Genomic DNA, 72,089 nt, shown 5'->3' on the forward strand with positions numbered 1-72,089 from the left:
ATTCAACTGCTCTTGCAAGTCCTTTGCTGTCTCTGACAGAATTACAATGTCATCGTGACATTGTGTCAGAGTGACTATAAAACGCTATAATGCTCAGAAGGACGTGAAAAACGTGCTCTGCAACCAAGGAGAAGGTGGATAGAAGACTAGAAAGAAAGCACTGGAATGACCGTTGAAAATCTGCAGACAAAAACAACACCCAGGGGTCCATGGAGAGCCGTCGTACATCACGTCACTAAGATACGGAGACAACCTGATAGATCATAACAAGAACAACAAAGGCGATATATACAGAGAATATTCCACCTCTTTTCGCAGTAGTTGCATTGACGTGTGCCTCTTGATGCAGAATCTCTTCTCGGCGAGATCAAGTGATTTCGTTGCCGGCGAAACAGATGTAGGGGAACACATGTATGCCTTGTATCAGTTGTAGCCTGATTACTCATTCTGACAGGCGCCCAGCCTGCATACGAAACACAGCAACTCGCTAAACGTCGCGTTCGCAGCAATTTCCTCGCAGCTACCGTAGTAGATCCTCGCCTGATTTGTGTGAATGAATATGAATGGGAGGCGCAGTCGGCAGGAACCGTCAATGACACCCGCCTCCTTAGGTGGCAAAACTCGTTACGGATTTCATGTAAATGCGACGTGACTTCAAACGCGCCGTCTGGACCGTTGCCCTGTGCCAGCAAACGTGTTCTCGCTGTAATTCACCGTAATCCCAAAGCAGAAAAAAAATTGTCATCGGAATTTTTCATAGGCGTTCTTCGAGGTCATTGAATAAATCTTTTCTGCATAAGGAGGCGATTATCGTCCGAGATCAGCATAATTCGTTCTCGCTGATTTATTCTGCGTGGCTCGCGAGCAGCATGGGGCCGCACCGGGCTGTCCTTTGGCAATTAGTGGGGGCGCTCTTATCTGGACGATATTTATTTAAGCGGGTTTGCTTTATACGGTCGTGACCGCGGCCTGACACATGAGGCTGGTAAACAGTGCACTTAACATTGCACGTACCGTGTCTCGAAGGACGATATTTCACGTGGAAATATGTAGGCAAAAGTAATTAAACTGCGAAAACTTTATTCTAAAATTGGTGGCAAAATGTACACTATACAAAACATTGTTTTGAATAAACATGGGTTTTTCGTCATACTTCGTGAAAGTGTTACGAATAACTGGAAACGAACTGTAAATTAATTTTTGGGCCGTAAGTTCGTATTCTCACAAATTGTGCACAAAATTGAGGCTTGGCAACGCAAATACACTGAAAGAAAAAAAAAAAAAAAAAAACAGAACACCAAAATATAGCCTAATTAACGTACAGTAACGAAATTTCGGGAATACATCTGCGTAGGTACTATGTTTAACTGATCAACGCTGCAAGATCACAGGTTAAAGTAAGTGCGAGATAAGCCATAGAAAATATGACAGCTGGCTGGGGTGGCCGTGCGGTTCTAGGCGCTACAGTCTGGGACCGCGCGACCGCTACGGTCGCAGGTTCGAATCCTGCCTCGGGCATGGCTGTGTGTGATGTCCTTAGGTTAGTTAGTTTTAAGTAGTTCTAAGTTCTAGGGGACTGATGACCTTAGAAGTTAAGTCCCATAGTGCTCAGAGCCATTTGAACCACTTGAAAATACGACATGAAAGGCAATGCAAGGATGCAAACTCACTTGCATTGTGCTGTAAAGGTGCCGGATGTCAGTTTGTGGGGTGGATTTCCATGCCTGTTGCATTTGGTCGGTCAGTACAGGGACGGTTACTGTGGTTGTGGATGATGTTGGAATTGCCATCCGGTGATGTCCGACATGTGCTCAATTGGAGAGAGATCTGGTGATCGAGTAGGCCAAGGCAATACGTCGACATTCTGTAGAGCTCGTTGGGTTAGAACAGCGGTATTTCAGCGAGAGTTATCCTGTTGGAAAACACGCTCTTGAATGCTGTTCATGAATGGCAGCACAACGAGTCATGGTGCATGGGATAACCAAGAAGTACTATTGTCATACGGAAACGCACCCCAGATGTTAAATCCAGGTGTAGATCCGGTTTGTCCAGCACACAGACGGGTTGGTTGCGGGCCCTCAACCGGCCTCCTTTCAACCCACATACGGTCACCACTGGCACCGAGGCAGCACCAATTTTTTATCAGAAAACAGACATCACCCCGCTCTCCAGTGAGATCTAGCTTCACACCACTGAAGTCGGAAATGGCGGTGGTTTAGGGTCAGTGGGATGCACTGTCCAGGGCATCTGGTCCGGAGCTGTCCTCGAAGTAACGACGTGAAACAGCTCATTGTGTCGCTGTGATGCCAACTACTACTAAAATTGCTGCTGCAGCTGCAGTATAATGAGCCACAGCCGTACACTGAACACGACTGTCTTCCCTCTCGATAATGGATTTGTTTGTGATCATTGACTGGAATAAAATAAATAAATTGTGATGGATGTTTGTTAAGTCGTGACTAGCCTCTTGTTTTTGTGGTTGTATATCCATTCGCCGACATAATCTCGCCTCAACCTGCCGAGGATTGAATGCCGTGTAAGTTACCTGTCTCCAAAGCTCGCAGATTGCTTTCATGTGTTCTGTATTTCCATACTGCACACCTTCGCAGAAAATGAAGCACTTATGCTGTATCCCCCTGAACACGTCTGGAGCAGAATGAGGGAACTACGTTCTGGCTGCCCAACGTGCCAAAAATACTTTCGTTAATGAGAGCTGCGAATTCGATCTAGATGTGGATCGTCAGTCCGTGTCTCAAGGCAATGCTTACCCGACGCTTTGCACGACATCTCTAAGCTTTTAACTCACATTTTGACAAAACACAACTGAATTTCTTTCTAGACTGTTACCTACGTATATTATAAAAAAGCAAAGGAACGACCTTCGCAGTGTGCATAGTCTGATAGTTTGGGTGCGTCTTTAATTAGAATGCTGACGTTTGAGATACATATCACGTCTGCTTGGTTGCTGGCGGCATTTATTCTTTTATTTAGGAACTGGTTGCTGACCTCTGAATGGCGTGAGGCCTTGCCTGTCGGGAAGACAGCTCACTGACAAGCAAGAAGACGGCCGCCTAGTTGGCATTTCAGTTCCTCGCAGTGTCAGAGATATCGCCTCGCTCTCTGACACTAGTCGAAGCAACTGAAGGGCTTCTTCGATTGACATGCTAGTGGTAAGTCATGAAATTCAGCAGTGTGCGTGTCAGGAAGAAAGACGTAGTGTGCAACGCAGTCAAGCAAAGCGACGAACTACGAGCAATATGTACTGGTTGTCATGTACTTTCGGGAACTGGCTGTCCAAAAGATTGAGAAGATACTGGGTGACATACCTGAACATCCCGTGTTTTTCCATCTCTATTCGTACGCACCTCGCATACGTAGGGAAAACCATGACATGCAGCTTAATCTGGAATTTTCCCTGGTCTTTTTTGCGTCACAGGATTAGACTGGTAAGTCCAGTCAGGTGACTTTTGTGTGTCGTAGGAAACCATTTGATTGCATTCCTTCATCACTGTGTTCCTTCTGTATAAATGGATCATTCTGAAAATAGCTCAGTCGTAAGCACTTGCAGTCCTCACCTGTAACGCGACTCATGGCTCATAACCTTTTTGAAAAATCAGAAATACGGAGCCATTTCCGATGATGCCTTCATTTCTCTGCAGAAATAACTTCATGTACGGTCTGGGTAACAGTTACACATGAAGATTTCGTTCAACTTACCAAGAAAAATTTCTCTTCCAGCCCTCTTTGGGAGGACGTTACGACGCAGTTTTATACCGGTCTTTGCTTTATTTCCAAACGATGCAACAGTGCGAACTTGGTTTAAAATGTGTTAGTGACTGTCAAGTATTGTTGGAAAGCCAGTAACACGAAGCTACACCTTTGTAAAATGAAACACAAACGGAGAAGAAAAAGCTCATATTAGAAAATGGATCTTGATCGTTCTAACTCAGCACCGAGTAGACCTTGGTCGTTTTTCTCAAGTAAATCAAAACTTTAGAGCATGTTTTCGAGAACCTTGATCGTTTTTACGAAAAAGAAGATTTCCACGTTGTAGTACTATAATATACAACTACAAGATGACATTATGAATTAATTTTCAAATTTTGATGGACCTTGATCATTGTTCCCACGTACCCTTCACATATACGTAACATTTCTTACTATGCACACTCTCGTTCATGATTGTATCTGACAAGTACATTGTATTAGTCCTGACATCCTGTATGATGGATGACTGAATAAATAAAATCATCCTAGTATTATCACTAGTTTATCACAAAGCTTGGTGTAGGTTTAAGTACGTTGAAAATCTGGAAATGAGATTCAAAAGTAAAATCAGGCAGATTATTCGTGACAAATAGACACAGACAGAACTTGGCGAGAAATATCCTGATAAATGAAAAAAAGAGGCTATTGTTAAAAAGATACAGTCATTTACTGTGATAAATAAGAGTGAAAACACATAATGTTATTTCAATCATCACTAATATGTCTGTGAAACACCTGTTTAAGAAGCATGTACGTGTTATAGAGGTTAGGGTGCTGTTATCAAAGAAGTGAGTTATATGCTTGTTGCAGCATATTTTACCTTGTCTAGGCTACTGAGACCATTCCATAATTCTCGAAGTGGTCGTTTTGCCTAACTAATACAGGGTGTTACAAAAAGGTACGGCCAAACTTTCAGGAAACATCCCTCACACACAAATAAAGAAAAGATGTTAGGTGGACATGTGTCCGGAAACGCTTAATTTCCATGTTAGAGCTTATTTTAGTTTCTTCCACCTACGCTCAATGGAGCACGTTATCATGATTTCATACGGGATACTCTACCTGTGCTGCTAGAACACGTGGATTTACAAGTACGACACAACATGTGGTTCATGCACGATGGAGCTCCTGCACATTTCAGTCGAAGTGTTCGTACGCTTCTCAACAACAGATTCGGTGACCGATGGATTGGTAGAGGCGGACCAATTCCATGGCCTCCACGCTCTCCTGACCTCAACTCTCTTGACTTTCATTTATGGGGGCATTTGAAAGCTCTTGTCTACGCAACCCCGGTACCAAATGTAGAGACTCTTCGTGCTCGTATTGTGGACGGCTGTGATACAATACGCCATTCTCCAGGGCTGCGTCAGTGCATCAGGGATTCCATGCGACGGAGGGTGGATGCATGTATCCTCTCTAACAGAGGACATTTTGAACATTTCCTGTAACAAAGTGTTCGAAGTCACGCTGGTACGTTCTGTTGCTGTGTGTTTCCATTCCATGATTAATGTGATTTGAAGAGAAGCAATAAAATGAGCTCTAACATGGAAAAAAAGCGTTTCCGGACACAAGTCCACATAACATATTTTCTTTCTTTGTGTGTGAGGAATGTTTCCTGAAAGTTTGGTCGTACCTTTTTGTAACACCCTGTATAGGAGGTATTAGTTCCAATGAGCATTAACACCATCAGCACTGCCCACTAGTGACATTTATGGAATTACAAATTACTGAAACATACTTTAAAAAATGAATTTATCGTTTTCTCTGTCACTGAACGACAGTACGTAGGTAAAATTTCAAAGTGAGAATATGCGTAAACTAAAATGGCAGTGACGCTGTGACGGACCAATAAAACAAGAACTCGGTTCTGCGTGGAGGTATACCTCCATGCAGTTCTGTTCCATCGACGGTTCAAGAATATTTCATTTTATTGACATTCACAAGTCATGTCAGCATACCTTGCTTCCTTCTTTCCTCACTTCATACATTCATGGGCTAACAAGCCGTAGGTAAATATTTTGCAAACATGAACATTAAACAAGTCGTGCATAAGATTTGAAAGGTGGAAACGTAACGAGTAAGAATGAGCAAGTAAAAAAGTATTGCTTCGGAGTTCTAGGTTTGTCAAAAGCAAAGAATATTTAAATACCGTAATTAACAAAAACATCCTTCCCACGTCACGTATTTTTATTCTTGGTTGTTTGAAATGCATAAACAAAAAGAAAGTTACATTTACAAGGGCAAACGCGTCCTATTGCTGGATCAGATACGGATTTAAGACCAGAAAAACGTATGCAAACGCCTTCCTTACCTCATGTTACTAGCGTAAGCATTGTAATATTTATTATTTCAAACAATTGTCTCGTGAGCAAACAGAATATAATGAACAAGCAGCTGCCGTAAACAATCGTCATGTGAACAAAAGTCGGTTAATGTTTTGAGCCCCCTATATCATGTCGCCAGCTTCAAAACAATGTACAGCGTAATTCTGTGGCGCCATCTCCCCCCCCCCCCCCCTCCCCCGGCCGATCCGTATGGCCTTGCGGTTCTAGGCGCTTCAGTCTGGAACCGCGTGACCGCTACGGTCGCAGGTTCGAATCCTGCCTCGGGCATGGATGTGTGTGATGTCCTTAGGTTAGTTAGGTTTAAGTAGTTCTAAGTTCTGGGGGACTGATGACCACAGATGTTAAGTCCCGTAGTGCTCAGAGCCATTTGAACCATCTCCCCTGTTTTTACCTCCACCATTAGCACCGACATTCACTCAACGCTAAACTTTTATTAACACTTACCTCTTTCATATCGTAATCTAATAGAATCTCAACATTCTGTTTAAATGCATCCAACAGAACAAGAAATTATACTGATTCATTTTAGTAATAGTTATTTTGATGCTTCAAGACTGATCTGGGACTACGTGGACAATACGTGAGAATAAACACTCATTTCACAAGACTTCCTGCTACCGTGTCGTCATTTTGACGTCACTAACGACAACCGCAAAAATTGCTGTGGTAGTTGGAGATAGACGCATGGGACATTCCATTTCGGAAATCCTTAAGGAATTCAGTATTTTGTGATTCCAAATGTGAGGAGGATAGCAAATTCCAGGCATTACTTTTCACAACGGACAATGCAGTGGCCTTCACTCAGCGACTGAGAGCAGCGGCGTTTGCGTAGATTTGTCAGTGCTCACAGACAAGCAACATTGGGCGAAATATCGCAGAAGTCAATGTGAGACGTACAACGAACATATTCGTTAAGGCACTGCGGCGAAATTTGGCATTAATGGGCTATGGCAGCAAACGACCGACGCGATGCCTTTGCCATCAGCACGACATCGCCTGCTGCGCCTCTCCCGGGCTCATGGCCATATCGATTGGACCCAAGACGACTGGAAAACCGTGGACGAGTCAGATAAGCCCCGATTTCAGTTGGTAAGAGTTGATGGTAGGGTTCGAGTGTGCGCAGATCCCACGAAGCCATGGGCCCATGTTGTCGATAAGGCAATGTGCAACCCAGTGGTGGCTCGATAATGGTGTGGGGTGTATTTAAATGAAATAGAGTGAGTTTTCTGGACCAGCTGAAACGATCATTTTCGGGAAATGGTTATGTTTGTCTGCTTGGAGACCATCCGCAGCCATTCATATACTTCATGTTCCCAGAGAATGATGGACCTTTTGTGAATGACATTGCGCCATGTCACCGAGCCGCAGTTGTTCGCGACTGGTTTAAACAACGTTGTGGGCAATTCGAGCGAATTATTTGGCTACCCAGATCGCCTGATATGAATCCCGTCGAACATTTATGGGACATAAGCGAGAGGCGAGTTTGGGAACAAAATCGTACACCGGCAACACTTTCCCAGTTATGGACAGCTACAGAGTTATCTTGGCTCAATATTTCTGCACGAGACTTCTGACGACTTTTTGAGTCTATGCCACGTCTAGGCGTTGCACTACGCCGGTAAATGGAGGTGCGACACGATATTAGGAGGTATCCAATTAAGTTTTTCACCTTAGTGTACATCCCACAATAAGTGAAATGGTCATACTTATCGACTGCATATGGGGATTGTCCAACACCTGGAAAGAAAATATAGTCTGGTAAGAAAATGAATAAATGGTGATTAGTAGTAATGTGATAATTGTAAGAGTTGACACCATATACTCTTATCAAGATGTAAGTGTGTTAAGCCGCTTGATGCATTTAATGCGCTCTGGAAAACGCGTTGTCTTTGAGGGCTGTTCTCTGTTGTGATAGCTCCGCTTACAGATCTATTAAATTCGCCAGACGCAGTTTTGACTTTACACTTGATAATGCAAGCATTACTTAAAAGGAGCAAGACATTTTCATAGGATTTGTCGACGTATAAGAAGTAGTCGACATCGTAAAATGGTGACAGACTTTTGAAGTCCCCATCGGGATTTGCATATGCTGCAGCAAATCACAGGTGATTTACAACATGTACATGAACCAAGTAAATATGAACTCTTTCTCTTCTGTTCAAACTGCGTATTGAAGAATCTGTATAGGAAATGAAGGAAACCAGAAATTCAAGGGGAAAAAACTCTCTGATGACAGAGCTACCACCTACGAGAGGAAGGACGAATACCGAATGGAATGATCCATCTTATGAACACAGAAAACGAACGGTGGCAAAATCAAAGATGTTCGAACGACTTAAAGAGCAGCAGATCCGAGATTAGTGACACACGTCGGATGAAAACTGGAGACCTTACAGGAGACAACGTCGAGTTTTGCTACCTTGTAAAGAAAACAATGCATGACGAGCGAAGCAGAGAGTACAGGCTAAAGCAAGCAGAATGACGCAGGCAAATGGACGATTTGCAGTAAAAATAAATGTGTTAGTCTCAAAATAGGCCTAAATTCAGGATTTTATTTTTTTTTTAATGTAAGGATCCAACGAAAGTGAATAATGGACTCTGGGGAAAGGAAAGGGAAATCCAACCGTCTGATTTGTCAGGATGCAGAAGGACGCTGAAAAAGAAGTATAGTGAAAATATAAAAAAATGAGAGCATTCTCCGTGGAAGCAGCAACGAAAAGAATAAATTGATATCTTCTTGGAATAAAATACAAATTAACGAATGTGGTCTTGTGATCTTCTCTTAAAAATAATTCGATACGTATTTCTGCAAAAGCAAGCATTCAGCGTTGAACGTGGACTTGCAAAAATTGCTACTTTTTTCACAAAAACCGGAGTAGCCTCTACACAGGTATCAAAAACTATTAATTGAGTTCAAAGAAATAGATCAAAACCGCTGGCAAACTTAAGAGGAGGAAACAGGAAGTAATTGATGACACTTTTATTCTATTAACACAAATAATTAGTCGTTAACTAAGAAAGAATAAACAATCATTTCAAATTAATAAAAATTATAGCACAGAATTACGTCTGATAGTTGATCTCTTCGTGATGTAAGCGGAAGTAAATAACAGCTTATTTAAAGTTAACGTCTAAAAATCTAAATTTCTTACTTCTGTAGAAGCATGTGATCATCTGTATGAACAAACTTCTTCCGCTCCCACTCAAAACTGTGTTACACAGAATCAGAAAATTGTGAAAATTTTTTGAAAGACCAAGAGTATGCTGTAACTGATGTGAGAGAGACTAATTATGCTGATCGGCTGGTCAGTCCCGCTGTAAGGGGCAGAGGTTGTTTTAATCTTTAGTGTTTCCCTCGTCAGACGTGTCTTTCACTGCTTTTTTCTCCCTAAGGTTAATGGATAGCTTGCGTCAAATTCAATATTACTCACTTCTGTGGTAGTACGTCTTCATCTACAGCTATGTCTGAATTCCGGATGCCGGCGCCTTACGGTATGTCGCTGATTGTAGCCAGTGAACCATTATCATTTTCACTCTTTTCTATTCCGTTCGCTGATGTTGCGCGTGAAGCCAAATTTTAACATGCTGCACTCACGCTGATTATACAAAGACATGACAATTCGTGCAGATCTTCTTTGAATCTCTTCTCTCTCTTTTGCTAATACTACTTGGGAATGGCCCCAGAGCGACCAACACTTCTCAAGAACTTGGTAGGACAAATGTTTTACGAGAGACCTTTTCGCGCGTGCATTATAGTTCCTCATGATTCTCGCAATAAATGTGAATCTGACATACGTCTTTCGCTCGGTTAGATATCTGTTAATTCCATCATAAATCACGCCAGATAGAAATTCTCACATGTTCGACGGACGTGACTGATTGCAGTATTTTATCGCCGATCCCGAAGTCAAACGACAGGGTTCGTTTAGTATATGTAGGGCACTCTGTGTTTACTTAAGTTGATGGTCAGCTGCCAACCTTTTTATGAGGCAGCGATTGTCTGGGTGTCTTCTTGAACTTCGAATTAAGTCTCTAGCGGTGCCATCTCTGTGTGCAGGACTGCATCACCTGTAAACAGACCAATAGAGCAACAGGTTTTATCCGCCTGATAGATATATCCTTTGAAGTATAGGGACATTATCATACTACTTTAGGATAGAATTCTTCATGCTTTCCCGACGATCTGTTGACATCTTGGATACTTGGGAATCCAGCCGGATGTTCGCGTCGTTCTCGTACGATATTTCAACAGCGTGCTTCGCTGTCTTCCCTAGGTGTTACCTGAGACTGGTCCTAGGGTCGATCGAATCCAGTATTTATGCCTGGATGGAGCTGGGCGTTCCCTAATCGGTCCGCGCCGCGTCGAGTGTTCCCTCTGTGGTCCGCGCCCGCCAGACTCGGCTTCAATGGACCCCTCCAGTCGCGGATGTACTTACTGCCGTCCGCGCCCGTTTTGGCCGTCCTCAACGGTTGTGGTCGTCATCTGCGGTGTTCAAATGGCTCTGAGCACTATGGGACTCAACTGCTGAGGTCATTAGTCCCCTAGAACTTAGAACTAGTTAAACCTAACTAACCTAAGGACATCACAAACATCCATGCCCGAGGCAGGATTCGAACCTGCGACCGTAGCGGTCTTGCGGTTCCAGACTGCAGCGCCTTTAACCGCACGGCCACTTCGGCCGGCTATCTGAGGTGTGTCAGACCCAATCTGAGATGTTGGGTACTCTGTTTCATGACTGTTACTATGATTTACACGTCTGTTTCGTGCTGGGCGCTCCATAATCGGTCCGCTCCGCGTCGTGTGTTCCGTCTGCGGTCCGCGCCCGCCAGACGCGGCTACATTAGGCCTCTCTGGTCGCCGATGTTCCGACCGCCGACCGCGCCCGGCCAGGCCGTCTCCTGAAGTCGAGTTCATGATCTGGGGTGTGCCAAATACGGTCTCTAATGACCGACTCCTTGTCTTACGGCTGTTCTCTCGGTCTCCACTTCTATTTCTTGTAGAATCCCGGAGCGACCTGCGTTGAGTTTTCACAAGCTCAAGCGCTGGATTCCAGGCAGTGCTGATTTGGTATCCCGAGTCACGGATGATTAGATTGTCTGTGACCTTAATCTCAATGGCTTCTTTAATGACACTGTCCCAAAATCTTGAGGTCTTTGTCACAATCTTGGTGTTATTGTAAGCCATTGGATGACCAAGTTCCATACAATGCTCTGCTAGGATAGCTCAGAGCCTCCTTTAAGTACTATCTGGCTAGGAAATCAAAAATGGTTCAAATGCCTCTGAGCTCTATGGGACTTAACATCTGTGGTCGTGAGTCCCCTAGAACTTAGAACTACTTGAACCTAACTAACCTAAGGACATCACACACAACCATGCCCGAGGCAGGATTCGAACCTGTGACCGTAGCAGTTGCGCGGTTCCGAACTGAGCGCCTAGAACCGCTAGACCACAGCGGCCGGCATGCTAGGAAATCTTCAGCGTATTTGTTATGTGTTGGTTTATAAGCAAAAATTTTTAAAACACTCAAGTTAAACTTTCTAACCTTTGTTACATGCAGTTTAATGATTTCGTCATTTATAAGTTAACACTCAAAGAAGGAGAGTTCATCGCGTCATTTGGCGCCTCGGATGAAGCAAATTGCTTAAAACCAACATCACCCCGGACGGGTAATTAGATACTGCATGTTACTCCGCGAAGGCCAGCCCCGACTAATAGTCTACAGCGCTGGCTGTTACGCTCTACACACCTCGGCCTGCTACAGCCTACACGTTATCACGTTCTGCACGAGAGCGTGAGCCTGACTGAGCTGCAGCACGCGCGGTACTCGGCCGCCCCCTGACAGATAGCGGCGGACGTGCCGGCGCCGTTGCTCCGCGTGAGACAGGGGCGAGCGGCGCTTTCGGCCGCCTCCCAGATTTATTGCCGAGCAAACACCGCCAGCACAGGCACAGGCCAGACCGGGCTGCCGTGATGAATGTGCCCCGCGATACGCGCTGTCAACATCCGCAACTTATTTTGACGCGGCCCTTTCGGGAAGCCGAGCTTCTCGTACGTTCTTGTTTCTTTCGCACATGCAGGCGGGCGGCCTCAGATGTCCAGCTGCAGCTTGCAGCACGCCAGTCAGGGTGACGGGTGTGGCGGCAGACAGCTGCCGTGTCACAGGACGTGAGGATAACGTCGCCAACAGCGGCCCCACCCTGCGGCTCTTGAGTTTCCACGTACGTCATCACACTTTGCTGCGTCGGCACGGCGACGCCTGATAGCTGCTAGGTATGCACCCGTGCAATACAAGGTGGCGTCGTGTGGGATGAACGTGTGATAGGATTTTAACTCACGGCTTCTTTGGGAGAATCAGGGTGAAACCCTTACAAATTGTTTATGCAACGGAGACCCCAAGAAAGATATTTATTTAATCTGAGACTGTAAAAGAGAACTTTTTCTCATGAGTGCAAATAAGTTTTTGATAATAATTTAAATGAGCCACTTCAGTTAAGCACTTTTAAACACTTAATTTACTTTTAACACTTCATTTACTGTACATTATCATCGACACTTTGATAATCACGTGGGTAAGAAATTAAGTAATCAACTGAGAAAATTATTACTCTACGAAATTTAATATATATTTTAAATTATATTCATGCTTTATTTCACCATATTCGGAAACACTCGCAATATTTTAGGAAAAGGAAGTAAGCGTCTGAGGATAAACAGGTGTTCACGACACAAAGTTGAGACAACATACTTAAACATCGCCAATCATGGATCCTTAAATTCATGCTTCGACCTTACAATATTCGTGTATAAATGACCATCTTGTGTACTTCGGATGCAATTCTCATGGACACCCAATTGCTGAAGGTCGTCCATCAATTATTTGGGAGAATAGGACTGAAATCCTTGCGAATTATTTATTCAACGGAGACCACCAGGAAAGCTGTTTATTTAATCTGAGACTGGAAAAGAGAAGTTTTTTTCATTACTACAACTAACCACCAGCGATATAATCATTTGTATCGAAATAACGCAGATATGATTATTTCCACGGTGATGGTCATAATGACCTGCCTAACAAACGTATCGTTTCATTTCACACTGGAAAACTACAGATGTGATTGCTTTAAAATTAATGTGGCAGGAGGCACCTGTCGAATAGGGCAAGTCTGATTTTCTTCCCTGTCTCAGCAGCAGGCACCCACTACATGCTTTCTCGTTGAAACCACTACATCGTCAGCGAGGAATGCAGTTGGTACAGGATCTAGCATTGGATCGTAGTTCATTTGAAGTGTGTCCTCTGATGGTATGAGCTACGTTTCTCGTTAAGCCGTGCAGAGGGTTGCATCCGGATACGTCATCGTTCTGGCGGACAGCTGCTCGGAACATACACAGAACAATGGACACAAGTGGGTGAGGACAATGTTATATTATTGGCGACATTCACTTAGACTTCCACGGAACATGTAGCAGTGCTAGAAGCCAATATAACAGCTGTTGACAACATGAACATTATTACAAACCACCTACATCCTTTCATATTTGACATCTTCCAGTTGGATAACTGTCCGCGTCACATAACCAGAATCGTGCTTTAATGGTTTGAGGAGCACGATAGGAACGCTATGCGGACAGATACCCTGGATGCATGACATTACAAAGCGTGCAGCTTTGATATATATTCGTATAGAGAAGGGCAGAATCCGCCAGACAGCTGCGCGCGTTTCAGGGAGGATCGCAGGCTGCCAACCGAATCTATTTGGCAGCTTAACGACGAGCGTCATTATGCCGTCCAATAATGATGTTGCTTTTAGGCGGTTTTCTACATCCCGGGTAATGCCCCCTTCCAAAGTCAGTTACAGGATTCGCAAACATTTCGAAAATATTCCCACACTTTCACATGGATTATACTAGGGGCAAACAAATAGGGGTATGCAATTTACGTCCTGGGCGGAGGACCGAGGTGACAGGAAGGATATTCGGCCTCTTTCTACTGTTAACATTGCCACGTACAGATTAACATGCCGACCTCATGAAGGTAAGGAATAAATTCTGCGAAGAAGAAGAAGAAGAACACAGCTGAAGAACACAAATCTGGGCTAGACCTTTAGCCAAGAGTGTGTATCAAATGGCCGCTGGCTACTATGTCCGTGATGTCTGAAAACAGAAACAAAAATATGGGATGGTAGTCCATCTTCATTCTCATATCGTGATTTTACTCAAGTTATTCAATGGATACCGAGCTCTAAAGCCAAAACGCACCCTTGTTACCAACACAACTGAAACTCAAGAAAATTAGTAGAACATATATCCAATCGAATATAACAGAAAAAACATGCAGCAATAAAGACACAACATGAATATATAGTGACTTACTTTACGCGGGAACAGTTTGGTTAGAGATTGTCTCTTTACTTACTAATAATAACGAAAAACCTCTACAGGCAACCAGAGCAGGCTCATAAGCTGCTTCGTGCAGAATCACAACGTCCCCATGACAATGCACAGATGACTTTTTTTCTTCTTTGTATACTCCGGAAGAACTTTGAAAAAGCGCTGCGACACACGTGCTAATGCTTCACGGGCTGTCCAGGTATTTAAAAAAAGGAACAACGATACCTTACATGTCCCAAAACGAACACGTACTGAATCGCATTCATGACAATTCAGTCAAGAATTCTTATTGTTTAAGCGATATCAAATACTTTCAGACGAGGTAACATTTCCAGAAACAGTTATTTATTTATGCGTTGTTTATTTAGCCTGACCAGATTAAGACCTTAAGGCCATCTTTTAATCTGACAAGGATCACACAATCCAAAGGTATTACAAAATATTCACAATAATAATATTAACAATAATCACAATAACAATGACAATAAGGAGCATTAAGAACGACGTAGATTAGTTCAGCAAAGGTGAAGCCGTGCTTAGTAATTATCATTAGACGAAGGGATAAAGAAAAAGGACAGTTACCGTCAGAACAGAGCAGTGGTTGTTAGAACAGAACTTAAAACAGAGAACTCTGTGGGCAAGGAGAAAGGAAAAGTTGGGGTAGGGAATATTGACAAGAGTGAGCTGTAGAACAGATGGTTATTGTGACAGGTGAACCAACAGATGTTACTTGAAATTTGAAGTAAATTTCGTTTCTCTCACATCTTGCAGAATATTGTTCATGATACCGAAAATGAGTTAGGGAACATTGCTGTGTTTATAATGGCACAGAGAGGGTTTTACTTTGCCGAGAACTAGTATTTCTGATGCGCTGTTCAGATAGCGATGTAAGAGTTTAAGATAAATAAGGGGGAATGCAATGATTGAGAAAACGATAGAGCACACTTCGAGTATGATAGTCTCTACGCCTGTCGATATTTAGCCGCTGTAATTGTTTGTATGCAGGACTGATATTGTCGTAATAGCGTACGTCAGATATGTATGGTCCACGAGCATTTATCGCCAGTTCCAGCCGGCGTGAGCTTTCGTACGAAAGTCCTTGGCGATCAGCATCACCACGCTCATCAGGAGAATTAGTGACTCTACGAGTTCCTTTTCAACCTCCAAAGGAAATACTTTTTTATTTTTTATTGAATGAAGTGCCGCTAACACCTTACACATCAAGGGAAGAAATTCAGTTTAACAGAATACACTGTGTGGTAGACATTGACTGATAAGTTTAAAGTGTCTGAGAAAAAAATAGTAATATGCAAAAACAGTGTAATGCAATGTCTGTTGTTTTCGACTAAGTTTGGTACTATCACGGCAGCAAGCAGTATGTAAAACAGCTAATTTCCCCTGTCATCGGACCGGAGCATATTGGTAGTAACATTTATAAAACAAAAATTTATGTAAGTGCTAAGGATGAAGCTCAGGGTGCTATTTGTGGCTGCAGACGGACATTTGTCAATTTTTTTAGATTTTATCTACTACGGCTTTAGCACCAATAGCGAATTACGAACTTCGTTAATATTTACGCACCCACCTGTAGACACAGGTATGCTACCAGAGCGGATCTCATCTATTACATGTGATAAGAAAAACAACGTGCTGTGTTGACTTAGAGAAATGTACTGTTTATGTTACGCCATGCTGTCCAGCTTCTTCTTTCCAGTGCCTCAGGTGTTTCATGTGGCACGGTGTTACTGCACCTGAGTATACCAACACAAAGCTGGGACCGTAAAAACTTTCGCCACTGGCGACGTCCGTAATTCACCGACGGCGTGGACATCTCAGCGGCTGGGTTTCTTCGTGTTCGTCGGCGTTTTGCGCCGGCTAAGCATCATTTCATAACCAAATGGCTAATGACGCTATCTGTCAGTGTCTGACAGGTCGCTACGCGCTCCACTGCCGAGGGAAGCCCGGCCCGGTACGAGGAGACTGTCTCCTCTCGCCTCTGAGTTTTCTCCCGTCTACTGCCGCGAGTTGGCTGACGTCTGTCATTCTGTGCTAATGCCACAAACATTGCCTGCAGCCACTTAGTGGTCGATGTTCCTATGCCACCAGCAGGAGCGATCTAGCTCGAGTCCAATAGCTGGCTGTGAGTCAGCTGAAGACATTACTGTCTTGCTATGTTTTCGGTTATCATTTAAGTGTAGTGGCTTCGTATCCATTCCGCTGTGCAGAAATAATCAGATATCGTGTGTGCTTTATCACGAGAGCACACTGCGTAGTATTTCTGCCACGTTGTTAAGAAATAATACAGATTTACACCTTGTCGAAGAAGAGAATGAACTACTTGCTACATTTGGGGAATGGTGGTACTAGTTTCATGGAATAAACGGGTCACGAAGATAACATTTTTTTAGTGCACTATAGATGACTCTTTTGTCGTATTACGTGCAGAAACTGCAATGGAAAACGGAATTAAGCAGTACAAGGACAGGAAGATCTGGTATCTAGGACATCTGCAACTGCGGGGTGGATTAGCTTCTTTAAAGAGATCGGCTTCGTTTGTACTAATTATTTATTCAAACCACGATCGGTTTCGAGATATCTAAAACATATCTTCAGGTGTATAAAACCGTAACAAACAAAGGAGAGGGGGGAAGAAATATAATGCAACGCATCTGTAAAAAACAGAAGAGCAGCTTAACATGCCATCTGGCTAGTCAGTGCAATGGCTCCAAATCACTGCATTTTGGTGGAACTAGAAAAAAAAGAAGAGGGTCTAATAGTCAAACGGACCTAAAAGCGTAACGTCCGTCAGCCGCACGCTACGAACGCCAATCACGTCACCGCGCTAGTGTGTACAAGCTGATCAAGAGCACTGAATTGACTTCAGCGTCAACGAGGATTAATGATAAAGCTGTGAAAGGAGTTGGCCAAACCTCTCTCCTATCCGGCCCTTGTGTTTTTGTATGCTGTCAGTATTCTTTTACCATTTTTCATACGTGCACTATTGGTCTGAGTAAATAATTAATACATGTGAAGCGGATCTCTTTAAATTGATTAGCGAAGGTAAGAAAAATAAACAGAATATCATAAGACTTAAAAAGAAACACTCTATGAATTATTCACTGGTGTACTGTTTCTTATACAACATAACCTTCGTCTAACCGACACTACACGCAATCTCTTGAACCAAAGAGAGGTTTCTTTTGAAGTTACAGCAGATTAAGAAATGGTGGTACTTATATAATCGTGTAGACAATCTGGGTATTTACAGAGTGCGAAACAGCTTAGAACTGTCGTTCTAATATCGCGAAATAAAGCCAGATAAGGCAAATTCTCATTAATATTGTATTGTAATGTATTGTATTGTATGGAACTGGGTACCTAGAAACTTCGTCCGCGCCGTAGCCCTCAGTGGTTCACAACCCCACAACAGGCTACAGCAGTCCATTCACCCCACCGCCGCCCCACACCGAACCCAAAGTTATTGTGCGATTCGGCCGCCAGTGGACCTCTCCGGTAACGTCTCACACCAGACGAGTGTAACCGCAATGCTTGCGTGGTACAGTAATTATGGTGGACGCGTACGTGGAGACATAGAGTAACTGTGGGGGAATAAGGGGAACCAGTCCGCATTCTCCGAGGCAGATGGAAAACCGCCTTAAAAACCATCCACAGACTGGCCGGCGTACCGGACCTCGACACTAATCCGCCGGGCGGATTCGTGCCGGGGACCGGCACGCCTTCCCGCCCGGCTCAGTAATATAGTCATACTCATTATCATCATGCTGAAAGCACTTGAACTTACGTCTTGCAAACTGCGTATTGCGTTCATTGCCGTTTACCTAATTAGTTTCCGTTCATCCTACGGCGAAAAAGCACCACTGCTGAAATTTACACTACGATCCTGGTAATCGTGCTTCCAACAAACGTTTCGAGAGAGATATCTATTACAAGCTACTTAATGTGATTTTTACCATTTAACTTGTGTATTGAACGACTAGCTCATATTGTCTGTCCTCTTTGCCACGAACATACTGAAACATTTAAAAAGTTTAAACGTAGGCTTCCGCGGCCATTGTTCCATTCAATGAAATTTTTCTGGGTTTGTGACAGCATTATGAATATTTATAAAACTACTAACGTTTCGGTCCCTGTTGCAAGCGACCTTCTTCAGTGTGTTTTTGTTTACAATAAACAGTACCTGTTGTTTACAGCAAACAAAAACGCCCTGAAAAAGGTCGCTTGCAACAGGGACCGAAACGTCGGTAGTTTTATATTTATTGGCAATGCGGTCACAAATCCAGAAAATTTTTTATTGAAATTTAAAAAGTTGTTTCCTTACACCATCAAGCATAACTAATCCACAGATTTTTACGCTGTAGCGAAAGTTAACCGAGACACATACTGTGTCAGATTGGTCCCGAGAACGACTACTTGTATCTGCATATCACCTCCAGTTCTTCAATGAAGTTTTACGATCTGAGAACTAACTAAGGTGACAAGGAAAGCTTTGAATGCAGGAGTAAAGGGAACTGAGGTTACTAACCATCGAAATTTAATTCTTGTCTTTCCAGCAAGACTTACAAATTACGGGAGAAGCTGATTCTCGACCATACTCAAGATGCCACTTGTTAACCTCAGCCGAGTTAGTGGGGCTTCAGAAAATGTGACTAACACTTAAAATTTTGATGAAATCTGGAATTTATAGTGGCCTCTAATCGACGGCACGTTTCGTGGACATGACTACAGTTTACGATACTGATTTTCAAGATCTTTAATGTAACCCCCATATCACGAAGTTATTCTACTCAACAACGCACTCACCAACTGACGTGTTTCAGTTTTGCTGAATGACGTATTGTGGGACTACACTTTCAAATAACCGTACCATATCGAATAAGTACTTCTGCAAATGGAGACTCCAATGTAATCCATGCAAAACAAAGTTGCAGCAGTCTACATCCGTACTAAAGACTCATGGTGATTAAAGTTTACCATCACTACTTTCCTAAATATCTGGTCGCCATCTTCTATCATACACTGTCATTTAAGTAGATCTGCACGAACCTGTTGAAGAAGCTCACCTCAACAGGGAGTCTACTCTGCGAAACATCCGAAAATATTTGGAGAGAAAATTAAGTTACGCTATGCAGTGATGTAGCTCCATTTGTGTATTCGGCAGACGAATATCCCACAGCATGGCAAACAGAGCACATACACAGAACACTGACATATGCTTTAATAAGGCCTGAAGACCTCTCTGACGCTCTCAGATGAATTATCATTCAGCGGTAGCTTGTTTTATCCAATATTGCTTCTCCGGATCTCAGAAGAAGAGTAGCCAAGTTTTAAATTCTCAAAATGGTTCAAATGTCTCTGAGCACTATGGGACTTAACATCTGAGGTCATCACTCCCCTAGAACTTAGAACTACTGAAACCTAACTAACCTAAGGACATCACACTCATCCATGACCGAGGCAGGATTCGAACCTGTGACCGTAGCAGTAGCACGGTTCCGGACTGCAGAGCCTACGAACGCTCGGACACAACGACCAGCTTAAATTCTCAAGAAGTCAGGAGTTCCATAAGAAAGTTCTAAGTTGCACTTGCCAGAATCTACCAACAATATACCTAAAATAACGGAAAACATGCCGTATCTGTCTTCTAGTGACGGATGTTAACGATATCACCGAGATGTGAAAAGAGCGCTGGAATCAACGTGGACCGACCAGTGTCGATCTGATTTAAAAACTAACGAAAACGGTTGCAGCATAATCGAGACTCAGCAGCATCTGAATGGCACAAGTGATATGTGGCCACTCCTTGAAAATTTTCTTTTTTTTTGGTGGGAGGGGGGGGAGGGGGTTCGAGGGTTACTGCGACATTGCTCCACGTGACTGTGGTGCAAGATGGTGGTGGTGGTGGTTAGTGTTTAACGCCCCGTCGACAACGAGGTCAGTAGCTCGGGTTAGGGAAGGATTGGGAAGGAAATCGGCCGTGCCCTTTCAAAGGAACCATCCCGGCATTTGCCTGAAACGATTTAGGGAAATCGCGGAAAACCTAAATCAGGATGGCTGGAGACGGGATTGAACCGTCGTCCTCCCGAATGCGAGTCCAGTGTGCTAACCACTGCGCCACCTCGCTCGGTGTGGTGCAAGAAACAAATTACGGAGAACTAATAGTCCACGCATTTAATCGTGCTCTGAAGGACGTCATGAAAGGATGCAGAGTCCTGGCATCTGCTGCCAAATTCGAACATCTATTTCCACTTACATCGTGCTTCCTAACTATTTGTGTATGTACTGCATTGCTGTACTGTAATAATAAGAACAACAACAATAATAGGAATAACAATGTTATTATTATTATTATTATAGTAATCCATCCACCCATGAAGAAAAGTACCATGTGCCATATTCATCACAAACAAAACCTTCCCGAGAAGTTCTTTGTACTATTTTATCCACTTTGGTTGGAGAAAACCGCAGTCGTCTTCGTAGATTATGTTGTAGGAAATATTTCAACAAGCCACAACTTACTTTGAATTGATTTTCTTGGTCAAATAGTGTCATAAACTTCTTTGTAAGTTTTACGTCTCTCTCTTGCTGAAAAGCGCTCCTTTATATTTTGTAAGACAGAGGTTTGATTTTCTTTTACAATCCATATTGATCAATGAACTGAAGTAAATACAATGATGAGTGAATTGAATTGGATTTACTTCAGTTAATTGATCAGTATGGATTGTATAAGGAAATCCAACCTCTGCCTTATAATATATAAAGGAGGACGATTCAGGAAGGCGCAGACGTGAAACTTAAAAAGAAATCAGCGGCACCATTTAATGAAGGCTCTGGCCCGAAACTAGTAACGGTACGAGAAAATCAATTCAAAAAGCTTGAGCCTGGTTGCAGCATATCCTTCAATTAAAGTTCCTTGTGTGATACATCATAATTGGCACCATCAAGTAATACGTGATGAATATCAGTTTGGGCCTGAAAAGGTCATTGCGATATTTTTGAAACAATGTGACAGCTGTAATAAGTGTGTTCAAGTACTGTCTTAGAACGTGAACTTGTCAGTCTGTTTCCAAATGAAAGTTGCAGCCAAAAAAGTTATTTCCTTCTGACGGTTTAGCTTTAGACAACCGTTTTCTCCACGTGCTTCAGGAAAAGCATTCGTATACGCACTACATGATTAGCTGTGTAAATACTTGTGGACGAATGGGTCTATAAACAATCACCTGTCAGGTTTCCGAAACTTGTAGTGTGGCAGAGTTTTCGACCACACTGCTATCTTTGCCATATGGGTGACGTATGGTAAATGTTTCATTTTAAAACGTAATTGCGAAGTTTTTTACTTTATGATTTGTCAACTACTTATAAAATCTTTAATTTTTTTATGTTTCTTGTTGAGCGGGAATCGTAGCAACGTGGCTGCAAGTTTATCTACGTGTACATGAGAGTTTGTCTGCAGCTTGTAAGGATACTTCCATTACTTTTCTATTCACAGTTGGTTTGTTCGCACTGGATGGAATCAACAACAGGTCACCGACTTCTACTGTTCTGAGTGTCTTATTACCAAATCAATATGTCAAACAGTTACCTAACAGCCACCTCTGTGACTTCACATTGCTATTCGAACAGTGTAGACTTATTGTGAAACTAGGGCTTGGGTACTGGATGGCTGTTCGACGTGATACATGTTGACAAGACAGTGGTTCTGATGCTGGCTGATAAAAGTTGAAACACATAAGCTCTAGTAAGTCCAATGCGATCATGCCAGCTGTGGATAGAAAAGTATTTTCCAAAATATAATCCGTATTCCAATTTGATGCTATCGAACTTCACTGGATATATGCTTTATACACTGAGACGACAAAATTCGTGGCATACTTCCTCCCTTTGCAGTGCGTAGTGCAGCAACCTCACGTGGCATGGACTCACTAAGTCGTTAGACGTCCCCTGCATAAATATTGAGATATGCTGCCTCTATAGCCGTCCTTAATTGCAGAAGTGTTGCCGGTGTGGGATTTTGTGCACTAACTGACATCAATATTATGTTCCATAAATGCTCGGTGAGATTCATGTCGGGCGATCCGGGTGGCCATATCATTCGCTAGAATTGTCCAGAACGTTCTTCAAACCAATCACGAACAACTGTGGCCCAGTAACATGGCGCATTGTCATCCATAAGAATGTCATCGTTGTTTGGGGACATGAAGTTCATTCATTGCTAGAGATGGTCTCCAAGAAGCCAAACATAAACGTTTCCAGTCAATGATTGGTTTAGTTGGAGCATAGGATCCAGTCCATTCCACGTAAACACAGTCCACACCATTATGGAGCCACCATCAGCTTGCACAGTGCGTTGTTGACAACTTTAGTTTATGGCTTCGAGTGCTCTTCACCACACTCATTCCTACTGAAATAGGCACTCCTCTCACCAGGCTATGGTTTTCCAGTTGTCTAGGGTCAGTCCCAAAACGGCGCTGCTGCTGCGGTTGCAGGTTCGAATTCTGCCTCGGGCACGGATGTGTGTGATGTCCTTAGGTTAGTTAGGTTTAAGTAGTTCTAAGTCTAGGAGACTGATGACCTCAGATGTTATGTGCTTAGAGCCTTTTTTTTTAACCAAATTTCGACGCACTGTCCTAGCTTTCGTCGTCCGTCCGACATCAAATTATGCGGTTATTTCGCGCATTGTTGCTTGTCTGTTAGCAGTGACAACTCTAAGCAAACGCCGCTGCGCTTAGTCGTTATGTGAATGCTGTCGGCCATTGCGTTGTCTGTGGTGAGAGGTAACGCCTGAAATCTGATATTCTCACATTAGTCTTGTAAGACGTGTATATTTCTATTGTCTTTTGTCAAACCAGAATTTATGAAAGATGTTTTTATTTTATTAATAGGATTAAGTAGGAATGATTAATATTTGTCAAGTTGGAAATAATTGTGGTAGCAGGGAATATCTGCACCAAAGCATTGTTGATATAATTTTAAAAAGGGCGGGAGAAACCGCGTACGGATACATTTTAAGAAAAAAGCGGGAAAGACAGCGCATTGATACATTTTGTAATGGCAGCAGGGACTGTCTGCACCAGAAAGCATAGTTGGCAGGAGAGACCGCACTTTAGCGTTCGTAGGAAGTCAGTAGTAAGCGAGATGTGAAGCGAGTTGGTAGCAGGTCTGAAGCGAGAGGTTGAGAGGAGTAGTGTGCCTGCCAGCCACCAGCTATGATTTACAAGAGATTATAAACGGATGTACAGAGACATCAACTAACTATTATCATAAGAGGAGCTAATATTATTGAATTATTTTCTTTGCGAAACTCAAGACTACAGAAGGTATGTTTGCGCAATGCTAGTTGCAAGATTATTGTAAAAAGTAAGTCCCATTTGAACGTTTGTAAAGTCATTTCATTATCAACAGTAAATATTTGAAGCATATTCAGAATATAATTAATTTTTGCCAGCAATGTTGCATTACTGGTTATAATCCATCCCAAAAACCATCAACGTAAAACTTCGCAAAAATTTTATTGTTGTCAAGAAAAAGTGTAACTATGAATTACGTAACTTCAGCCAAATTAATTAAAGAACAAGTCAGCTTTGCTATTAATTAATAACGTCAGCTTTGGTAATAAATACAGCAACTTCTTATGACAGCCCACCAGCAATTAATGGAGTATAGTAAACCAGAGTAAGTATGTTCACGTCGCAGTTGGATGTAGCAGTCAGATGGCGATCCAGTAACAGTAAAAAAGGTAAGGAACAGTTTTGGGTTATTGCAGGTAACGACTGAGGGCCACGACGACGAGACATTCAATGTTTCGTCGAAATAATCAGAAAATCACTTTTAAAAAGCAGCAATTAAAATTGTATGCGAAGATTGAGAAAGAGAATAAATTTTAAAGGGAATAGTCCATTTCTTATTATCAAGCAAGAGATAGAAATCCTAAGGAAAGGTTTCATAGTTTATCGTAAAAGGTAAGGTTATCATTAACAAAAGAGGTATAGAGGAGACGGGAAGGTTTCAGTCTTGACATTGTGGATACAGGAACGCTGAATTCCCTAACGATTTCCCAAATGGGCATGTCCCAAGCGTCAAGCTCCAACTACGACTCTGCGTTCAAAGCCTGTTGATTGCGGCCGTGCGGCCACGCACTGCCCTTTTATACCTTGTGTACGTGATACTATCACCATATGCGTATATGCATATCGCTATCCTGTGAATTTTGTCACCTCAGTGTGCAGGGCTCGGAACCTTCAGAAGACGTGCAATGCAAGAATTTTGCACCATTGGAAAAATTCGGACTGCTCACAATACGCTCGCACACAGAGCGCCGCTTACCACAAGAGCATCGGGTGCAGATTCGTCGTGAGCAGCGCCGTGCATTCAGCCGCGAGCCAGCCTCAGGGGCAGGATCCTCGCGTTTCACAAGCTAATTTGCCGAGCCGGCCCGCCCCAGGCGGGACTCGAACCGGTGACCTCGTGTCAGTAGGGAGGAGCGCAGCGGAGAGGAGAAGCGAGGCGTTTGTGCAAGCGCGGGAGAAAGTCGGCCGGCGGCCGTGACGCAACCAGCCGCCCCCGCGGCCCCTACCCTCCCCTCCACCCGCCCTCTTTTGCTAATGGCTCATAGCCGCCGGCGCTGGCGTGGGTCTGTTTCCGAATCGGTGAAAGCCCCTGGGCTGGCCGGCGGCGAGTGAAAGTCGAGGCCCCCCCTGCTCCGGCGTCGCGTCGGCGTGCCTTACTGCCGCTGGACCGCTCCACGGCAAATCGTCCCTCAATCACGAGCGGCTCGCTATCGATCCTCCTTGCCTCACGACGCAGAGGGACGCGCACGGGGTCACCAGTCATAGATGCGCGTTTGGATTCGGCATTGAACTGCGGAATAGCGGAGATTTCTCTGCCTAACCCACTTAAATTTCCATGTTAGATATCATCGGTATTTTCCATTATAGGATAAACGAAAGTATATTAGCGTCTATAAAAAAAAAAATTAAAAACCTATTCTGTATATACACTACTGGCCAATAGAAATGCTACACCAAGAAGAAATGCACATGATAAGCGGGTATTCATTGGGCAAATATATTATACTAGAACTGACATGTGATTAAATTTTCACGCAGTTTGGGCCCATAGATCCTGAGAAATCAATACCCAGAACAACCACCTCCGGCCGTAATAACGGCCTTGATACGCCTGGGCATTGAGTCAAACAGAGCTTGGATGGCGTGTACAGGTACAGCTGCCCATGCAGCTTCAACACGATACCACAGTCATCAAGAGTAGTGACTGGCGTATTGTAACGAGCCAGTTGCTCGGCCACCATTGACCAGACGTTTCCAATTGATGAGTGATCCGGAGAATGTGCTGGCCAGGGCAGCAGTCGAACATTTTCTGTATCCAGAAAGGGCCCATACAGGACCTGCAACATGCGGTCGTGCATTATCCTGCTGAAATGTAGGGTTTCGCAGGGATCGAATGAAACGTAGAGCCACGGGTCGTAACACATCTGAAATGTAACGTCCACTGTTCAAAGTGCCGTCAATGCGAACAAGAGGTGACCGAGACGTCTAACGAATGGCACCCCATACCATCATGCCGGGTGATACGCCAGTATGGCGATGACGAATACACGCTTCCAATGTGCGTTCACCGCGATGTCGCCACACACGGATGAAACCATCATGATGCTGTAAACAGAACCTGGATTCATCCGAAAAAATGACGTTTTGCCATTCGTGCACCCAGGTTCGTCGTTGAGTACACTGTGACGCAGCGTCAAGGGTAACCGCAGCAACGGTCTCCGAGCTGATAGTCCATGCTGCTGCATACGTCGTCGAACTGTTCGTGCAGATGGTTGTTGTCTTGCAAACGTCCCCATCTGTTGACTCAGGGATCGAGACGTGGCTGCATGGTCCGTTACAGCCATGCGGATAAGATGCCTGTCATTTCGACTGCTAGTGATACGAGGCCGTTGGGATCCAGCACGGCGTTCCGTCTTACCCTCCTGATCCCACCGATTCCATATTATGCTGACAGTCATTGGATCTCGACCAACGCGACCAGCAACGTCGCCATACGATAAACCTCAATCGCAATAGGCTACAATCCGATCTTTATAAAAGTCTGAAACGTGATGGTACGCATTTCTCCTCCTTGCGCGAGGCATCACAACAACGTTTCACCAGGCAACGCCGGTCAACTGCTGTTTGTGTATGAGAAATCGGTTGGAAACTTTCCTCACATCAGCACGTTGTAGGTGTCGCCACCGGCGCCAACCTTGTGTGAATGCTCTGAAAAGCTAATCATTTGCATATCACAGCATCTTCTTCCTGTCGGTTAAATTTCGCGTCTGTAGCACGTCATCTTCGTGGTGTAGAAATTTTAATGGACAGTAGTGTATCAAAGTAATAAGGAGCAAGTAACACGAAAGGAATTTAATTTATTAACTACTTTCGGGTACTTACTGATCTCCATGAGAAAGTTACAAGGATCCCATTATTTGCGAGTCTCAACAGTAAGATACATGCAGCGTGTTGTTGTGATCATGTGCTTAGTAGCGCGTGTACAAAAGTGGTATAAGGAAGCCAAATAACAGGTGTACAACATCGTGCCACAACTGGTGCCACTCAGCTAATTCTTACATTCCACGTTTTCTACAGGTGCTGAATGACATATGGCGCACGCGTCCAATGAACTTTAACCGTATCAGATTGAAACAATTGAAAAATACTTTCCTATTCACAACTGCCATGATCGCTTTAGCTTATCAGCTGATAAGCTCCAGTTCTGGCATGACGTCTGCACTTGTTGACTAGCTTCTGTACACAGGACCACAGCAGTGTGCCGCGTGTATCTTATTGTTGACACTAGCAAATAATGCAATTGTTACAGTCTTCTAAAGAAGGTCACTAAGTGCCTGAAGTTGGTTAATAAATTAAGAGCACTAAGGCCCTGAAACCGGTTGAGAAGTTAAATTTCTTTTACGCAACTGGTTTCTCATTATTGCTGCATGTACTGCTACAGTTTCTGAAGATGGATAACATACTGAACTATGCAGTGTGTTTTCACTCTCGGACCCATAATCATCTTAACTTTCATACTTCCATTGTGTCATAATTTTGATGCAGATAAGAAATCGGAGGCCAGCCGCTGTGGCCTAGCGGTTCTAGCCGCTTCAGTCCGAAACCGAGCTGCTGCGGCGGTCGCAGGTTCGAATCCTGCCTCGGGCATAGATGTGTGTGATGTCCTTGTGTTAGTTAGGTTTAAGTAGTTCTAAGTCTAGGGGACTGATGACCTCAGATGTTAAGTTCCATAGTGATTAAAGCCATTTCAACCGTTTTGAAGAAATCGGTCCATTTGAAACTTGTTACAGAAGAAAACTGAGCATTATGTCGGTTGAGACCAATGAAGAAGTGCTGAATCTAGCTGAAGACGAAAGGTCTTTATGGCACAATTGGACTCAAAGAAGCAATATCTAGATAGGACACACACGTGCCATCACGGAATAGTTAATTTGGTAACGGATCGAATTATTGAGGGTAAAAACTGTAGAGAGAGCCTAATGCTCGACTGTGGTATGTAGGTTCAACTCGATGAAATCTTGATTAGAAGAGACTTGAGCGAGACAGTCTTCCGACTGAGGATCGTAATAACAGGCGTTTGGTGACCAACACACCCTAAAGCCTAGTTCCCACATTTGGATCGCTCTCCTACATTTCCGTAAGTTGTGGAAGCTTCTACGAACGAGGTATTGTATTCAGTGAAGTCGCGTCATTGTTCGCTGGAATCGCGCAGAAGGGAAATGTTTTCTCTCTTGACGTATCATTGGTTACTGTAGCTGTGAACAGTGAATGCAAATCTTTTCTCTAAGTGTTTCTAATAACTGTATATAGACTGTGAGGTCCTGCTCGTACTATGAAATACGTCATACATTCATCTGCTACTGACATAAAAAAAAAAACTAAAACATAAGAATAAAGACTTCTTTCAGGCTTTCAAATGTGGTTTTAAGAGTTAGAGATATTTTTGCACTATAAAAAGAAACAGGAAATAATATATTGAAGTAAAGGATAGAAAAATAATGTAAAAGTTCATCAATTTTTTAAATAGTGCAAAAAAGGTTTATCTTTCCATCTCTGTTAAATTAATGTTGCCATTGGTGCAAGTTGTATCTGTATTAATGTAAGTAACCCATGCAAAAAATGTTTCATATCTGACGTATATATGTTTTCCCCGTAGAAAATGTATAATCTTTTCTGTAAATATTTTACAGTGTGTGAAGACTGTGTACCGGTAAAAGCTACTGCAGTGCCAAACACTTGTTATACAGTAACTAAATAATATCACAGCGTATTTGCAAATTTACATGTTTTTAAATTGCAAACTAAGGTTTGTTTTTAGACTTGTTCCTAGAGGGAACACAGCATAAAAAGCAAGCACCTCGCTAGGAATAGCACACAACTAGACAGACAAATATACAATAAAATATAAAAGAGCAAGCAACAAAAAATGATAGTAAATTCTCACAATGCGTAATTCTTATAAAAGGAAAACAGTATTCAATAAGCGACTGGTAGCATAAACTGGTTTTCTTCATGAGAAAATACCTTGTATTCTTCTAGTCCCAGATATTTCCACAAAAATTGTGTAATGTATAAAGCGACTTTGAATTTTCTGTTGTGCTAGGTTCGACCAGCAACACGATTACTCGACATAATTCCCTACTTTTCAGTTCAGTGTTCTCCAGCGTTTAAACGGCGCTCTGTGTGGCGTTCAAGCACTGTGCACGCTGCATTTCAAAGTTACTCTACCCTAGTATTATTTGAGATAGAACTGCTCTGAGACGACAGTTACCGGTACAAGATCCGAGATTCGCGCGGAAACTGAAGCAGACATAGCGTATTTGTCATCAAAATACGTATTCTGTACAGCATATATTGATCATTCCCAATTTCACCTAAGTTAGCGAACAACCATCAGAAAACGAAGTAACGCCTTTACAAGTCTTAAATGACTCGAAAATAGCATACTGATAGTTGTATGTAATCTCGCAGACACAACTAAAAAAGTTTTTTACGCACTAGTGTGCAAACGTAAAGGACGGACCTCCGTCATGATATTTCACTGGCAGGTATCATGTCTCGAAGAAACATTGACCATACATAAAAGGTACTGCTACAGTATAGAACAGAAGACAAATGAAATAAGTACGCAATGAGACGAACATAAATGACACTTTTATCCAAAATAAGTAATTACGCTGTAGTAACTGCGATTATTCATGATCCCCAGGAAGTCACAAGAGGCAGGACATGGTTCTTAATACCAGTTCGATTGACAACTGCTGGATGCCAGTTGACATATGTGGACATGCTGCATTTGTAAGGTGCAATATTTATGGTTTACGTATTCTAGGATTGAAGACAAATGTGTAAGGTGAAATGACATGTTAAATGTCGCAATATTAGCACAAAAATGCTCGCTTTTACACAGTTTTCAATGTGACAACGAAAAACAGTTGTCAGGATAACGCATCTCGTCAACATCAAAAACTGAAATAATCCTAAACGCAACAATATTAAATAATAACTCTCAGAAGGTTAAATTATCCTAAACACGACACTATTAAAGTTTAACCAGAAGTTTCTTTACAAAATTGTTCCTACACTTCTGTTACGATGTTGCTCTGTACTACGAAAATCGTCCGATTCCGGTTCCAAGTTCGATACAATTTTTGGGATGACAGTCAAGTCTACAGTGGATGGTTAGTTATGTGACAAATTGAGCAAAATATTACCAAAGGTCGCTCGAGTTTACAGTGGACGCAAGCTGGTGAACCAACAAGTTTACGCCTCTGCACGCGGTATTTACCTTAATCTGCGATGAGCTGTCGTCTGCTAGGCGGCTCTCTTCCGCTGAAATTACTATAAAACTAATTTCACCTTTGCTGCATTTTCCAGCAGAAACTTTCCCTATGTTGCTCGGTACACGAGAGAACATGTAGTCATCCCTAGTCTTAGAATGCAGCGATATACACGCGCATGGTTGGACCTGCATGCATGTTATAATGTCGTCTCAGTTCCCACAAGAACAGTTAACTGATTGGCTAGTTCGTTTCTCCACAGTTGGAGCTAAACGATGCTACAACAAATTTCTAGCTGGATATCAGCCGCTGTGAACGCAGTGTCCGCACCAATTACTCCTCTGCGTCATACAGAGTGTTATGCACCCCATTCTGCACTTGACGCCAGTTCAGAGAAGAGTCTCCTGAAAATTTCCGTCTTGTCTTCCTCATAGCTGAACTGTCTCCCCACCTGGGTTCTTTAGTTCTTCACGTCATGGTTTTTTTTTCGACCAATAGGAGTGTTCCTCTTATTTTGTGGAGACTTTCTCTGCCAATCGCAAGGTCCCTACCATTAAACTGAGTCGAAACTTTGGCTCTTTTATTCTTCGTAGCTCATTTCTGCCAATCGGAGGTTTGGTGCCCATTCTAGACGCCTAAATGCGTACATTGACTCTCTCACGTGTATACCACATGCTGGACACGTCATGGAAAATGCGCCACTGGTCTTGTTTCGTATCCCTTTGGTAGTCCGAAACGCAGCTTTCTAAAAGCTTTCTTTCCTGTCCTCCCTCAGATGGGCCATTATACTCGCTCTCCCCATCTGAGTCACCTGGTCGGTCATTGACTTTCCGCCTGGGACACCCCTTTAAGTGGTTTCTATGGTACCCCGTGTAGTGTGGCCTTGCCTTTGCCCTCGTCCCTCTGAATTCCAAACTAAAACGCCTCTCGCTGCTTGTTTCACTTTCTGCTCAAACATGAATTACAGGAACGGTGTGTTAATTACTGTTGACTGTCATCCCTTTTTGCATGGCATACTGATAGGAAAATTTGCTCATTACTGTCAAATTAAGTCAGGTGTCATATTCACCCTTCCACTGCGATGTATAAAGCTCTCATGTAACGTGTGAATCTGACCTTCATTTATTCTGCCACCTCACACAGTGCGTTTCCCCAACGCATCCCACATGTGCTCCATAGATTGAAGTCTGGGGAGCAGCAGGTCAGTCCATTTGCAGAATATCTTTTCGTTCCAAGAGCTCTTGCACCTGTAGTGCTCGATGTGGTTGCACCTTATCAGTCATAGAAATGAACCCAGCAACAAATGCACCGCTGAAAAGACGCACATGGGGAAGAAGTACAGTGTCACAATTAACGGTGACCAGTGAGTGTACCGTATTCAAAAACTTGGACGTCAGTACACCCATGCAACATCATGCGTCCCAACACCATAACATCGGGATCACCAAAAGTATCACGTTTCACTGTTTTCCTGAGTGCTTTACTTGCTCCCACCTGTCGCCGTATGAGTGTACGTCATGAATTGTCGAACATGATCGTGGAAAAAACGACATTTTGTCTATGGAGTGCGCGTCTGATTCTCTTGTAAAAATGTTTTGTTTATTTATAGGCACAATCACATGTTTATGACACAGTCATAACCGGTTTTGGCCATACAATAACCACCTTCAGATGCTAAAAGAATACAAAAGAAAATTTATATTAAAACCTAAAAAATAAGTGCAATATTTAACCACGCTTATTAGTACTCTAACTGAATTTATGCGAAATACATATCGCTCATACCTAAAGGCGGCATACACTGAACACAGGTCCATGCGTTGTCAAACTAGCTATACAATGTAAAACACCGGTCTTACATAGATACAAAAATTTGTTGGATATTGTTCACCGTCTTTGCACTAGATGCGCGCGTCCTCTATAAGACAGTCATAATTTTTCAAAAGCCTAAAATATACAAATTTACTGCTAATATTTAGGTCAAATATACATAAGATGTAAGATTACAGAACAGCTCGTTAAATCAGTGAAATAACATTTCAGAACAAGGAGAAAACATTGCTATAGATGAAAATAGTAGTAGCACTTGTAGAGTGTATTTCTGACGCCCGATGGCTCTGTATTTCCTGCTATTGCCTGTTTATGCCGTTGTCCATTGGTACGACAGGGACGACACGGGCAGGACAACGAGTGTAGTGCTCCGCTGCAGGTGGATGGCGCGCTCCTCCGCCTTAGAGGTTGTTGACATCCGCTGCGGCGCGCACTACGCAGTGCGATACTCGACCGCCGGCAAGCTCCATCCTCAGCTGAAGCATGTACGTAGTAAAAACGATTCGCTCAGATGAACAGATCGTCGTAAATGTTGAAGTGTGCGTCTGTTGCGTCTATTTCGCATAAATTCAGTTAGATTACTAATTAGCATGGTTAAATATTGCACTTATTTTTTAGGTTTTAATATAAATTGTCTTTTGTATTGTTTCAGAATCTGAAGATGGTCATTGTATGGCCGAAACCGGTTATGACTGTGTCATATGTCTATAAATAAACAGAATGTGATCGTTTTGGTTGTCCAGGTGTTACTGTGTGGGAAGGCATATTGTTGCACGGACGTACTGACCCCAAAGACGTTGAACACAATTCACTCACAGGTAAATTGTTCTCCTGCCCCATGAGCGTATCTTCAATGATGCATACGGCCCTGACTTCACTTATGTGGGTAACAGTGCCAAACCGCATCGAACAGCACGGGTGGACGAGATCATGGGACGAGAGGATATTTGGCGAATGGAATCGTCTGCTCTTCCCGCGACTTAAATCTCATCGAACACACGTACGATGCATTATGGAGACGTTATTTCAGCACGTACAGCGACGATTGTCCAGCAGTTGTCAGCCGCGCTGGTTGAGGAGTGCAGCACCCTACCAAAAGAATTCGTTCCCAACCTAGCGGCCAGCGCGTTGCAGAGCATGTATTGCCATCCGCGGTGATCACACATCGTATCACGAACCGTGTGCCGCCCTTTGTCCAGGGGACAAACGCTTGTGATTATTGTCTTTGAATAAAAGTATCGTTACTCTTGATCTTATTGCGTCTCTCTTTCAGTTACGTCTTGCACTGTACTGTAGTAGTTCTTTGTGTGTATGGTCCAAGTTTTATCGAGATACGTCACTGGCAGTGACACAACATGCGAAAGTTTCTAACATCCTTAAGTTGTGCACACCAATGTACTACTGCATGTGGTATGAGCAAAATTTCCAAGGAACTGAACTTTTCATGTATACAGTCATTAATAGGAATCTGTGGTAGCTTTGAGATATTGTATATTGAAGGCTGCACAGGATCATATAGCCAAAGAGTCAAGTTTGAATGGAAATCCTTGAATAATACATGGTACACTGCATTTAAATGAAAGGAAAAACTATGTAAATCCAGAAAGTGAAGTAGGCAAAAGGAAATACAGTCTCAAGAATGAGACTGACACAAAGTGTAACATGGATTGTCCAGAGGAAGAATACGAAGTGTATAAACATACATGACTAGGGAGAAGACAGACAGCGAGGGTCTTGGAGCCACAGCTTTATTCCCATAAATCAGATCCCGGTGGAAAGAAGGTACAGCAGCTGAAGCACGACATTATGAATAAAGTTACGTGGAAACAATAGATGCTACTACCGGTCACTGCAATGGTGGGAAACTGCGCCAACTGAAGCGACTTGTGCTCTGATTGGTCGTTGTAATGTATGGTGGGTCTATGACATTCCGCTCTGAACGCAAAAATTCATATTTTCGTTTATTAATTATTGCTTCCTTAATGTTCAGTCCTTGTTCATAATAATATGGGAGAACCTCCGAATACTGCACTATTATTATTTAAACCTCTTAATATGTAAAAATTATTATATTATCTATTATTAGAAAGCTGCTATTCTGAATAACTAGAAAGAGTGTAATTAGCATCGTCTTGACTGACCAACTAACGAAATCGTTCAAGCCAAGTGTTCAGTGTTAGTTAAGAGGACGAAAACCTAAGTTGGATGCACTGCCGCGAGCACCTAAGATTATAAATCTGGAAGCAATGCGGATTATAACTGAGTTTAGAAAAGTGCAATTTAGCTTGTGAAATGTTAACAGTGTTTGCTATTCTGTTGAAAAGTGAGAAAGAAATGTATTTTGATTCATAAGAATGACTAGAAAACTTGGCGTGATTTGTGAAGGCGTAAGCGTAACCACACATCACCATTGTTCAAGCTGTTACTTTATCTGAAGAAATGAGGCTGGTAAATAATAGCTAGCATACTTATATACTGTGAAATTCATTATTTCAGTAAAAGAGAAACTCTGTCATTTCATTAAAGTCTCACAGGAAAAGTTGCGAACTGAAGCTCTACGTGGTAGCTCCGTGCTGGGACGACGACGTCACTGGAAGACGCTGGGTTGATGGATATTTTGTTTTGACACAACAAGCCACAACTTCGTCCCTTATTCGTCCTGTAACTCCAGTGCAAGTGAAGACAGTTGACGAACGTGATAGCACAGAGGAGAGAATCGCCCTCGGGTTGATGTCTGCCTCTTATTCATACTCAGTTGCGTTTGACTGATTTTTCAGGATCGCCCCACAAGACAGTACTAAATAAGAAAGGAAAGATTGGAAAGCGGACAGGGAAGAGGTACTAGATCAAAGTGTGACTGGAGACGCTGTACTGCAAAAATAATTAGACGGAGCATTGAAAGACCGGAGTCAAACAAGACCCCTGGAGCTTGTAACCTCCCCCTCACTTATCGAGCTTAATGACAGTGAAAAATTAAACCGCGTGTACCTAATGGAAATTTGGGAAAAGCAATCGTCACCGAAGTTAATCTGTCGGTAAAGAGGGAGGAAAGGGTTACATCTAAATGAAAGGAAAAATGCAAATGAAACTGGTGGAAATTAATTTTGAAAAGGGGTAAAGTTAATGAAGAAAGTAAATGTGCGGCCGTTACGTTAACAATTAACTAGCGGTAATTAGATATTTGAGATTTGGGGGAAATTACGGTCGCCAGTCCTAAGGACAATTACTATAGTAACTGAAAAAGAAAGGTAATTACACATATAATTAGCACTAGAAGCGTGGCAACTGAAGGTTGACACGTGTAGTGTGAAAACTGAAAGTTTGTCAGAAGTAATAACTTTCGCTGCACTCTGACTTAATTTAGTAAAAGAATTAATAAAACTGGATAACTGAAAGTTAATTTAGTGACTGAAATTAATAAGAAGCTTTCTTTCTTAAGCACATCGAAATTCAGTAAAATACGGTTAGTCTTGGACTACCTCAACAATCATTTCAAAACCTACTTGAATATACGCAATTTAGAAATAAGAGATTTAGCTTTGAACTTGAATTAAATGATTCTGAACAATTAACAATAGTAAAATTTAGTACGTACCAAGCTGAGATGCAGTCACAGGTAAGCTAAAATACGGTAACAAAACTCGCACTCTTAATTTGTGCTTGCGTAATCTAAATATTGTAGCCAGCTATGAGTACTTAAACTGAACTTTGAAATTAAAGCAGTGAAATGGAATGATTGTACTTTAATGCTGGCGTCTGAATTTCAACGACACTCGGGTTCATTTCGGAAAAGGAAGGGACCCTGCTTGGTAATGCAATTGGGACAATGCGCAACAAAAGTTCATGCTCAGTTGCTGTAATTTTGCGAGGCAAATGGAACAGTTTGAAAAGCTGAGGTCTGCCATACAGTTCTGAAACTTTACGTGCTTTTAGTCTTCCTTGTTGGTTGATTGAAGGTTTGAAGCCGTCGATCGAGGATGTGGCGACAGTCACTCATTGTCGGCCGTTGCTGTTGCAGAAGCTGGATGTTGGCGCGCCTTCTTCTCGACACGGTCACCAGACGAAACGGGCTCTTGACGTGCGCCAGCTAATGCTTCCCGTCCGCGACACCATGTCAGAAACTATCATCGCAAGTCCAGCGCAATTACATGCTGCCAAACCCCGAAAGTGCGGCAACTCACGGGAGCTTCACACCACACACCTGCTCCACTGCACCACCCCAGCCAGACTCCCTCTCTGTCCGCGCTCCACGCGACAGAGTTAACACTACCAAAGATCCTACACACTTTGATTCTTCACACGACCTATCGATGTAATCGTTCGATAGCAGTTTTCCCTAGGCAAGACCCAGCGTAAAATATAAATAATATTCACAAGACAAACCAATTATACATCGACATAATTGCATATATATATACAAATAGTAAAACAATTACAATATACAAAGACACAGACATGTTATATCTTCAGGTAACAAAATTAAGGAAAACAAATTTATAGTACAATAGATGGTAATAGGAGGATATGCATTTCCGGCGTTACAAGCTGTCAACATTCCCTCAGACGCTAGGAAGAAGATACCAAGGCAAAGTTGTTTGATGTAATAACCCAATCTCAAAGAGGACTTCCTCTGACTGGTGCGAATATTAGCGAACCATCAGTTTGATAAATCATAACTGCAAAATACTGAGACGGAAGGTGGAAGGTGATCTCAGTGAGGATCAGTTTGGGCTCTGAAGAAGTTTAGGAACACCCAAATGAATTTGGCCCTACGACTTAGAACACAGACTGCAGAAAGGCAAACCTTCATGTATAGCATTTATAGATCTACTGGAATCTTTCGATGTTAACTTACAGCTTGATAGGGTTGTTGGTAGTTGGTCTCAATTCTTTGGTATCGGTAGTAACAGTGCTGATTGCGGCAGAGAGCAGGACATTGTAAAGTGTACGTGTTGCCCATTGTACCACCAGGCTCAATTTGTTCTATATTTAAACGTGTTTTGATGTCTTCATAAGGATATTTTGTGCTTCATTATTTTAGCCTTATTTAAGTCCTTTCCAGCTACAGAGAATTATATTCAGTGTATAGTAAGTGGTTTATGTTCTGTTAATGCAAGTTTTTGACGGTAAATAAATTAATTGTTAAATTGAGCCTCATGTCTGCAGATGCTCCAGCCCGAACCCATCCACCTTAATTCCACGCTACAAGTAGTTGAATGGAGTGGACAGTGTCTCGAAAAGAGGTCGAATAAAATCAGGGGATTTTGAGGAAATTAGATTAGGCAAGAGACACTGAAGGCTGTACATGAGTTTGGCAATTTGTCAGCAAAATAACTGATGGCCGAAGTAGAGAGGACATAAAAAGCAGACTGGCTATAGGAATAAGAGTATTTTTGAAACACAGGAATTTTCTTACTTCTAATATCAATTTTAGTGTTAGGAAATGTTTTCGTAAGATGTTTGTACTGATGTGAAACTCGGATAATATGCAGTTCAGACAAGAAAACAACAGAAGCTTTTGAAATGTGGTATTGTAGAAGAACGTGGAAGATTGGATAGTAGATCGCGTAACTAGCGAGAAGATACTGAATTGAACAGAAGTTTATGACACAACTTGATCAAAAGAATGGATAGGACACACGCTGGAGCATCAAGGAATTGTCGACGCAGTGGTGGAGGAAAATGTGAGGGATAGAAAATGTAGAGTGAGACCAAAGGATGAATACAGTAAGCAGGTTCAAATTTAGGTTGCGCTGCTTATATAGAGATGAAGAGGTTGTCACGTTATACACTAGGGTGTGTCAAACCATTCTTCGGACTGTAGCCACAACAACACCAACAACTTGTTGATACTCGCTTGTATCGAACAAATTGCTACGTGGTGTCCCTTACTAGCCAGATGACGCATATTGATCGCTATTAAACAGGCTACTGAACAAATTGGGTGTCCATTTCTCAAAATTTTTAGCAATTCGACAACAGATTTAGAGTCGTATAGAATGATGGCGTGCTTGTCTATTAATAAGTGGGCATACATTGTGACTTAAAGTGTGGCCATAATTTCTCAAGCAATGACAGTGACATCATTCGAATTGTATTCATGCCGTCCTTTTCGTTCCTAGCTTGCACATGCCTTGCCATCCTCATTACTTACCGACCAATTCGCAAATACATCTTCGAATGTGGATGTGAGATATTTATTATTTTGCTGTTCTAAACCAAATATACAATCCATTGCAATACTGTTATGTGGAGTTTAGAAAAAAGTACCAGTTACGAGAGAAAGGCTGTCAACAATACGTAACATTTCTCACTTACAGTACGTCTACTGAGGACACACAAGAGTACAGAACAGGATAGCTGCCCTCCTCAACAGAGGCTGCTGCTATTTGTACCCACATAGAATACTGCAACAGATACCAGTATTTCATTTGCAAGTAACTGTCAGACATTTCAGAAATGTTAAATGATAAATAACTTAAGAGACAGTAATCAAACACGTGACCTGCAGGTCAACAACCGTCGACCACAACCGCCGCACCTCGGCGGACGCGATGTTGTTGTCGTTGAATAACGTAGCTCCTAACGTGTGAGGTAATGTAACGAATATATATATGATTTTATTTCTTTAGTCATCAGTCATTCGGCTGGTTTCGTGCTTTCCTCTGTCATTTTCTTTCCTGTGTTAATATTTTCATTTCAATCTAACAACGATGCTCATTATCCTCTATAATCTGCTTTACATATTCTACTATACAGTATGTCTGTCCCAACTGTCTTTTACCCTTTACTGATCCTTCCAGCTCCAATTTTATGGATGCTTTAGAAAATGTTCCGTTATCCTCGCTCTTCTCCTGGTAGTCATCCTTCATAGTTTCTATTTTTCGTGCATCTTCATTTAGTACGTTTTCTGTCTATTTAGTCGTTTACGTTCTTCGATATCAGCACATTTTAGTTGCTTCGAGTTTAATATTCTCCGAATTTCCCGAAGTTCCACTTGCATACGACTAAGCCTAGACATACGCACTTAGAAACTATTCCCAAGTTTTTGTATATGTAGGTGACACACGTTGTCCTCTTTTATTGAAGACTACGATGGCGTGCTGAAAAGTAATTCCCCCGAATTTTTTTATGTGAAAACTCTTAAAGCTTTTTAGATAAACAAACATTATTAACATTCTGCGTATTTATTATTCACGTCTACATATTTCTTTCTCAACACAGTCACCCTGGTGACGAACACACTTCTCTCAACGAGAGACCAGTTTGTTAACACGGTCGCTGTAGAATGTTTGACTTTGGTGGCGAAGCCACAGCTTCGCCTCTGCTTGCACTGCTTCATCACTGTTGACGTGAAGTCCTCGCGTTTTTTTTTTCTTTTTAAATTTAGGAAACAAGTGAAAATCTGAAAGGCCTAGTAAGGACCATACGGAGGATGACTGATGACAATGAACACAAGGCGTCGTATTCTTACTGATGTCGCAGCACTCGTGTGTGCTCTGGCATTGTCGAGCTGAACGAGAGGTTGCTCCACGTGTGGCGTACTCTCCAAATTCGAAATTCGATTACAGCACGCTGTTTCTCACGCAACCGCATAGTTAAGTTACACACCGCGATGTTCCTCGCTACAGTTGGGAGTCCTCTAGCGGCAGAGGGCTGCAAATATGTAGACATAAATAATAAAGGTGCACAACGTTAATAACGTTTTTTTTTTGCTTAAAAAGATTTAGGCTAAGAGTTTTCACATCAAAAATACTGATGCGTTGCTTTTCAGCACGCCCTCATACTTTGTTCACCGGCGTTGCACTTCTTCGTGCCTTCGTACTTTCTTCACCCACACTGTGCTCCTTCATGCCCTCGTACTTTCATCACCCTCGCTGCGCTTCTTCGTGCCCTCGTACTTTCTTCATCCACACTGTGCTTCTTCATGCCCTCATACTTTCCTCATGTGTGCTGTGCTTCTTCGTGCCCTCGTACTTTCTTCACGCGTGCTGTGCTTCTTCGTGCCCTCGTACTTTCTTGACCCGTGCTGCACTTCTTCGTGCCCTCATACTTTCTTCACCCGTGCTGCACTTCTTCGTGCCCTTGTACTTTCTTCACCTGTGCTGTGCTTATTCGTGCCCTCATACTTCCTCCACATGTGCTTCGCTTCTTCGTGCCCTCATACTTTCTTCACCGGCACTGCGCTTGTTTGTGCCTTCGTACTTTCTTCACCCGTGCTGCACTTCTTTGAGCCCCCGTACTTTCTTCACCCATGCTGCGCTTCTTTATGCCCTCGTACTTTCTTCACCCGCACTTCGCTTCTTCGTGCCCTTGTACTTTCTTCACCCGTGCTGCGCTTCTTTATGCCCTCGTACTTTCTTCACCCACACTTTGCTTCTTCGTGCCCTCATACTTTCTTCACCTGCACTGTGCTTCTTTGTGCCCTCATACTTTCTTCACCCATGCTGCGCTTCTTCGCTATGGTCATCCTGTATTATTTTGTTCCCGATTTTGATGTTAAGCAAGTAGTTAACCTCCTTTCTTCTACCAATCGTCACCTTCATGACTGTTTTATTTATACTTTGGCCAGATTTCGACTAAGTGTGCTTTCGATTTGCAAACAGGACTGTAGTGTCTGTGAACCAAAGCATTAATATATGCTCCTTTTGCACTTCCCTTCCGATGGTCAGTTTTAATTCTTTTATTGTTCCTTTGCAGTTAAAGTTGAAGATCTGTGCAGCAATGCGATTCTGATTATTCATTGGCTCATATTTTACATGTAATTTCTTGTTTTTGACTAGAGACATAATGGGACTCCGTTTCTGAGCAAACTGAATTTTTGGTTAGGTTAATATGCATGTGTTACCAATTCCTCTAGCCGTGCTCTCGTGAAAAAATGTAATAGACGTAAAAAGTAAACTAATAATTTCATTTTATGACAAATTCACTGATTCACACAAAGTTTATAAACTTCCAACCCTTATTAAACGATTATCAGCAAAACATAAGCATAGATGAACAATACCAGAAAATGCCCTGTGTGTGGTCCCCGACGTATGATACTGTGCTGTGCTACTGAGCCGTCAACAGTCTCCCAATAAGTTTGCAAATTTTTTAGATACATGTGGTATGAACTAAACAGACACGCAGAAAATTAGTGATCAACTAACGCAAATAATCGTGACCGTCTTTTACTTTCACTTTTGGCTACAAACCTAAACGCTCTACCGATGTACCCACGCATATATGTACCACTAAGGCAGTGGCTGCTGCGTGCGTCACGTGCATGACCCTGGAGCCGAACGACGCCTCGCCAGGGATTTACGCTGACGCGCCTGCTGCGCCGCCTCACTCCGGACGTCAGCTCACGCTGGATGTCGCCGCGGCGCTTCCTTTCCGGGAAGCTCGTCATCGTCCTCCGGCAAGTCACGCCTACGGCGAAAGCCCTGTTTTCTGCTGCCCGGGGCACCATCGAGCGCTGTTCATCGTGTGACCATCCGTCCAAGACAAATATTTTTCGCGGATTTTCCCTAATGGTTCTTATCCGAGAACGCAGTGCGTTTGTCGACGTACGTTTCTCAGTCAGCATCTAGAAACACAGCAGCAGGCCCGCAAGTCTAACAGCGTGAGCTGCAAATAAACTTGTGTACCATCTCCGAATTTTCCGGAGGTCCACTCGCATACAACTATATCTAGACTTACACCTTCAGAAAATACTAACACATTTTCGTATAGGTATGTGATACCAGTTGTCCTCTTTTATCGAAGATTTTGTTCTTGTGCTTATTTCATCTCGTCTTAATACCACTGTCAGTTGCAGATATCCGTCAGATACATAGGTTAACGTTTTCTGTGTATCACTGGCAGGAATAAATGAGAAGTAAGTATCTTCCTTGCTTTAGTGGACGATGTTCTACATTTGCATCATTAGTAGCATTTTGAAACTATGTCTACCCTGCTCATCAGCACAAATTCCGAAATCAGGAACCGGAAATTGCTCCCCCCTCTCAGAAACCGAGACGCTACGACAGTGCTAAGAGAGAAGCGCCATAGTGGTCTGTTCTGAATCCACGGCTTTTATAAGTGAATTAAAGCAAGTCACTTTTCTGTTGATTTTTCGTTTTATTTCCTTGTAAGGTAAGTGTATGTATGCGAATGAAATGTAATGTTAATTATTTAATATTCAACGTAGTGGCTAATATTCTTCTTTTTTGGGGGGCGGGGTTAGGGGGGGGGGGCGTTTTGCTGAATCTCCCCTCTGGTTTCATACGAGCCAGCAATATCGCCAGTATCTTCATCTAGAAGTAACGCCTGAATCCAGCGTCATAAATTATGATGTCGTAACACATGTCCGATCATCCTCATATTCTAATTAGTGTTTTCAATCTACACCTTTCCGCAGCTATTCCGATGAGAACCTCCTTATTTATTATATTATCAGTACACTTAATTTTCAGCATTCTTCTGTAACAACGCACCTCAAACGGTCCGGTTCTTTGCTTTCCCGGTTTCCCCACGACTACCACATTCTCTGAAATTTCTTCTTGAAACTAGGCCTATGTTTGATACCAGCAGACTTGTATTTGGAAGAAATACCCTTTTTACCTGTGCTCACCTGCTTCTTGTATCCTCCTTGGTTTGTCTGTCTTGGCGTTATTTGTCTACAACGTAGCAGAAATCCATCATGTGCTGTGGGGACGCCAGATTTTTTTTGCTAAGTTTGTCACTTATCTTATTTCTACTGCTTGTTAACGTGTGTGTGTGTGTGTGTGTGTGTGTGTGTGTGTGTGTGTGTGTGTGTGTGTGTGTGTGTATTCTCAGTTCATATTCTGTGTGTGTATTCCGAATTCCCAATTTATATTCTGTGTTCAGTATACTGTTTGCCTCAGTGAACAGGGTCTGTAATTCTTGCTAACTAACAGAACACAATATTACTATAAGTAGAACTTATAGTTATCCTTTCATCCTGGATTTTAATCCCATATGTTATACATCCTTTTATATCATTCATTGCTTCTGCGATATATACGTTAAATTACAAACGAAAAGTGCGTGTATCTGCCTTATGCTATTTTTCGTCAGAGCACTTCTCTCTTGCTCTTAGATTCTTATTTTTACCTTCTGATTATTGCACATGTGTATCACCCGTCTCTATAATGTTGACCCATTTCTCTGCATATTAAGTCTCGCACTTTATTACGTAGCTACTTCCGATGTAGACGTTTTATAAATGTAACTGAATAGTAAGTGACAGCCAAAATTTCGGATTCCTACGAGCGAAGGAAAATGGAAATATATCTTGGAAACTTCGCCTTGAGCGTTTTATACAGAAATGAAGCTGATATCTTTACACTCAGAACATTTTGCACTAACACGAATACTGATGTGCGAATTTCTCTTCTGAGCATAGCTTCCCTTCATTAAGTCCTTTGCTATGATAATGTGAGTCAGTTTTTCGAATTCCGAACTATGATATTAGCACAAAAAACAGCCGCCATAACAATCTACGGTGTCGGTTTGAAAACTTGGCTTGGACGATTGTCCAGGCGTCTACGACGAATTCTGCCAACGCCTCTTGAGGGCGTTGCTGCAGCGTAAGACACAACATAAGGCGATGTAACTGGACTCCAATGCGGGTAGGCATTGTAATAGTGTGGCATTTATGTCTGCCCGACGTGCATGCGGCAAATCCAGAAATGTGAACTATGGTGACATTATTGCCAGACGCGTCCAGACAGGACCACCGTGCTTTTTTTTTTCCTTTCTTGGCTGACGAAGGACTAGCACCGGTGGATATCCATCGGAGAATGAAGAATATACGCAGGGATGTTAAGACGAAACGTCCCGGAAAACTGCGACAAGAGGTGGTGCTGCTTCGTGATAATATATGTCCTCAAATCGCATATGTCCTAACGCAGAAGCTACACCACCTCAAGTGGAAGACATTCGAGCACACGTTCTATGGTCCTGATATCTCCCCATTCGATTATCACTCCTTCGATCCTTTAAAAAAAGGTCTTGAAATTTCGACGATTCCTGTCGGATTAGGATGTACAGGAGGCATTTCAGGAGTTCTTCACGAGGCGGGACATGATGTTTTACCAAAATGGTATCTTGACCATGACTGCTTTAATGCTCACGGCGATTTTGCCTGATTGGCGTACGAATTCTGGACTGCGCAGACTTCGAACAGAAGCTTTTTGCCGGCCGTTGTGGCCGTGCGGTTCTAGGCGCTTCAGTCTGGAACCGTGTGACCGCTACGGTCGCAGGTTCGAATCCTGCCTCGGGCATGGGTGTATGTGATGTTCTTAGGTTAGTCAGGTTTAGGTAGTTCTAAGTTCTAGGGGACTGATGAGCACAGATGTTAAGACCCATAGTGCTCACAAGGGAACCTCCCCATCGCACCCCCCCTCAGATTTAGTTATAAGTTGGCACAGTGGATAGGCCTTGAAAAACTGTACACAGATCAATCGAGAAAACAGGAAGAAGTTGTGTGGAACTAAGAAAAAACAAACAAAATATACAAACTGAGTCTTCCATGGGTATGATAAGCAACTTCGAGGATAAAGTGAGCTCAGGAACGCCGTGGTCCCGTGATTTGCGTGAGCAGCTACGAAACAAGAGGTCGTTGGTTCAAATCTTCCCTGGAGAGAAAATTTTAATTTTTTTTATTTTCAGACAATTATCAAAGTTCAGGCACTCACACATAATCAACTTCGCTCTCCAAAATTCCAGGACATGTTCAGATTTGCTTGGACATATGCAGGATTTGACTGTCTACACACGGAAAAAATTGAAAACGTTAAAAACATATGTTTTGACAGAGCACAGGGAAAACTGTGCGACTGTGAAACTGTTGCATTCATTTGTTGCAGTTTATGTGACAAACTCTTATGTTTTCATCACTTTTTTGAGAGTGATTATCACATCCACAAGAAAACCTAAATCGGGCAAAGTAGAAGAATCTTTTTACCCATTCGCCCAGTGTACAAGTTAGGTGGGTCGAAAACATATTCCTGCCATGTGACGCACATGCCGTCACCAGTGTCGTATAGAATATATCAGACGTGTTTTTCTGTGGAGGAATCGGTTGACCTATGACCTTGCGATCAAATGTTTTCCGTTCCCATGGGAGAGGCACATCCTTTCGTCTACTAATCGCACGGTTTTGCGGTGTGGCCGCAAAACACAGACACTTAACTTATTACAGTGAGCAGAGACGTCAATGAACGAACGGAGAGATCATAACTTTGCGAAAATGAAGAAAGTAAACTTTTTACTTGACGGAAGACTTGAACCAAGGACCTCTCGTTCCGCAGCTGCTCACACTAACCGCGGGACCACGGCGCTCGTGAGCTGACGCTGTCCTTGATGTTGCCTATCTTGCGCATGGACTACTCAGTTGGTATATTTTGCTTATTTTTTTTTCATAGTTCCACACAACTTCTTCCTATTTTCTCGATTGATCTGTGTTCAGTTTTTCAAGGCCTATCCACTGTGCCAACTTATAACTAAATCTGAGGGGGGTGCGATGGGGAGGTTCCCTTGTCAGAGCCATTTGAACCATTTTGAACCAGAAGCTTTTTGATCGGTGTTATACAGTACATGTAGAATGGTCACACTGAAAAAGAGGCACATAATTCTCTCAGTGAAGGTTACACAGAAAGTTATTGGCACATGAATAATCCTTCCTTATGGTAGACTAGCCTACCGTTTCCATTTTCTTTGCAACAGGAATTACTAGTCTCAGTGACAAACCCTGAATTTTAAATGTCTGTCGAAAGGGCACACTAAGTCAACGTTTTTTCATTCGCTATAAGAGTCTGCTAAGTTGATTCAGATTCTTTTGCTGTGTTCTGTTATTAATACTACAAATTTTTCTTGTAGTGATGTAATTCTGAACATCGATACTCGTGTTTATCTGTAGTTGGAAATTTACTACCCACTTCACGACGGAGTATAAGACCAGTGCTGCTGTAGTTGAATTACTCTGGTCTTTAAACAGTTTTCTGTAGGACATTTTCTACAGCCACGTAGTTTCCTCCTTTCACTAAATTTTGTTTCATCTATTAATAACTCTATGATCCATACCTGCAGATAGACAGTCACAATCTCTTTTTGTATTTCTGATTATTGGTTGTTATTGCAGAATCTGCTTCTATAGTTTGGTACGCTGAACTGTTGGTCTTGTCCCAAATATGACAAAACAACCTGTTACCGAGGAAAATGTGTAGCCCCATTAACTTACTCGCACAGAACACAGGGGACAGGGTGCCTGGGTGTGTGTGAAGAATAGGCTGTGGGAGCAGCGCTGACTTTGGGCGATCGTAGATGAGATGCGCATCTACATCTACATCTACATCTACATCCATACTCCGCAAGCCACCTGACGGTGTGTGGCGGAGGGTACCTTGAGTACCTCTATCGGTTCTCCCTTCTATTCCAGTCTCGTATTGTTCGTGGAAAGAAGGATTGTCGGTATGCCTCTGTGTGGGCTCTAATCTCTCTGATTTTATCCTCATGGTCTCTTCGCGAGATATACGTAGGAGGGAGCAATATACTGCTTGACTCTTCGGTGAAGGTATGTTCTCGAAACTTTGACAAAAGTCCGTACCGAGCTACTGAGCGTCTCTCCTGCAGAGTCTTCCACTGGAGTTTATCTATCATCTCCGTAACGCTTTCGCGATTACTAAATGATCCTGTAACAAAGCGCGCTGCTCTCCGTTGGATCTTCTCTATATCTTCTATCAACCCTATCTGGCACGGATCCCACACTGCTGAGCAGTATTCAAGCAGTGGGCGAACAAGCGTACTGTAACCTACTTCCTTTGTTTTCGGATTGCATTTCCTTAGGATTCTTCCAATGAATCTCAGTCTGGCATCTGCTTTACCGACGATCAACATTATTTGATCATTCCATTTTAAATCACTCCTAATGCGTACTCCCAGATAATTTATGGTATTAACTGCTTCCAGTTGCGCACCAAGTTTCTCTTCATTCGCAGAGAGTTCAGGGTTGACGAGACGTTTCTGCATCATAGCAGGAACGTGAGATAACTGAATAAACAGGTCCTCTTGTTCCTTGTTGATTTCAAAACTTTAAATTTTCTCCACACATCTTGCCATTACATCCCTTGGATCGTACACAATGCAGGTTTTACAGGACGCTTTTTATATACTTGGTGATATTGGTTTAATGGCCATTGAGCCGTGACCCGAGGCACCTATATCCGCCTAACATTACATCCTCTACTGCGCGAGACATCCTGAGACGCTATAATGACGTGTTTAATTAATTTTCGAATTATTGATAAGATCAGCGTGTTGCTCCTACGGTGCCGTCTTGCACAATACAACATTATATTTCGGAGATGGCTTTTACTCCTGGACTGCATAGGACAATGCTCAACTGAAATAAGAAATATCAGTTGCTCTACTATTGTGTTCGACTAGGTACACTATGGTAAGGAGACGGGGGCGACACAATGGTGAGGGCGCTGTTGTCGCCGGACAGGGGCAGAAATTATTAGCGATCAAGTTATCTCAATAAACAGATTATTTGCTTGGTGTGTATTGTGTATTGAACCAGGGACCTAGAAACGACGGAGAGGCTTCGCCCCGCCAGTAGCCCTCTCTGGTTCCCACCGCCGCCTCACACTGAACTCAGGGTCATTGTGCGGTTAGGCCCCCAGTGAACCCCCCCCCCCTCCCCCGCGAGTGTAACCCCAAAAATCTTTGCCTGGTAGAGTACGTGGAGACAGTGTTCGTGCAGCAATCGCCGACTTAGTGATGATTTACTTAACTTGTATTTTTCCAAACTTTCGAAGATTCATTACAAATACTGCAGCAAGAAATAGAGTCCATATCATACAATAGCAACTAGGATGATAGTGTACTTAGCACGAACGACGCTGTCGTAGCGATGAGGTTCCAAGTGCAAGTGAGTCGAATGGCTGCCGTGGCGGCAGAGGGCGCTCATAGTCTGCAGCCGCTGGAGGCGTGGCCTCAGCGAGCACGCATCATTGGGTCCGCCAGACCCCACCCAGCGTCAGAAACAAAGACTTGCAGTTCCGTTCACTGTAGAATGTAAGTAGACTGGTATCGATAGTACACTTACTAAGCTGTTCGTTCACACAACTTGCTTTCATGTTGTCACCCCCAATCTGCTATCAAATCGAAATCCGAAGACAGGGTCGTCAATGAAACACAACACTTAGAACTGAAAGCACGATCCCTACTGTCACCAAAGTACAGGCAAAACAGAATGGATTAACTGGAGAGAGAGTGCAGCTGTTTATACAATCATCGAATGTTCCAGAAAGCTAGTATTTATACAAGCATCGAATAATTCAGATACACAAACATTACATACTTAAGAAATGATAGGTACGAGAAGTTGTTACTGGAGCCAACTGCACCGCCGTGGATCTACATCTTGTCACTGCTCCTCCCATGGCGGCGCTTCTAGATCCTCACTTTCTGATCGTGATCTTACATCCTCTTCAATAAAGCGAGCAACGAAAATAGAACCTCGCGTCAATGCTTGGAAATCGTCGAGTGGGTCTTCAGTTTCCTCGAAACTCCCATCGTCGATCTACGCTTGTGGACTGCAGAAGGACTTGATATGGAGGATATGGACGACGTAACTACAGTTTCGTCTTCTTGATGACAATCCTCGACTTCATATGTGGCGTCCGACAAGCGACGTATGATACGATACGCCCCAGAGTGGCGCTTTAGTACCTACTCCAATAGTCCAACTTGTAGTGCAGGCGTCAAACCTCATACAACGTCTCCCGGTTTGTATCTTACTGGCCGCTGCTTGGTGTTATACCTGGGTGTCCAGAATCTATGTGCGATCCTGCTGCTATGCTTGCTCGGTTCTGGTGATGAGGTGTTTTACGTTGTCATCCTGAGTAGCTCCTTGTATGAACTGGAACAGTGTATCCATTGTCTTTTCGACCTCGTGACCGTCGAGCAGAAAGAACAATCTGAAGCCTATAGTGTCTTGTTTCGCTGTGTTGTATCCGAATTTCATGACGGGCAATATAGTACTCCAGTCTTTCCACAGCAGCGTACAGTTTCATAGTACTTGCCAACTCTTTATTAAGGCGTTCTCTCAGGCCATTCGTCTGTTATATGTGTACTAAGTTTGGTTGTAATCGCTTCAGTGGTGCATACATACAATCATTTTACGGTAAGGGGTGCTCAAAAAGTCTCTCCGGAGTGCCGTACGATTGTTAGCCGCCCGTGCCGTATGATTGTTATCCTGCCAGGATTACTTCCCTTCAAGTGGACTATCCCAACATTCCACTGATAACGTTTATCACAGCCAGCGTCAGTAGCATCGTTGGTGTGTGTCGTTACGTGTTGACGTGATCGTATAAGTTTAGTTCCTTTGTTCGTTTGTTACGTTTTTGTCAGTGTTAAAATTCTAACCATTGAAGAACGTGTGTTTTTAGTCGAACAAGTGTTCAAAGCTGGCGGTAAATACACAGTTTCAGTTCGTCAGACATTTAAATCAGTTTTCCCGTAGACAATACTCCCACATCGCGATACTGTGCGAGATTCGATTAACAAATTTCGAAGTACGGGTTCAGTGGCAGATGCACCGGGAAGTGGTCGTCCTAGCGTTTTGTCTGAGGATAAACTGCTCGATATTTCCGATAAAATGTCCATGAGTCCGAACAAGTCAGTAAGAAAACTCGCCCAGGAAATCGATGTTAGTGTCGGAACGGCCCACACAGCTGTAAAGAAAAAATTAGAACTTTCTCCACACAAAGCGACAGTCGTGCAAGAACTGAAAAACACTGATCATGGCAAGAAACTGCATTATTGTCAATGGTTCAAAACTTCCGTTCTACAAATTGGAAGGGATATTCTTAATGAAACGTTTTTCACTGATGAGGCGTGGTTCCATTTATCCGGGTACATGGACTCGCAAAATGGTCGTATCTGGAGTACTGCAAATCCATTGTGTATTCATGAGGAACCACTTCATACTGTGAAAATGGGAGTTGGGACTGCAATTTTTAGACGTCGGATTGAGGGTCCCATATTTTTCAACGAAACAATAGACGCACAACAATACTGCAGTGAGTTTCAATTCGGTATATTCACTGAACGGCATACGGCACGCGCGGCTAACAATCATAAGGCACTGCGGTGAGACTTTTTGAACATCCCGTATGTGCGGTTGTAACGCTGAACTGGAGGTACACATAAATCACCCAGAACCAGTCTCATTTCGTTCCACATCTATGTATGACTCATTACCGTCGATACTGACCAATTCATCAGCATTAATAATGATTTCGTGTACTGCGAGCTAGACGACGTCGTCGAACCTATAGCAATCTTCTTCCAACTGTAGGATCTCCCAGCAGGAAACTTCCCAGTCATCAGCAGTTACTGACAAAAGGGATTCACTTGCACTCTTTAAGAGATCTTCTTTGTACATATCCCCTGAAATGTTACGCTGCCCGAAGAACCGTATCACTTTTGCCCAAGATGGTCGCTGTGACCGAGCGGTTCTAGGCGATTCAGTCCGGATCCGCGCGGCTGCTACGGTCGCAGGTTCGAATCCTGCCTCGGGCATGAATGTGTGTGTTGTCCTTAGGTTAGTTAGGTTTAATTAGTTCTAAGTCTAGGGGACCGATGACCTCAGATGTTAAGTCCCATAGTGCTTAGAGCCATTTTAACCATTTGAACTTTTGCCCACATCCGTTCTAACGAACTCAAATCAAAATTATAGTCTGGCCTTTCACTTTCTCCATTTCGCCGAGCACATATATATTTTTAGCAGGAGAAATGGTGATGTAAATGTCATGACGATACCCAGTACGTCAATCAAGCAATGTCACGTCGAACCCACAATCAAGTCGAAATACGAAGGTAAGGTCATCAGTGAAGTTACAACTGAAAGCACGTTTATTACTGACACCAACGTACAACTAGAGCAGAACTGAACTCCTGCATAGACAGTAAAGTTGTTTATACGAAAGTCGAATGTTCCAGAACGTTCATATTCATACAACTATTGAATACTGCAGATATATGAGCATTAAAAAACACATTTAAATATCCTTCCAGAAATGATAAATACGAAATAACAAATAATTGCTGGTGATCGGGTCTGAACCAACTACCCGCAGCGCCTAATGCTGCGCCCCTAATAACTGTACCATACTGGTGGCACCAAAACTTGCGGCAATGTTATGTACCAAGGCAAGTATAATAACAAACAAATTTGTTTTTCAGTCATTTCACTCAGCAATACGTAGTCCTAAAATTTTAATGTTCTACAGTAATCACGCATTATTTTTTGATTGGTTTATATCCTTTCATGTTTTGGTATCCTCTATGTAAGTTACGAGAGAGACCATTTACTGGAAACGAGTCAATAAGTCTGTTATATATGATATTTATGGTTTCGTCTGTTACTATGTGTCTTTTCAGACTGATTAAAATACGCCATCATTTAATAAATAAGTCCTCCTCGATGCGTGTTTAATGGAAAGATTTTACACCATCAGGTTCTTCCAGATTCTCCGGACAGGAGGTGACACTCAAGCCACAACATTCACGTGAAACTTCCAACCAGAGAGTTACGATTTAACTGAAGTGTTTGCTTTGTTCTGAGAGTGTTGCTTCATACAAAGCCTGACAGACCGCAAGAGGGGTACCACTCATCACAAACACCTGGGGACACTTGAGCAAAGCACAAACATTCCCATTACAAACAAATAGGTTTGTGTTGAGTCACTGCTTTCTTTATAACTCAGGAATGGAGAGGAGACAAGCGTTTGAAGAAAATACTGGTGGTGTACAACACACTGTGGACCCAGCATCCAGAGCTGGGAGGTGCCCTAACGGGTAACTTCGAAGCGCGACGTGGGAGTACCAACGTTACATACCAGCCGCCACAAAATGGGAAATATTCGGACACTGCAGGAAAACTAGGAGGCGTGATTATGCAGCGTCGATTATTCATTGGGTGGGATTGCACATTCGGACTGCCATTGTTAGGGACCAATGAATCACATCGATCAGGCAGTCAGTGATGAGACGGAGAGGCAACGGACAGAAGGAGAGAAAAAGTGAGATTGTCTTCTGGAGGCATGTCAACCGATTCTTAACTGAGTCTTCTGACTGAGTCAGAAGCCTGCTCCATTCCAATGTCTATCATCACTTAACAACATACTCGTTGTCTGTTCCATTTCGGGTGGATTTTCTTTGCTGTCTCATGCTTGAATGTTTAAGCATCCGATTGTACTCTCTTGCCTAATCACAGTTTCGAAATACTACGCTGCTTTGTCCCTACGAGATAATCACTGCTGACAACAGATGACCACAGGTAGCTCAGTAAGATCTCATTGGACGCTGGGGCAGTCCTCTACCTGAAGGAATTAAGTCAGCTGTTGAGGAAAAATGAACGCGTTAAGCCATCTAAGGCATCATCTCAAACCTGCAGAACATGGAAGATGAAAGTTGCCGACGGTCAACCCACAGCCGCACATATGAGAATGAGTGACCGATGCATCGCACCAACGTCGTACCTACAGTACATATCTGCGTTTAAAAGTGACTCTGCCCAGTGGAGAGATGAAGTGATCCATCCCTGCTGGTGCCCAATTACTGAGCCATGTCAGTGCCAGTCAAATCGGTTCAGAGTTTATATTCGTACTGTTGATTCAGTAACACATGTAAATAGCTCGTTGTATTAAATCTTCAACCATTTTTCTCCCTGAGCACATTTTCAAATGTATTCCAATTAATTACATTTTCGCGCCCAGCATGGGACCTTATTTATCCTTTCTGAACTTAATTAATAGCGTTTTGGCGCCTAATGCACACCAATTGCTTATCTCTTCTGAATTTACTACAGTATGTGAGAAGCAATAGTTGGTCCAGGACTGAACATTGTATAATACATTTAATGGTGCTCGATTGCACCGACAACTGTACAGTATTCTGATGCACATTGGTTCCCATTTTGGCCGCGTTATGATCGTAACTCCCACGCCCTTTATCGTCGCTGTCTGCGCAGGACTGGCGAGGGCAGTAACGTTTGCGAGAACTGGTAATCCGAGTCGTGAGTGGTTTTCGCATTACATACGCTTGTTACGATCCGCATGTAATTGCGGTAAGATGGAGAATCGCCAGTCACTTAGGCTGTTGCAATAAAGTGGAGGAAAGAGAATGTGTGTCGACAAATGACGTAGGAGCGAGAGAGGATGAATTATTTACTCCCTGATGCCGACGTCGTTCGAAAGGCGACGTGCAGAACACATTTCAGTTCGGTCTGGAACTTGAGCAATATGACAAGAGAGATTTGACTCCATGGTGTAAGAGATTTGTGATTACCATCTTAACCGGTATTGAAATCAGGCACTGTTTGCTCATCTAAATACAGCAATCTCGAGCGCTCTATGGCTATTGTGGGAACGAAATCGCATTCCATCGTTCCAGATATTATGGAACTGTGGGGGGTTCAATCAGCTGCTGTTGTTTTTGCACAGTAATCCAGAGTGATCTGGCTGATGTTTTTGCTTCTTCATCTGCTGTCTGAGACGTCATTAGGAGTAGTACTAGTGGGACATTCCGTAACTAAGCTGACGCTTGAAAGGTCGTTTGGACAACCTAGAATAATTGGTTTACGGCCTTACAATACTTCATCCTCTCGCGGATGTCACATTATTTTACAAGCTCTGCCAGTCCCTTCCTTATCCGTTACGCTCCAATTACTGATTTATCGTTTGGTACAATTATGCGACCGCACTGTGCCTTCGATGCACATGATAACTGTTACTCGAGTTTCACGTATCAGTAATTTTTGAGAACACTTTGCCACGTCAGTGATTAGGAGAACGAAGGAGGCTGCCGCTCCAGAGAGAGAGGTGACTCTCCCATTTTCATTAACACCACATGCCCTTGTGTTAGATATTGGGTCATCCCACACCATACCTTCCACATTTGGGGCCTAACAACTGCGGCAAAGCGAGGATGACTCATTTGACATAAAACATTCATGCGTATTTGAGTAGTTACAATATTACTTATATGAAATTCTTACATTACGAATCTTTTGGAGATGGGTAGTTAATTTGAAATTGAGGTTAGTATTACGTATGGAAGTTAATTTCTGGTATCTTCCTTAAATATTCCTGATTTAAATTAATTTAACTCCCCAAAAGACATTTACTGATTGTTAAACAATTGAAAGAAATATTATAAAACTTTGAAACACGTCTGCTGGTGGCAAAGTTCCTGAAATAGAAAAGGGTACATAGAAATTTTGCTTCCTTGTTAACTGATTTGCATTCCGCCATCCGGCATCAGATTTTCATCACACCGACGAGAGCGTTGACCGAACGCATTGTCTAGAGGACAATGACCGACCTCAAAATTACGCAGTTTGCGTAATTACCTTGCCCGGATACAGATAGAAGAGATCGGTAAAAGAGGTCTCGGGGACGCTGAAATAAGGTAAGAGTTTGATAAAGTAAATGCCGATTGAACACTAGTAGCGTTCGGCTCTGGCCACAAAACAATTCGTCGGCAACTCTCCTTCGCTGCAGCCTGGAAAAGTTCTAAACTGCAACGTAATAAATTGAGACGTGTCATTAATGGAAAAGGTAACTACGTTTCTCAATTCAAATACCGCTGTTACCATTAAATTAACGTAATTATTTAACAAAAAGTTACAGATACGAGAGCGACACTTGCATTGCATGAGACAGCAGTTAATAACAGATGAGAGAGAGAGATACCAGGAGCCTTTACTTGATTTATTATAAAGTATTACTATAAACAATTCTCTGGAACATTTTTATATGAGCAGTAAAAAATACATTTTCATATTAAATTATGATCTTTTCTCCTTAAATTACAGATTTATTTACACAGAGAAAATTTATTCTTAATGCCTTTTAGCATTTATTAAACATTTGGGGCATATTTTGGTGGCTATTCAAAAAGCAACATTTCAAGGCCCCCTACCTTCACTGGTGAGCAAAACCTAAGGACTAAGGTAACTTCGGATGCAAAATACCATAGCTCGAAGAAATTTTAAATGTACGCCCTTATCTGCGTAACCGACAGATCTTTCATGACACGGAAATTACTTAGAGCGACCACGTTAAGAAGGGCAGGAGGACCATGAGCCCATAGTTTTTATGAAGAGTCAAATAAAGAAGCCTTCCTTGTCTTTCTACTAACCACACAGGAAGACCAACCACAAACTTGGGAGCATTTCAGCACGACCACACGCACACACACACACACACACACACACACATATATATATATATATATATATATATCACAACTCCAAGGAAAACAGTAAATAATGAAATTTTACTTACTGTGCACATATCGTATTTTACGGACCATAACATGCTACAGACTATAAAGTGCACCTTAAGTTTTGAGCATATTTTTCAAAAAATATCTTTATTACCATTTTTATTATTAGATTGCAAAGCCAGACCAAAGAAACATTCTTTGTTTATAAAAGCGAAGTGACGTTTAAAATCACTAAACATTATCATGTGAACTTTCTTTTTCTTCTTCCTCGTCGTCATAGTTGTCTTCTTCTTGTGTAAGATGGTATTCACTGGCATCGAGAGCTTTACTTATGCCACACTTCTCGAATAATTTAACAGCGATGTCTTCTCTCACTCTAGACCACGACTGTTTTATCCTTCATATACTTGTTTGATTGGAGATCGTTTTAAAGCTCCCTTCGGCGTAAATTCATGTTGCGTTTCATCCATCATCCATTTAATCCACTCCTCTCTCATATACACTTTAAATGGTTTATTTATCGGGACATCAACAGGTTTCAACTGAGAAGTAACTCATCCCAGTATAACAGCAAGCTCTTTATTTCCCTGTCCGAATTTCTCTTGCACAGAATTTTTCGAATGACTACTAAACTGACCTAACACTAGAAGAGAACTGTTCTTCAATAAAGCACATTCCCTTCTATTCCACACTCTGTTGATCCACAATTTCATGCTAGCCTTGTCCATCCAACCATTGTCCGGGGCGTATTTCAGAAGGTTTTGGCATTGATTTGCGCCTGAAAATGATTATTAGGTTAAGTTCAATACCGTAAGCACAACATGAAAGGACAACATTGCTTTCATTTTTCGTGTCAATTTGTTTTTATAGTTGCAGTTTTAGCACCTTCCAAGGCAACGGTTCTGTTACTAGGCACGTCAAATGTCAGAGGAGTTTCATCCATATTTGCTATTTGTCTTAGTTCCAGACTGTTTTTATTTCGATGCTGAATAATAAATTGATGCAAAGATAAATTTCATCATCGTACTCTTATGGAATTTTCTGAGATATTTTGGTTTTGGTTCATATGCTAAGTTCATAATGCTTCACCAATCTGTAGCACCAACCAACTCCAGCCTTAAAGTCTGTTTAAGTTCCACTTTAGCGCTAGCCTACGAGCGTGTATTTGAATCATTTTTGTATTAATGTCAATGACATTTTGACGGTGCCCTTGAATCTATTTCAGTACGTCATCTTATAGTTTTGGCCATTTTTCCTTCAGCCCTCTATTTGCACACCTTAGTCTTCCCCATTTTTCTCAGTTCTTCTTTACTAGCCCGCCAATAGCGAATTGTTTCTTTTGTTGGTGAAGACCGGAATGCCCCTCAGCTGCTCTGTTTTCATATTCTTCTGTACATGCTATTACTTTCAATTTACAGCCGGCATCATATTAACGCCTTTTATTTTTTTTCCATTACGAAACTAGCTACTAACAAAAATGTTGTTTTGCTACCGGTAACACAAATCACTTTCAGCTCAAGTTCACTGGCACTGCGGACTGCAGTGACACGTCAAGGGTTAGGCCGTGTTCTGGATTTGTGATGGCGGGGCGGGAGGGAGACAGTGTTACCAACCTTGAGAATCCCCGCAACTCACTTTCACCGTATCGCGTTGCCAGATAGAAATAGGTTTCCCGCGGCATCGAATATATGGCTATTTTGAAGACTTTTTCATTAATTTCGAATATAAGCCTCACTTGAATTTTGCAGGCAGTTTTTCGAAGAAAAAAGTGCGTCTTATAATCGGAAAAATATGGTACGGCGTAGTGGAAAGACTCATGATTAAATTTTTTCTGTTCACACGGATTACATTACGTTTATTTTCGCAAGCCTTTGCACAAAACACCGATTGTCTACAAGTATTACTGCGCTAGATAATAAGCGAGTTGTCTCCCTCTTTCCAATAGGTCGTCTGGGAATATGTTCCTCTTTTGTATTGTGCTTTACAGTAGAATTGCGTGAGAAACGTATTTATTGTAACAGTCCTGTTACATATGTTTTCTATTACCCCTTAAATATTAAATTTGCACGCTCAAGGGAATTTAACGAATGTTGTATAACTGCTGAGTGATGGGTGAAAGGCGTATAAAGTGCGAAAAAATCCATTTGATTGTAGTTCTGTATAAACCTGAATCGCGACTTCTGCAATGAATGTTCGAACCGGTACGCAGGATCGTGTTTTGGTGAGTCGAATGGAGTACGTGGAAGCGGTGCAGTCGCGGAACAGTCGCCATGGAGCAAGAGCCACCACATACCACAACAGCGGGTGTTTTTGTAAGAAGAAATTATTAAGTTCTGATCGTAACATGGTGAGTTCTTATTTTGTATCAGCCAGACAAGAGGTCAAAAAGATGTGTTCTACGAGAGCCAGTTCCTGTAATTCTATTTGGAGAACACATTATGTTCTTAAATCAATGATCTATTACACACAAATCAAAAAAAGTTTTCTATCACCCCGGTTCCCAGAACTCTTGAAGATAGACGTTGACTGTGGATATTGTGTCTCAGACACAGTCAATTTGACTGTTCAGAGTTGTCACTAAACCCGCCCAATGATGTAAACAACCATGCAAGAGCAGCGCCTATTAGACGGAGAGGGTCCGACAACCGATCAGTTACAGTCATTCCACCAGGAAAGAGGTACACGGTTCGTGTTGTCTGTAGTTCAAATGTGCCTTGACGGTCAATACCGCGGTTCGATCGCGTCCGCATTGTTACTTTGTGCCAACAGGGAAGTGTCTTGGCGACTTGGAAGGAACCAGAGCGATATTGTTCGGACATGGAGGAGATACAGAGAACAGGAACTGTCGATGTTAGGCCTCGATCAGGCCGCACAATGGCTACTACTGCAGTGGATGACCGCTACCTACGGATTATGGCTCGGAGGAAACCTGACAGCAACGCCGCCATGTTGAATAATGCTTTTCATCCAGCCACAGGACGTCGAATGACGACTGAAACTGTGCGCAATAGGCTCATGATGTGCAACTTCACTCCCGACGACCAAGGCGAGGACCATCTTTGCAACTGTGACACCATGCAGCTCGGTACAGATGGGCCCAACAACATGCTGAATGGACCGCTCAGGATTGGCATCGCATTCTCTTCACCGATGACTGTCGTATTTGCCTTCAACCAGACAATCGCCGGAAACGTGTTTGGAGGCAAGCCGGTCAGGATGAAGGCCATAGACACACTGTCCAGCGAGTCCAGCAAGGTGGAGGTTCCCTGCTGTTTTGGGGTGGTATTATGTAGTGCCGACGTACGCCGCTGGTGGTCATGGAAGGCGCCGTCACGGCTTTAAAATACGTGAATTCCATCCTCCGACCGACAGTGCTACCATATCGGCAGCATATTGGCGAGGCATTCGTCTTCATGGACGACAATTCCCGCCCCAATTGTGCACATCTTGTGAGTGACTTCCTTCACGATAACGACATCGCTCGACTGGAGTGGCCAGCATGTTCTCCAGACACCTATAGAACTTGCCTGGGATAGATTGAAAAGTGCTGATAATGGACGACGTGACCCAACAATCAATCTGAGGGACCTACGCTGAATCGCCGTTGAGGAGTGGGGCAATCTGGACCAACTGTGCCTTGATGAACTTGTGGATAGTATGCCACGACGAATACAGGCTGGCATCAACGCAAGAGGACGTGCTAGTGGGTATTAGAGGTACCGGTGTGTACAGCAATCTGGACCACCACCTCTGAAGGTCCTGCTGTATGGTGGTACAACATGCAGTGTATGGTTTTGATGAGCAATAAAAATGGCGGAAAGGATGATTATGTTGATCTCTATTCCAATTTTATGTACAGATTCCGGAACTCTCGGAACCGAGGTGACGCAAAACATTTTTTGATGTGTGTGTATGATTTGCAAAGTATACTGATATGTAGGTGTGTACATTTTGTTTGGACAGTTTTTATATCACTTTGCTAAGCCACGAGAAGCATTTGTGCCGTGGATTCACATTTTTTATCCACTCTTTTTCTTATCTGCGCCAGTGGTGGCGTAACATTTTTGTTGCAGTCAGATGCTGGTCTAGAGTCCTAGCTATGATTTCATACTACTAAATGTAAATTTCCAAAGGGATATTTATTCTGGGCCCTAATGCTATGATTACCCGCGTCAAATTATAGCAACAAATTTTCATTTATCGTGAGCATTAATTCTCTGGATTAGAGGCTACCAAAAACTTTTAAATAGAAACATTAAGTTTTTAAAGGAACAGCCACAGTATTAAAAAGAAACTTAAAAAAGACAGGCGATTTTGTTTTCGCTTTACAATGGAAACAGATCGTTTCCACGAATACACTGCTGTTCGGCATTCGCCCTAGGATTGGTTTGATGCAGTACTTCGTCACCTTAGATTAGAGTTGCTTAGTAACTGCCACATCATGAACGATCTGCCTTATTTACTCATATCTATACCTCTACTATTCTTTCTTTCCACCTCCCGCCAACGACATTTTCCAGTAACGACATATGTTAGAATGTACGCCCAAACATTCTAGGAATTCGATTCATTACATTTCTCATGAGGAATTGTGGCTCGTTGTCTCACTGCGGGATGACCAGGACTCTCAAACATTGAAATCAGCCTGTGATGGGTTGCCGAGCAGACTGGCACTCCACTACTCGCCAGCTTCAATGATAGACGAATTCTGGCATAGCATTGATGCAGCGTGGAATAACGTACCAGCATCTAACATCCATGTGCAATTCGACTCGATCCCAGCTGGGCTAAAGATATTAGTGTGCCAGAGGTAGCAGCTCCTGTGTACTACATTCCGCACCCTGTTTTTAGGACTACCCCAAAATCACAAATTTAATTGTGCATTCTTCATAGTATTCTGTATTCATTGTTATTTGCTATCCTTTCTGGTGTTGCAATTTTAATGGCTATCAGTGTATGTAATACGTCATCTGCTAAGTCCCCACTACGATCCAAGTCAGTACATATTATTAGTAGACTGTCCAGCGATGATTGTGTTGTTGGTTGTTGCTTATATAACTAGCATATACAGAGAGAAGAAAAAATGCCGCATTTGGTGGTCTGCATAAGATTCCTCAACCTAGTTCAAGACAAAAGGGTATTGAGCAAAACCTAGTCCCGCCAATAGGGTTAAGATAAATGCGATTTAAAAAACGAAGCTGTAACAGCGTCCCATATGGCCAAGAACACGTAGCATGAACTCTGCCCTCGGCCGCACCTGTCCCCTTAGCTCAGTGAGGCATTAGTAAAACTAATATGAGCAGTGTGAGGGTGTAGCACGGTGGCGGGAAGGGGGAGGCATCGTGGCCAGGCCTCGGCATTCCACCCCTATAGACCTTGTCTCGTCCAACCTGTAGCTGACAGTGGCACTAACAAACCGAAGGTACAAAAATAAAGAAATAAATAACAATTTAAGCAAAAAAAGCAATGGAAAAGAAAGATGTTTAGAAATATAAGACAAATAAATTTAAAGAAAAAAAGAAAAAGGCAAAAGACAAAAAAGAGGAAAAAGTGAGACGAAGCAGTGCCTTGGGGAACAATATGCGAACTCGCCGGCGTTCGAGTCGTGTTCGCGACGAACTGTTTTTTTTTTTTTTTTCAGTTAAAGCAGCAAACTTTTCAGCAGAAGCATCAAACTGTATCCAGTTTACATCTCCACATGCGGTATCTTGTGTTTTTCCTTCTGTTACTCGTAACTTTATGTAAACATTAGGTCACAACATGAACTTCGTACAGACCTAAACGACCACTTTGATTCGTCCATGAAACAAATAAAGCCAATATAAAATAACAATGGATACAGTAATATAGTCTGCGTCCAGCGAGGTACAAAAACACATGATGCTACACACAATAATTCCATTCTGGACGTTTGACGTCCAGTCTTATCTTCACAGAGCCGGTACGTACAAGTATGAACAATATTCACTTTAGAGGAAATGTTCAGAGCCGCTACTTTGCATGTGCAAACACTTCGCCACTCGCTGACTCATGCTTTGTTGGACACTACGCAACTCACTTGCTTCGACGATTGCCGAAGTGGCATGCGTGCAAGCTAATTAGTTCTGGAGTTGTTCCTTTAAATATCCCCACAAATAAAAATGTAGAAAATGTGGTGCGGCGTGGTGCACCGTCATGCTGAAACCATGACTGTTGCCGAACACTAAGTGGAACGTTTTCTAATGCGTCAGGCGAAGTGATGCAGACAAACGTACGATATAGGGGCACATTCAACTTGTTCAGTAACAGGTAAAGACCCTAAAGCACTCCTCCCACTATGCCAACCCACAGTTTTATGCCAAAGAGTGCCTGAAAGCCATGTTTGAGGGTGATACGTCGGTCGTGTTCCGATCAATAATGGCTTTTGTGAAGGTTGAAAATACCTTCACGAGTGAAGCGAAATTCGTCAGTCCATATCACGTTGCTTAATAAATGTTCGTTATCCTACACTTGGTGCAAAAGCCATTCATAGAACTCATGGAATGCAATCTTCTGGCTGCTGTTGTTGAGTTAGTGTGTTGTGACATGAACGAGTTCAAATGGCTCTGAGCACTATGGGACTTAACATCTGTGGTCATCAGTCCCCTAGAACTTAGAACTACTTAAACCTAACTAACCTAAGGGCATCACACAGATCCATGCCCGAGGCAGGATTCGAACCTGCGACCGTAGCGGTCGCGCGGTACCAGACTGAAACCCCTAGAACCGCTCGGCCAAACCGGCCGGCCCTGAAGGCGTTCCACAGGCGATGAAAACAATATTATACGGACAGCGCCTTTGAGGGTACCGCGCAGCATACGCACGAGTAGCAGCACCAGCAGGCTGGTTATCTGATGCGTCCGGCAGCAAAAACATGTCGATGTATTCATAGCTTGTGTACTCCATCGGGAGTTTAATTTATCCCACTGCTATTTGACGGGCTAGTATCGTGTGACAAAATGATGTCCTGCATATAAACGAAGAGAACTAAGGAACGGACTTTTAAAACATAAAAACGGAGCCTGACGAGGACTGGAATCATAGTTCCATGGTGGATATTGGTCTGATGTCCCAACAGTCTGCTCAGTGAATTAAGACTGCTGGTACTTTCATGTGGGGAGATAACCGTTCGTCTGTGCATTCCGACGTTCAGTGACAGTTTTGCCAGCTACTCGTTTTCGTATAGGTGTTTCCAATATGCAATCGACCAGATTTTTCCAGATAAACTTTTACTTGAATTTGGATAATGAATCGCTTGCCAGCCTCCAATAGCGGCAGTTTTTGTTCACACTAAGCTGTCAATCTTCTGACTGGTTTAATGCAGCCCACCACGAATTACCTTCCTGTGCCAGCCTCTTCATCTCGTATTAGCTTTTGCAACCAACGCCCTCAGTTTCTTTTTTTTTTTTTTTTTTTTTTTTGCCGGATGTATTTCAGTCTCTGTCGTCAGCTTCACTTTTATCCACTACAGCTCCCTCTAATACTGTACAAGGTATCCCCTGACGTTTTAACAGATGTCCTATCATCCTGTCCCTTCTTCTTGCCATTTTTTTTCATATATTCCTTTCCTCTTTGATTCTGTGCAGAACCTCCTCATTCCTTATCTTATCAGTCTACAACATCTCAAATGATTCGGTTATTTTCTGTTACGTTTTTCCCACAGTCCATGTTTCGCTACCATACAATTCTGTACTCCTAAAGAACATGCTCAAAAATTTCTTACTCAAGTAAAGGCCTATGTTAGATGCTAGTAGATTTCCCTTGGCCAGGAATGCACTTTATGTCAGTTCTAGTCTGCTTTTTATGTTCTCCTTGTTCTGTACGTCATGGGTTATTTTGCTACCTAGCTGGCAGAATTCCTTAACTTCATCTACTTGATGATCATGTTAAGTTTCTCGCTGTTCTCAGTTCTGCTACTTCTAATTATTTTCGTCTTTCGTTGATTTACTCTCACTCCATATTCTGCACTCATTACACAGTTCATTCCATTCGGCACATCCTGTACTTCCTCTTAGTAATCACTGAAGATAGCAATGTCATCAGCGAATCTCATCGTTGATGTCCTTTAACCTGAATTTTAACTCCACTCTTGAACATTTTTTTTTAATTTCTACCACTGCTTCTTCGAAATACAGACTGAACTGCAGGGACGAAACACTAGGTCCCTGCCTTAAACTCTTTTTAATCCGAGCTCGTCGTTCTTGGTCTTCCGCTCTTATTATTCCCTCTCGGCTCTTGTGCATGTAGTAAATTTCCCGTCTCTCCCTATAGTTTACAGCTATTTTCCTCAGAATTTCGAACATCTTTCACCATTTGACACTGTCGAACTCTTTTTCCAGGTCGACCGATCTTTTCAACGTGTCTTGATTTTTCTTTAGTCTTGCTTTCATTATCAACCGCGACGTCAGAATTCTCTCTCTGGTGCCTTTGCCTTTCCTAAAGCCAAACTGATCGTCATCTAACACACCCTCAGTTTTCCTCTCCATCCTTCTGTATATTATTGTTGTGAGCAATTTGGATGCATGAGCTATTAAGCTGATGGTACGATAATTGTAGCAATTATCAGCCCTTGCAGTCTACGTATTTTTGTGGATGATATTTTTCCGAAAGTCGTATGTTATACCGCCAGACTCGTACATTTTACACACCAAAGTTAATAGTCATTTTATTGCCAATTCCCCAAACGATTTTAGATATTCTGATGGAATTTTATCTATCCCTGCTGCCTCATTTGATCTTAAATCCTCCAAAACTCTTTTAAAATCTGATTCTAATATTGGATCCCCTACCTCTTCACTATCGACTCCTGTTTCTGTTTCGATCATATCAGACAAGTCTTCTCCCACACAGAGACCTTCAATGTACTCTTTCCTCCGATCCGCTCTCTCCTCTGCATTTAATAGTGGAATTCCCGTTGCACTCTTAATTTTACCACCCTTGTTTCTATTTTCATCGAAGTTTGTTTTGACTTTTCCATAAGCTGGGTCTGTCCTTCCGACAGTAATTTCTTTACGATTTCTTCACACTTTTCATCCAGACGTTTCGCCTTGCTTCCCTGTACTTCCTATTTGTTTGATTCCTAAACAACTTGTATTTCTGCATTCCTGAATTTCCCTGGAAAGGTTTTTTTGCACTTCCTTCTCTCATAGATCAACTGAAGTATTTCTTCTGTTACCCGCGGTTTCTTCGCAGTTGCCTTCTTTGTACCTATGTTTTTCTTTCCAGTTTCTGTGACTGCCCTTTTTAGAGTCGTCCGTTGCTCTTCAACTGAACTACTTCTGTTGTTCTTGTTGTGGTCTTCAGTTCTGAGACTGGTTTGATGCAGCTCTCCATACTAATCTATCCTGTGCAAGCTCCTTCATCTCCCAGTACCTACTGCAACCTACATCCTTCCGGATCTGCTTAGTGTATACATCTCTTGGTCTCCCTCTACGATTTTTACCCTCCACGCTGCCCTCCAATGCTAAATTTGTGATCCCTTGATGCCTCAGGACATGTCCTACCAACCGATCCCTTCTTCTAGTCAAGTTGTGCCACAAACGTCTCTTCTCCCCAATCCTATTCAATACCTCCTCTTCCGGCGCGGTCAGGGATTTTCTCTGCCTCGTGATGACTGGGTGTTGTGTGATGTCCTTAGGTTAGTTAAGTTTAAGTAGTTCTGAGTTCTAGGGGACTGATGACCATAGATGTTAAGTCCCATAGTGCTCAGAGCCATTTTTTGCCAATACCTTCACATTAGTTACGTGATCTACGAACCTAATCTTCAACATTCTTCTGTAGCACCACATTTCGAAAGCTTCTATTCTCTTCTTGTCCAAACTATTTATTTTCCATGTTTCACTTCCATACATGGCTACAGCCCATACAAATACTTTCAGAAACGACTTCCTGACACTTAAATCTATACTCGATGTTAACAAATTTCTCTTCTTCAGAAACGCTTTCCTTGCCATTGCCAGTCTACATTTTATATCCCCTCTAATTTGACCATCATCAGTTATTTTGCTCCAGAAATAACAAAACTCCTTTGCTACTTTAAGTGTCTCATTTCCTACTGCCTACTGACGTATGCCATATCGCAGTAGAAATTCTCGCTGTGTGCGGGTGCGCATCATCTTGGTGTAATGTAAGTGGATCTCTTTGAGCTGTGCGCGGCTTATGTTCATGACGTTTATTTGTTTGTCGCCTTCTCTTACGGTTCAGCCGCCTCGTTTTCTTATTCAATTTACTGGCGTCACTAACTTCCTGCCTTGCCTGCCCGTGAGTGGCAGCAGCAGCGCTTATCGATAAGTGCACTGTCGTATCATCTCTGGAGCAGCCGATAGTGTTTCCGGGTCGTCGTGTGTCTGGAGTTCAGTTGCGAACGGACCAGCAGTGGAGTCAGTTGGGGGACGGACCAGCAGTGCAATCTGGGACGGAGCGGCAGTGATGTGAGGACGGCCAGTACTCGCCGACCGCTGGCGACACACATGCACTGTCCGGCGGAAGGACACAGGAGCAGGAACGACGTTGGTTGGTCGTTCGCTCGGTCGTCTCATCGGGCGACGTGTATTTGGTCTTTTGACCGTTTCTGGGCCTCGTCAGTTGGTCATCTTGCCGGACGTGGGTCGGTTCCTTCCTTGTGCAGAGATATCGTGGCCAATGGGCAAGTGTTACCTCTACTTGGTTGGGTCTGAGCCAGTGGGCCCGGGTCGCTGTGTCTCCAAGTTCCGAACGGACATCGAGTTGAGTCGGGTTGGAGCTGCAGTGAGCTCCGGACAGCCAAGACTCGCCCGACCGTTGCCGACACTGATAATTTAAGTGGGGACGACCTTGGTTGGTCGTTCGGTGGGTCGCCTTATCGGACGTGGTGTATTTGGTCGCCAACTTGTGTGTGTCGACTTGTCATTTCTCTTTGTTGTTCCACGGTGACTGGTCATAGGATTGTCGGAGTTCTTGGTGCGTTTACGCGGAACTGTGTGTAGCTACTGTGATTTCCGGTGAGCAGATGAATGCTGTCTGTGTACTGGAGTAGCCAGTCAGCCAGTTGCGAGAGAGTGTGCGTTTACTGTGTTTAGATGCCAGGTTTCAAGACGTAGCGCTGCTGCGATCTTCGTCCTAGCTGATATTTTCGGCAGTCGTGCCGTTATTTAGGTGGAAGGGAACTGGTTAGGTTGTTGGTTGGTTCTTCAGCCGTCCCTAGGTCGTGCTGCCACCCAATTATTTAGTGTTACGCTTGGGTGCCTGCCTCACCTATACTGTTGTTAGAGTTTCCTCCCCAGGCCGACCCTTGGAACACTTCTGAGCAGCACTGTTCTGTTGTTTGCGATTGTGATTTTCTTTCGTCACAAGTACTATGCCAGGCCTTTAGCCGTGTATTAATTTTGTCTGTTCTATGTTCAGTATAAGGCCTTCAGCCGAACCTTATGTGAAGTATTTTAAGATTAGGCCTTAGCCGTGTTTTATTTAAAATTCTTGTTTGCTCTGTATTTAGGCCTTCAGCCGAGTTTGTTTTAAAATTGTGGCATTCAGCCGTAATGTGTAAGGTTTCTCTTTAATTATCTTGAATTCTTAAAATGGCCTTCAGCCGTACTGTATAAATGCTTATCTTAAAGTTTGTCTTTAATTATTTTGAATAATTGTTTGGGCCTTCAGCCGTCAAGATATTTCAAGTTTTCTTAAGATGGTTTTCTATTGTACTGTGTAAATGGTTGTCTTTAAAGGTTGCTTTTTATTATGTTGAAATATTATTGGGCTTTCAGCCGAGGATTTAATTCAAATTTTCCTTAATATGGCTTTTAGCCGAAATTGGTAAATGCTTGCCTTTTAGAGAATTTCCTTTGTTGATCTTAAATATTATTCGGGCCTTTAGCCAAGAAGACATTTTAATTTTACTTAAGTAAGGCCTTCAGCCGTTTCTCTAAATCCTTGTCTTCAGCCGCGTTTGTTTTAAAATTGTGGCATTCAGCCGTAATGTGTAAGGTTTCTCTTTAATTATCTTGAATTCTTAAAATGGCCTTCAGCCGTACTGTATAAATGCTTATCTTAAAGTTTGTCTTTAATTATTTTGAATAATTGTTTGGGCCTTCAGCCGTCAAGATATTTCAAGTTTTCTTAAGATGGTTTTCTATTGTACTGTGTAAATGCTTGTCTTTAAAGGTTGCTTTTTATTATGTTGAAATATTATTGGGCTTTCAGCCGAGGATTTAATTCAAATTTTCCTTAACATGGCTTTTAGCCGAAATTGGTAAATGCTTGCCTTTTAGAGAATTTCCTTTGTTGATCTTAAATATTACTCGGGCCTTTAGCCGAGAAGACATTTTAATTTTACTTAAGTAAGGCCTTCAGCCGTTTCTCTAAATCCTTGTCTTCAGCCGTGTTTGTTTTAAAATTGTGGCATTCAGCCGTAATGTGTAAGGTTTCTCTTTAATTACCTTGAATTCTTAAAATGGCCTTCAGCCGTACTGTATAAATGCTTATCTTAAAGTTTGTCTTTAATTATTTTGAATAATTGTTTGGGCCTTCAGCCGTCAAGATATTTCAAGTTTTCTTAAGATGGTTTTCTATTGTACTGTGTAAATGCTTGTCTTTAAAGGTTGCTTTTTATTATGTTGAAATATTATTGGGCTTTCAGCCGAGGATTTAATTCAAATTTTCCTTAACATGGCTTTTAGCCGAAATTGGTAAATGCTTGCCTTTTAGAGAATTTCCTTTGTTGATCTTAAATATTATTCGGGCCTTTAGCCGAGAAGACATTTTAATTTTACTTAAGTAAGGCCTTCAGCCGTTTCTCTAAATCCTTGTCTTTTAAAAGGAATTATTTAAACCTTATTATTGAGAAGTTACTTGTGCCCTTGGCCGTGAAATGATCCTTGTTGTTTTAAAGAGGAAACTGCGCATTGTGTTTTGGAGGAATAAAGTTGCGTGTTCTTGTGTAACTAACAGTAACAAATCTTGGCTCCTTTCCACAACCTTATCCTGATCCGCTCTGTACTGCGAAACCAGATTCCACTCTTTATTCCTTAGTACCTCAGTATCCCAGTTCCTTGCGTATTGCTTCTTCCTAATTAGGCTCTTAAACTTCAACCTACTCCTCATCACTACTAAATTGTATCTGAGTCTATCTGACTACACCTTACAGGCGAGTGTCTGATTTCGGAATCTGTCCCTGACGATGGTTTGATCTAACTCAAATCTTCCTCCTCTCCCGATATGTTTCAAGTATATCTCCTCCTCTTGTGATCCTTGAACAGAGGATTGGCTGTTACTTGGTGGTATTTATTAAAGAACTCAATTAGTCTTTCTCCTCTCTCATTCCTAGTACCAAGGCCATACTCTCCTGTAACCCTTTCTTCCACTCCTCCTCCAACAACAACACTCCTATCCCCCATGACTATTAGATTTTCATCTCCCTTTATTTACTGAATTACCCGTTCAACATCCTCATGTACTTTCTCTATCTCTTCTTCTTTATATTTATTACAGCCAATAAAACTGTCGTGAGCTTACAGATGCGACAGTACGAACAGACAGCTGCAAATGTATCTACATGGTCAGTAGCAGGCTGTACGTAAGTAAAAGCAGATTTCTGTAAGGGGACTTTTTTTCTACTTAAGTAAAACGACCAGTTCCGAGGCGTTCGTATGGCCTGTTGTGGTTTCCTAGGGTGAGGCACCGCCTTTCCAGCTGCCAGATTCTCCAGCGCACCACGTCGGCGAAGCGACGGTCGCACGGCTCTTCCATGACCCTGCTTTCGACACCCACCACTCGGCCAGACTGGAAACAGCGCCTCTTATCTGCCCCCTATGCTAAAGAGCTGCGGCGCATCTCGACGAAAGCGGCTTCACGTTTCGAGCGGTATGCAATAAACTCCCCGCCGAGCTGTTGCACCATATTTTCTCGCTCTGCGTCAGCACGCAAGTATTTACAGATTATGGGGCTCCAAACGGTGGTTTAGCGATCTCAGGTGCGAGACTGCCGCTCTTCCAAACAGCGGGGTCAAGCGAGATCGTCCAGGTAACGAGTTTAAGATTACAACAGGCACGCCGCATTTCGTCCACTTTTCTGGCTGGTAAGTGCCGACAAAGTGTCTAATATTTCTGTGCGTCTGGTTAGCCAGATGAAAGACTTCCTGGAAACGGCGCGTGCACGATCTCTTTGCTAAAAAGACTGTATAAATAAGGCAAACACGGACGAGAGTAGCATACCAAACAGAGCAGTTATCTCGTCTGATCATAACCCATAACAGCCCAAATTGGCGATTTTATAGTTTAAGGAAGGATGAAAAAGAGACATTCAGTTTATGTTTATAGGGTGTAAATGACGTAACGCTGTTCAGAACGACGACCGGCAAAGGCATCAGAATTTGTTAACCAGCCTCGACTGAGCCGGCAAAATAAAGCAGCAAAGTGAAGCAAAGCGCAGCGTTGTCGTTCTATTGGACCACTCTGGACCGACCGACCCCCTAGTCACCCTCGATCAACGTCGTCATGAGTTACGGAGAGGCACAATGAAGGTATCAGTGAGAAAAACGTAGTGGTACTGTCTACTGTCTCGTAGGTTTTATTTGATTCTCGATGTATGAATGGTGTCCCTGCAGTATCTACTTCACGTAAACGAGACGGAAGAGTAAAGCGTAGTTTAAATCAAAAAATTCTTTGAAAGTTCTTGAATGTAAACGTTCCACATTTCACTGTTTAAAGTTTTTTATTTACTGCGACTGAAGTTTCGGAAGTCATTATCAAGTGTTCTGAAAGCAAACACCACATAAAATATGGTAGGCTTAAAAATTGCGTAGCAGACCTATTAAATTGAATACATAAGAGTACTTACGTAGCATGCTGAAACCCACTCTACAACATTGAGATATGCCGGAACATACACTGAAGGAAAAAAATTGCAACACAGAAGGAGTTATGCGCCATACACGAAAGTTGGTAGGCATGTTTCTTCACCTGAGGGATTATGTCTGTTAAAATTTCGCGCCAGTCAAATGAAGTCAAGCTAGTAGTTCCACTACAAGGAACGAATCAGATTTCCTTTAAATGCATGCTGTAATTGTCGTGAGCACCAGTTACCTTTGAGATTGGACTTGAAATTAGTCAAGAATGCCATTATTAAGTCCTCACTGAGTTTGGACCAGGTCGTATAGTAGGGATACGAGAAGCTGGATGTTACTTCTGCGATATTACAGAACGATTTGGTAGAGGTGTAATCACTGTACATGATTGCTGGCGGCGGTGGTCACGAGAAAGTACGCTCGCAAGAAGACCGTCCTCAGGACAGCCACATGACACCACGGAGAGGGAAGGCCATAGTGTTCGGCTTATGGCCCTGACGCATCGTGCTGCGTCTGCAGCAGCCGTTTCAGTAGTTGGCACCACAGTGACACAACGAGCTTTAACAAATATTTTACTTCAAGGACAAATCCGAGCCAGATGCCCTGTACCGTGCATTCCACTGAATGGTGCTACTGCCAAAGAGGATAGGGTCTGTTGTGTTTTCTGATGATAGCTGGTTCTGCCTCGGTGCCAGTGATGGCCGTGTGTCGTTTAGAAAGATGCCAGTTGAGGGCCGGCCGTGGTGGCCGAGCGGTTCTAGGCGCTACAATCTGGAACCGCGCCACCGCCGGGAGGACGACGGTTCCATCCCGTGTCCGGCCATCCTGATTTAGGTTTTCCGTGATTTCCCTAAATCGCTCCAGGCAAATGCCGGGATGGTTCCTTTCAAAGGGCACGGCCGACTTCCTTCCCCGTCCTTCCCTAATCCTATGAGACCGATGACCTCGCTGTCTGGTCTCCTTCTCCGAAACAACCAACCAACCAACCGCGCCACCGCTACGGTCGCAGGTTCGAATCCTGCCTCGGTCATGGATGTGTGTGATGTCCTTAGGTTAGTTAGGTTTAAGTAGTTCTAGGGGACTGATGACCTCAGATGTTAAGTCTCATAGTGCTCAGAGCCATTTGAACCATTTGCCAGTTGAGGGCCTGCCACCAACCTGTCTGGATGCTAGACACACTGGACCTACACCTGAAGTTATCATCTGGGATGTGATTTCGTGGGACAGCAGGTATACTCTCGTGGTTACCCCGCGCACTCTGACTGCAATGATTCGACTTGTTGCGCCGTTATTCATAAACAGCATTGTTAAAAAAATGGTTCAAATGGCTCTGAGCACTATGGGACTTAACAGCTATAGTCATCAGTCCCCTATAACTTAGAACTACTTAAACCCAACTAACCTAAGGACATCACACAACACCCAGTCATCACGAGGCAGAGAAAATCCCTAACCCCACCGGGAATCGAACCCGGGAACCCGGGCGCGGGAAGCGAGAACGCTACCGCACGACCACGACCTGCGGACCATAAACAGCATTCTACGCAGTGTTTTCCAAGAGGATAACTCTCGCCCACAGACCGTTGTTGCTACCGAACGTGCTGTACAGAGTGTGTACATGTTGCCTTGGCTTTTTCGATCACCATGTCTTTCCCCAATCAGGCACATATGGGACGTCATCAGACGACAACACCAGCGTCATCCACAATCATAGTTAACAGTCTCTGTATTGACCGACCGAGTGCAACACACATGGAACTCCACCCC

Source organism: Schistocerca americana, chromosome 5, assembly GCF_021461395.2.
Source record: "Schistocerca americana isolate TAMUIC-IGC-003095 chromosome 5, iqSchAmer2.1, whole genome shotgun sequence".
In the NCBI taxonomy this organism is placed as follows: Eukaryota; Metazoa; Arthropoda; class Insecta; order Orthoptera; family Acrididae; genus Schistocerca; species Schistocerca americana.